This window comes from Nansenia antarctica (genome assembly GCF_963989245.1).
Source record: "Nansenia antarctica genome assembly, chromosome: 6".
Classification (NCBI taxonomy): domain Eukaryota; kingdom Metazoa; phylum Chordata; class Actinopteri; order Argentiniformes; family Microstomatidae; genus Nansenia; species Nansenia antarctica.
Genome location: NC_137676.1, coordinates 30,690,546 through 30,762,634, shown reverse-complemented (window position 1 = coordinate 30,762,634; position 72,089 = coordinate 30,690,546). Strand labels below are relative to the sequence as shown.

The 72,089-nt window shown below is 43.2% G+C and overlaps 1 protein-coding gene across 1 annotated transcript; it reads left to right on the top strand.

Annotated features, from left to right (window-relative positions):
- Positions 1 to 25,788: 25,788 nt before the first annotated feature.
- Positions 25,789 to 68,150, top strand: LOC308160430 (scavenger receptor cysteine-rich domain-containing protein DMBT1-like; the record flags this gene model as incomplete). Its single annotated transcript, XM_080534344.1, has 19 exons — positions 25,789 to 26,158; positions 31,877 to 32,203; positions 46,144 to 46,458; positions 47,033 to 47,350; positions 47,898 to 48,215; positions 48,604 to 48,921; positions 50,407 to 50,724; positions 54,308 to 54,349; positions 54,439 to 54,756; positions 57,981 to 58,298; positions 58,693 to 59,010; positions 59,400 to 59,717; positions 59,997 to 60,038; positions 60,128 to 60,445; positions 61,463 to 61,806; positions 63,603 to 63,790; positions 66,508 to 66,568; positions 66,893 to 67,018; positions 68,058 to 68,150. The coding sequence occupies 19 exons, from the start codon at positions 25,789 to 25,791 to the stop codon at positions 68,148 to 68,150; spliced, it is 4,770 nt and encodes a 1,589-aa protein (XP_080390470.1).
- Positions 68,151 to 72,089: the final 3,939 nt, after the last annotated feature.

The following is a 72,089-nucleotide window of genomic DNA, read 5'->3' as shown; positions in this document are numbered from 1 at the left end:
TTAAGATAAGGTTAGTATCAAAAAACACACAGTAATGGTCAGAGATAGCAGGCATTTCATGTACTGATACGTTATCAATGTTCAGCCCTGTTGTTATTACCAAGTCCAGGGTGTTGCCATGTTGGTGCGTAGCTTGATGTATGTGCTGTGTAAGTCCAAAACTGTCCAGTAGGTTCAAGAGCTCTATACTTTTGGGGTCATCCTTCTTATTAATGTGAATGTTCAAATCTCCATTCAAGATTAATCTATCAAATCTAGTGACGACAGTTGAGATCAGTTCTGAAAATTCTTGCAGGAATACTGATAATGAGCATCTTGGTGGTCGATATACTGTAATGATAAGGACTGATATTTCTGCTTTGAGCTCAAGAGCATAATATTCGAATGATGTGACTTCACCCAGGTCAATGTCCTTGAAAACAAGTTTAGCTGAATAAATAGCTGCAATGCCTCCTCCTTTCTTGTTTTGTCTAATTGACTGCTGATAATTATAGTTTGGGTGGCAGGTTTCTATTATGGTCCCTAAACCTTCGGTATTGGTTAACCATGTCTCGACTAAAAATATACAATCTAGCTTATTCTTGGTTATCAGGTCATTAATCAAGAATGATTTCTTTTTCAAAGCTCTGACATTAAAAAGAGCTAATTTCAGCTGCATGAACTTTGCATCACAGTTTGAATACACAGTTGTCTCACGGGTAACAGTTATTAGCCTTGATTTACGTACAGGATGTGCTGAGGGATAGTTGTAATTGTTTTGTCTAGCAGTAATCCGTGTAGGAATAGCAGAGGTGCTTATCTCTTGCTGGATGACCGTGTCCTTGTTGGATGAGAGAGTGTTCTGGGTTTTCTTTGATGGGGGTGGGGAGGGGGGACGGGATGGGGGGGGTTGGGTGTGCGAATTGGGGGGGTAGCTAGATTCAGGATACAGGATGAGATGAATGCAGAGACCTGTGCATGCGTCCCCTCTGAGGGGGATGAAAGCACAGGGCTTGAAGTGAGAGGGAAGTGGAAGGGTGGTGGGGCGAGGTGGCGTGTCGTGGAGGGTTGTGAAGGGGTCAGGTGGAGTATCCCAAAGAGGGGTAGAGGCCTGGGGGTTTGTGGGTGGGGGGTTGGGAGTCGCTGGAACTGACACCTCTGCTAGTTGAACAGCAGAGGCAGGGTCCAGCGTTGTGAGGGTGGGAGAGGCCTTCTCCTTGACGTCCTCGTCTTGTGGTGCGTCAGCTGTTGACTTGTCCTTGTGGCTGGGGAGACCGGCATCTGTGGCTGAGTCATTTGATTGTGGCCTGTTCTTGTTCTTATCTACTGTTGGGTGGTTGATGGAGTAAAGTAGGTTAGAGGTGAACAGCGCCTCTCCGGCTCTGTTGAGTTGATTCTTGCTGAAGAGGTCTCTGCATTCCCAAAATAGATTGAAATTGTCAATATAGTTTACTTCATGTAGGTGACAATTAGTTGATAGCCATGTGCTTATTCCGAGTAGCCTGGTGAATCTGTTAACTCTCCGTCCATTTGAAGGCAGGGGACCACTAATGTATGATTCAACATTCAAGGATCTTAACATCTTTAGGAGTTTGACAAAGTCACGTTTCAGTATTTCTGATTGCTGTTTGGCTATGTCATTGGTTCCAACATGTAGAATAATCTTGTTCACGTCTTCATGGGCAGACAGGATTTATGGGATTTTTTCTGTTATGTTATAAACCATCTCATCAGGGAAGCAGTATGCTTTTATGTTGCTCTTACTGCCAATATTGATATGCTTTACAGCAGAGTCACCAATAATTAAAGTTGCTATTGGTCTTGTCGCATCATTACCTTGGTGCAGCTTAAGCCTGGTAGCTGGCTTTAAGGTGGGCCCTGAACTAGCATTGTTAGCTTGTGCTGTAGCATCATTAGCTTGCAGCCCCTTTAATCCAGGCTCACACAGTAGCTGTTGGGTAGCCAGTGACGGCCAGCCGGTCGCGGTACTAATCTCAGGTTGAGAGTCACTGCCTGCGGGAAGCAGAGTCAAGGGCGCCGGCTTTCCTCGACGGGCATTCAGAGGGAAAGTATAGTTTTCAGTGGGCCGGGTGCTACTCACGTTAGCATTCTGACTCGGTGCCACTCGGTTCGCAGAGTCCTTCAGTTTAAATATCTTTGTTTCAAGTACTGCAATCTTCTGTAGATATCCGCTGCAGCCTCTGCAAGGCGACATGTCCGCGCCGAGAGGATATTCTGCCCGGTGTCCGAGAGACAAACTGTGGAATGGTGACTCCTTGATTAGGCTATTGCTTGTACACGCCGGTGCTCCAGGTGCGTGAAAATTGTAGAGAGAAGAAAGCAAAATAAGCAAAAGAGGATATAAAATAATGTAGTAAGAGCTATATAAAAAACTTAAAATAAAGAAATAAAAGAAGTTAAAACTATTAAAAAAGACGCAAGAAAAAAGGAGAGGAGAGGAGCGAGGGAGAAGCACGTCTAATCTACTCAGAAGCAAGAAGCAGAGTACATTACATGTGTTTACATTCCGCCTAACGCGGTTGGTAGCTTAGCATTGGCGCGGCTATATGACGTCATCAGTAGTGGACTGAGCGCGGACCCTCAAGCCGTACACATCATCGCGGGAGATTTCAATCATGCTGACCTGAAGGTAGTACTACCGAAGTTCTATCAGCATGTTAAATGTGCAACAAGAGGAGGAAAAACACTGGATAAGGTATACACCAACATCAAGCTTGCTTACAAGGCTAGACCGCTAGCTCATCTAGGCATGTCTGACCATGTGTCAATCCTCCTGATCCCAGCCTACACTCCCATGAGGAAAAGTGCTCCCATCACCACTAAGACTGTCAGAACCTGGCCAGCAGGGTCCGCTCCACTGCAGATCTGCCTGAATGACACCTCATGGCAGGAATATGAGCATGAGGACCTGGAACAGTTCACGTCGTCGGTTCTGAACCACATAGTGAACTGCACCAACTCAGCCACCGTGGACAAACGGGTCCGGGTCTACCCCAACACGAAGCCATGGATGACTGGGAAGGTCCAAAAACTGATCAAGGAGAGGGACAACGCCTTCGCAGGGAAGGGCACACTGCTGTACAGCACCACCAGGGCTAACCTAAAGCGCGGCATCCGGGAGGCCAAGGCAGACCACAGAGAGAAGATTGAGGAATGCTTCCTGAGCAACGACTCCAGGCGGGTGTGGCAGGGGGTTCAGCACATGACAAACTTCAGAGCCAACAGGCTCACAGCCGCGGAGGACGACCCCCTGCTGGCGTAAAAGCTGAACTACTTCTACGCCCGGTTTGACGAGGGGCGAACGGAGGTAACCACAACACAAACACCACTCTCTCCAGCTCTCAGCAGCCTCACCCTCACAGAGCATGAAGTGAGACGCGTGCTGAAGGCGGTGGACCCCAGGAAAGCCTCAGGGCCGGATGGCGTCCTGGGACGGGTGCTGAGGGACTGCGCCGACCAGCTGGCCGGGGTTTTCACCAACATCTTCAACCAGTCCCTGTCCCAGGCCACCATCCCACCCTGCCTGAAAACCTCAACTATCATCCCAGTCCCGAAGAAAAGCACGGTGAACTGCCTAAACGACTACCGCCCGGTGGCACTCACACCAATCATCATGAAGTGCTTCGAGAAACTAGTCCGGGCCCACATAGTCACACGCCTCCCGCCCATCCTGGATCCATACCAGTTCGCCTACAGAGCCCACAGGTCCACAGAGGACGCCATCGCGACGACTCTCCACTCCACTCTATCCCACCTGGAGAGGGGAAACAGCTACGCGAGACTGCTCTTTGTGGACTTCAGCTCTGCCTTCAACACCATCCTTCCAGACAGGCTAGTGACCAAACTACTAGACCTGGGACTATCACACTCTATATGTGCATGGATCAAGGACTTCCTGTCCGACCGCCCCCAGAGGGTGCGGGTGGGCTCCCACACCTCCACAGCCCTCAGACTCAGCACTGGGTCCCCCCAGGGCTGCGTGCTAAGCCCCATCCTCTACAACCTCTACACCACGACTTCACCCCCGTCCACCCCAGCAACTCCATCGTAAAGTTTGCAGACGACACCACCGTGGTGGGCTGCATCTCGGGGGGGGACGAGGCGGCGTACAGGGATGAGGTAGAGCAGCTGAGCAAGCTGTGCAAGGTTAACAACCTGCTGCTGAACCAGTCAAAGACCCAGGAAATCATCGTGGACTTCAGGAGGAAAAAATCTGAGGTCCAGCCCCTGCTCATCGACGGAGGGAGCGTGGAGAGGGTCTCAACCCTCCGATTCCTGGGGCTGCACATACAGGATGACCTGTCCTGGAAGAACAACACAGCAGCCATCATCAAGAAGGCACAACAGCGGCTCTTCTTCCTGAGAGTCCTCAGGAAAGACCACATCGGACAGGAGATGCTGGTGGCCTTCTACCGCTGCGCAGTGGAGAGCATCCTCACCTACTGCATCTGCAACTGGTTCTCCAGCTGCACAGCCGCAGAGAGGAATGCGCTACAGAGAGTCGTGAGAACGGCCCAGAAGATCACCGGCGCCCCCCTCCCCTCTCTGGAAGAGCTGTACAACACACGCTGCCTCAGGAAGGCCTCCAAGATCTCCAGAGACCCATCCCACCCTGGGTACGAACACTTTGCCATACTGTGAACCTAGCCCTTGTCTCCATCATTATAGACTCTTTTCCCTGTCACCCTTCCGAGACTTTGCCACTCCCTTGCCCCACCCCCCAGGACCGCCTCACACCTTGTCACTGCCTCCATGAACGGTGTCTGTACACTTCTGCATGTGGCAGATGCTGTGCAGAAGGGGTGTAAGAAGGTGACCATACGTACCGTTGATACCGATGTGGTGGTACTGGCTGTGGCTTCATTTAGCAAAATAGCTCCTGATGAGCTGTGGGTTGCCTTTGGTGTCGGGTCAAGCTTTGATGAACAGCTCTTCACACAGAAGTCCAGAACTTTAGAAAACATTCCTCCAACCCAGGCAGCCCTCAAAGAGCACATCAAGCGCACTTGCTACCAGGCCAACTGTTGGAACCAGGCACTGGTCCTGGATCCAAAGATGCCCGAGCCATCTGATTGGGGCTGGACAAAGGAAGAAACTGGTTGGCAGCCGCTCTGGACCACTCTCCCTGAAGCCTCTAAATCGTGTCATGAGTTGATCCGCTGTCGTTGTGAGAAAGGGTGCACTAGACGGTGCAAGTGTGCCAAAGCTGCACTTAAGTGCACTGATCTGTGCTTTTGTTCTGGAGATTGTTAGATTTTGATAGTTGTTAGTTGATAGTTCTTACAATTTGCCCTGCTCCACCTTGCCCCGCTCTGTGACTCCGCCCTGCTTCCTTGCTGGGACACTTGCCCCTGTCTCCTCCCATGACAACATACTGTGAACCTAGCCCTTGTCTCCATCATTATAGACTCTTTTCCCTGTCACCCTTCCGAGACTATGCCACTCCCTTGCCCCACCCCCCAGGACCGCCTCACACCTTGTTACTGCCTCCATGAACTGTGTCTCAACTTGTTACCGTCCACTTGAACTCTGCCCTCCACATCATCACCCGTGCCACCACCTCCACCTCAGAGACTTTGTGTTCTGTGTTCTAGTTCTGTTCTGGTCTTGTGTTATGTTGGTCTCGTGGTTTGCTATGGTCTAATGTCTTGTGTGGTGTCTCTTCTCTTGTCCCTACAGTCTTCTGGTCTCCCAGTTCCCGTGTCAGTCACTTTCCTGTGTTTCTTAGGCTCCCCCTGTTGGCAGCTCTGTGTATTGTTCTGTTCGTGATTACAGTATGTGTAATTGTCTCCACTTGTGTTTGGTCTTGTCCTTCACCTGCCTCATGTCTGCTTGAATGTTTGCTCCCTGTATATCCCCTCATGTCTTCCCTTGTCTTTCGTCGGTTTGTCATTAGTTTGTTAGTTGTGTGTACCTTGAGTTCCGTACAATTTTGTTTTGGAAATAAACCACCTTTTTGCATCCTTCGCCTGCCTAAGTCTGCATAGTGTGTACTACTTCTCTACACTAACCATAACAATAGTATCAAAATAGAAGCAAAGTTTCATGTAATCACGTAATTTCAATGTAATTTGATCTTGACCTTGACCTAAATGCATTTTCTTGAATTCTGGCGATCTCAATCACCAAATGAATGGGCATCCCTAACTTAGTTAGAAAGGACACCTAAAGTGTTTTTCTACTCTGTTTGGTTCTAAAATTAAGCGTGTTTGAACATTAGACACGGTGGCGTGGCGGCCATCTTGAATTTGACCTCTCCCGGGCCTCTGGGGTCAAATCTGACTTCCCTCCACATCTGAAAATAAACCTTATGGTATGTACTAACTATGGTAGAAATGTCATGCTTTCTTCAAAAAGTGCACGAATATTGTGCTAAGCCGCTCTAGCCTACTATTTAGAACGTCCAGCTTCTCAAGAACGTTGCTATTTCTCTTCAGCCAAGCAGGACAGCACAGGCCGGTATCATCTGTTGCCAAGAGACAGAGCGGAGCAATTTGCCGCTGCAGTAGCCATGGGCAGCTCCATATCCTCTGCTTCCTAGGTCGGCGTCTTCGCCGTTTATTGACAAGTGTTATCACTACAATCATCTTAGCTAGCTAGCTAACTATCTAATAGCTCATCCAAAAGACTATTCATCGGCGTCAAGCTTAATCTGGAATTATAGCTAGTCCGATTGGTATAATGTAATACGTGATTTATATTGATACACCGGGATCATGTTTGTGTGTGTTTTCTCCTGCTTGTTGTGAACAGATGGCTGCGAAGCTCATTAACTATTAGTACTGTAGCTGCTACCCACATTCACTGTGCCTTAGAAATTGGTGTTATGATTCTGTGTGTAGTCTGAAGCTAATTATCATCACCATTGGTGCATTGGAACGCAACTTGCGTCGTTGTTATGGAAACGGTTATCTGTGTGCCTCGCGTTGTGGATCTAAGGTTTGAACTACCCAGTTTCAGAACGTCGGTTGCAAGTGGTTGCCAAGTTTTTCTCTGCAACTTTCTAAAACCGACCTGTCGCGTTGCGTATCTTTGATCTGAACTGGCCTTTAAGGTTACACAAGCTAGGTTCATGCTTGATGTTACATTTTAGTGTGCTATAGGTTGACCTTTTTTCTGTTACTCATTTGCAGAATATCATAAAATCTGATAACACAACCTTTCCCTGAACTCAGTGTATACGCTCAACACACTTAAGGCTGTTTTATGGTTTTAATGTGTCAATGACATATCGTTGCTTGACTAAAACAAGCTGCTCTCAACTTTCTTGTAGTTTCTTTTGTCGCTCGCCTTGTCATAACAAATTTCAGTAGTGCCGCGACACCCCTCTGCAATCGACTAGACGTAAATTCTGTCAACTGACAGTTATCTGCAGTGTTCATTCATGTTCACGCTAGGTTTATGCTTGATGTTACATTTTAGTGTGCTATAGGTTGACCCTTTTTCTGTTACTCATTGGCAGAATATCAATATGATAACACAACCTTTCCCTGAACTCAAAGTATAGGGGGTCACGCAAGGAGCAGGTGTTTTTCAACACACTTAAGGCTGATTGCCCTCGGCAATCGACTAGACATAGTCTGTCAATTGACAGTTGTCTGCAGTGTTGATCGACAAAGCATAAATGAACCTTTTGTGTCGGTACTTTGGAATTACTGGATGTAACTAGTTGGTTCCAACAGGGTTCTGAGGCCTATGGCAGAACCCTCTGAGACAGCTGAAGAACCATGGAAAGCATCTGGATGCATCTGCACTCTAAGGGCCCTATTATGCACTTCATAAGTCTTAAGCAATAAGACGAGGCGGTAGATCTAAACTTAAGACGTGGAGGCGTGGTCAAGGCCACTTTGCTATTATGCGTGCGGTAGTGGGCGCCTAAGACCCGGCGCTAAGCCCAGAAATTAGTCATGGGTGTGTTTTGGGCGTCTTCTCAATCAACCCAATCAGCGTGCCAGGTGCCATTCCCTTTAAGAACCGGCTGCGTTAAGTCATAAGCGCTATGCTATTATGCAGTTCATAGGCGCTAGACTTCATGCACGTTTTGAAACACGAGCGCGCCTCTTAAGAAGTCGGTCGGCGCGCATGCGCAAACCGCGGAGGCGCGCTCGTGTTTCAAAACGTGCATGAAGTCTAGCACCTAAGAACTTTTCAAACCACTTCTTAGCGCTAGGCGCAAAGTCAGATCGCATAATAGCAGGGGCGCCTAGCGCACTTCATTAACATATGAACACTCCCACAATGAGTAATATATGCACGGGAGTCTTACGTCTTATGTGTGGGCGCCTAGCGACACCTGCATAATAGCAGTAGCGCGTATGAAGCGCATAATAAGGGTGGCGGTAGGTCTTAACCTGGCGGTGCGTCTTAATTAAGACTTAAGACGGCAAGTTAAGAAGTGCATAATAGGGCCCTAAATGTCCTCTAAATTCTATTTTTACTGAATGTTGGGCAACTGATGATTTTCTTAAAGTAACATGGAAACTGTAGATGTAAGCCCTAATGAAATATATTTATGTAAAGATGATTTGAAGATGCCATGATGTGTAACTCAATGTTCTCTGCCTTTTAGGATTCTGCCTTACTATCCATTCTGATGTTGCCTTATACCGTGAGCCTACTGTATATATACTGTATACTATTTGCTAGTTGTAGTTTTTATGTCTCGCTTAAGCATATTTGCACAAACCATTATAAAACTGTCCCTGTGCATTCCTGCTATTTAAACTAACTGATCTCACAGTAGCTGGCTTTTAACTAGGAATCTTACAATTGTTTATTCTCTTTGAGCTGAGGGTTGCCTGCTGTTGGGAGAATTCTGGTCATATGGTGCCTTCCACATATTTGTATCCTGGTAAAGATGAGTAATAAGCGTTAGACAAAGTCACCTTTTGGTGAATTAGCTTAATGTCACGCTAAAAAAAGGGAGAAACATCCAACCTTTAATTGAAGTAAATGAAAAAAAAATCTGCTCATCAAGAAATATTATTTCGAACAAAACCACAATGTACTACTTTGTATAACCCCCTTTTGCCAATAAAACAACACTGAGTCTTCTCCTGTAACATCTATGAATCTAAAACAAAAAATCAAAAGGTTGGAGAATACAGAGCAAGGAATCTGAGACCATTCCTCTTCAGCTCAGCCCTGGGGGTTTAGGTCAGGTTTAAACCTGGGGGATTAGGTCAGGAGACTGAGAGGGCCATGGCAGAAGCTTTTGTGTTCAGTGAACCATTTTTGTGTTGATTTGGACTTGTTTTTTGGATCATTGTCTTGCTGGAAGATCCAATGACGACCCAGTTTTAGTTTCCTGGCAGAGGCTGCCAGATGCAGATTAAAAATGTCATTATTTCATGGAGTTCATGATGCCATGTACCCTACCAAGGTTCCCAGGGCCTTTGGAGGAAAAACAGCCCCACAACTTCACATAACCTGCACCACACTTAACAGTGGGGATCAGGTTCTTTTCGGTATAGCCACCCTTCTTTTTACGCCAAAACCCACCTTCAGTGTGTGTTGCCAGAAAGCCCAATTTTTGTTTCATCTGACCATAGAACATGGTTCCAGTCAAGGTTCCAGCAGCGTTGAGCATACTCACAATTTGTGATGAAATGATATAAAAACTTTTTTCTGGCATGCCGTCCAAGTAATTTGTTGGCATGGAGGTGGCGTCTAATGGTAGTTTTGGAGACTTGGTGACCCCAAGATGCCACTCTCCTCTCTAATTATCCAACAGTGACCCTTGGGATTATTTTTTTTGCCTCTCTTACCATCCTCCTCACTGTGCATGGGGGCAAATTAAATTTGAGTCCTCTTCCAGGCAAGTTTGTAACAGTTCCGGTTGCTTTTAAGTATTGCCCTTAACGGTAGATATGGGCATTTTCAGGTGAGTAGCTATTTTTTTAAAAGCCATTCCCTGACTTATGAAGCTCAACACATGTTTCCCTCATTTGATTTGTGTGTTCTCTTATCTTTCCCGTATTGATAACCTTGTCAGCAAGCTGCGTCAGAAGGTTGGATTTTTGTACACAAACAAATCCTGTTTTCCCTTGTCTCTATCTTGGACTATGGTGATGTGATCTATAGACATGCTGCGTCTTCAACGCTAAAGCCACTTGACTCAGTCTATCACTCTGCCCTTAGATTTATCACAGGTGCTAATTACAACACTCACCATTGTCTTTTAATAGGCATTGGTATCTGTTTATTTATAAGGCACTTCTTGGGAATTTCCCACCGTACATTTTCGTACTGTTAAATCAGAATCTTGGCCCTTACCTCACCCGATCAAATGACTGGCTTGCTCTAAAGGTCCCCTGTATGCGTACAGAACTAGGAAAGACTGCCTTCTCCTTTTCTGCTCCACACTCTTGGAATCTGCTACAAAGCACTTTTAAAATAGACTCTCTCTCATCTATTGGTCAATTCAAGGCAATGATTAGGGACCATTATGTATCTATTTGTACCTGCTTTGTTTGATCCTTGTTGAAATGTGTGTTTATTATTGTTATTTTTATTGTTTTTATTGTGTTTTTATTGTTGCACTATGTATGTTTATGTATTTATTGTGTTGCACTGTATATGTATATGTATATGTATATCCTGTACACTCGGCCCCACAGGTTTTTTTCTCAGAATAAATTTACTTCAATTAAAGGTTGGATGTTTCTCTTTTTTTCAGTGTTACATTAAGCTAATTCACCAAAAGGTGAATATTTTTATAACCCTTTCTTCTCTGCAAATAATTGTGAAGGGCACTGTACATGGACGTAGTCACGAATCCCATTTCACTGCATGCAGTGTGGTAAGGATATATGAATAACTTCACTTTATGAACACATTTGTGATCAGCTATTTGCAGTGTGTCACAGAATCACAAGCATGTGTGGTGTGGTTTCCCTTTTCAGAATGAGCAGCTCTAGCATAGTATACAGTAGCATCTCCTTTTAAGCTTGGTTATGGGAACCAATTGATAAAGATCATCTCTTATTTCCAGAATATGGTTTTGGCATTGTGTTTCCTTTTCAACATTAATCTTCCCAGGGTTATGGAATATCCTGTGATGAGAAAAGGTGACCTTTTGTCACACTATATGTCAGTTTTGTTTGTGCATTTTTTTCTGAAGAAGCTATGAACAAAACCTCGGTATAAAAAGGTAGCTACACAATAACACATTCATTCTTTTCAACAAGTTTGGCAATGATTCTTACACCCAAACAAAAATGGTGGATCACATTGATGGTTGCAGGTGAGCACAATGTATACTTAAAAATAATGTTTGCCCTTTTGACTATGTCTGTGTTCAGGAAATGTTTTGAGATTGTAATTTAAAGAAGTGTTTTGTTTATGCGTATATTAATTCATGCCGTCCAAGGATGTTTGTTTGTTCTTGTAATATATTTCCACACTCTTTCTAGTGTACTCACTGAAATACTTGGATTTCATATTGTAGGCTTGTGCATAGTTGTAATCATTTTTACATCTGCAAACCTACGCTTTAAGGTTTCAGCCAAATTGTTTTGGAATGTAGTTAATAGAGGCTGGGGATACCTGACCACTCTCAAACTCTTTGACAGAGCGGATGCAAGGACTAACATGATATTGAAATGCTAATTTTATACCTATTTCAAATGCTCCCCTCTGGTGCTCAATCTGTAAATCAGGAGATGCTGGAACGCATAGCAGTGAGCGTGAGACAGGGGTTGAACTGATGGGCTAAAAACAAAATAGTGCTGTCCACAATGGTGTGGTTTCAGCTAAACCTACATGTTATGACCAACGAGTTACATGGAAAGGAGTGTGTGTTAGTTTTCCCTCATCCCATTGATAATCCTAGACTTCACGAAAGGACACTGCTTGCTATTCTGCTCTTGAATTACACTTTAAACCCATGTGACCATCATTTCCCCCACCTCTGTCAATTATATCACATTGAGGGAGAGAATTTGGAAAATTGAATATATATATAGCATTTGTGCAGCTTGGTGGAATATACAGGGTATAAGGATGCATAGCTACCCAGCAAATATGTGACACTGGCAGTTGAAATCACGTCCATATCTGTCAATAAAGGGCCCATCGTGAAAGTTTGCTGACGTTGACTTGAGGTCATTGACTAGAAGTATTACAAACAACATGTTGTATTACATTTTTTTACGGTCGCTAAGTCACAGTGTTCAATACTGAAACCACAGATTCACAACTCTTCATACAGTCAGCAGAGCAGAAACCCAAAACTGTGACTCTTTCTCTGTGATTTGTGCATTGCTTTCATACAAAATGCATTCAATGACTACATTCTCCAAAATTCATAACACTTCTCTCATTCAAACTCCCCCACCTGCAAAATACTATGTATTTGCAACACATTTTTTCATTGTTAAACCACGGTGTTCAAAACTGTGAAGAACACGTTCAAAACTGAATTATTTGGTGCAATTTTGCAGTAATCATATTCCTATCATATATGACAGAAAGCTCGCAATAAACTGTTTTTTTGCACAGTGTTTGAGTGTGCAGATGCTGTTATTTTGCACTCTATTGATACTCTTCAGTTCCAGAACCTCAGCAAAGTCTGATAACGGATGAGCGGTGGTATTTTCAGTAATTTGCAGTAATCATATTGAAATGTCTAAAAAATATTAGCAGAATATATACAATGAAATGAAATAGACTAGATGCATTGCCAGGGAAGACATTAGATGTGACCAGATGCAGACCACCGTAACTTACTTTCTGCAAAGACACTGAAAAAAAAGGATAAAACATAGAATAAAGGATAGAAGCAAAAGAAGTAAAGTAAACACTATTCTGTCTATGATTACTATAAATCAAACCATTCTTATAATGAAATGTGAATTCTTGTGAAAATCATTCAAACTATGTAATGCTCCCTGTTTTGTAAGTCAGAATGCTATGAATGACTGCGTATGCTTACAGAGTGAACATTGTTGCCAGTGTGTGGTTGAACAAGCTTCTTTTGAGACTTGAATGAAGTGATTGGCCAACATGCATGTTAGTAATGCAGACTGTATGAAGAGCTGTGACTCTGTGACTTCAGTATTGAACACTGTGACTTAGCGACTGTAAAAAACTGTAAAACGTTTTGACAAATGTGCATGGTCGAAAAACAACCCGCACCTGGCTACGGCCCAATCCACACGTACCCAGGATATTTTTGAACATGGTGTATGTGTGAACGTGATTTACAAGGAAATTCGCTCAGGCATTTTCCCTGGTCAGGACTTTGTGTGTTTCCATGTAGTTTACTGGGAAGGCTTAGGTGTGAATATTGCCTGAAGATTGCCTGATCCGGCACATAAAGGGTTGCGTATGTCTGACGCAAGACGTTTTCACATGGAAGTTAACCAGTGAGTAGTTTCTCACTTTGTACTTTTGGTTTGCTCTGCTAATGTTACAGAGATGGCTAGTTAACCCACATCACATCAGCCAAAGTAGTGATGAATATAATTCCACAACTGGATACTACTTAATTTCCAATCAGAAATAGATTACTTACTTACCTAGCTTACTTACTTATCAAATGTACATTTTGTGATATAAATACACCATCTCCTCAAACAGCTGTCCTGCATCGCGCAGTCAGCAGGGAGAGAACCCGCAGCGCAGAGCGCATAAGAACTGCCCCAGACCCAGAATATCTCTACTACTAAATATAATTCCACAACTGATTCCATGTGGCCAGAGATTCTTTTGTGCGACGATGAGAAAACGCTTCTGTGGCTAGAGATCAGATCGGCTCCGAAATTTAGTTTCGTCTTCATGTAGCTAGCCATAGCCTGAGATTAGCTAGGTTGGAGCGTGTGTGTGTGCGGAGGGAGCTGAGCCCAGCCCTTAGTGAAACGAGGAAACAGGAGACAAGCGGACAAGCGAGAATGAGAAACACATTAATACAGATGAATGAAACAGGTGCACATAAATTAGGCAAATGACACAGATTAAACATATTTCGTCCATGTACAAGTGGGAGAAAAATATTATTAGCCTTTTTCTGTGGGGGGGCGGGAGGGTACCGTTGGGGGAGAAAACACTGATTAGTGTAGCGAATTACTCGTGAAATTAGCATGCTAGCAGCTGTTTTAATATAAAACGTCCATGCCGAAATGAAAGCTATAGCTGACTATTGAGTCCACATCAACCTTAATGCTGTTCAAGTGTGAGACTCTATCTATAATTTATTTAGGGCCATGTTTATTGAGCCTACATCGTTAATTTGTTTACATTTCGTCGGAATCCAAGATGGCGGACACTGAAAATAATAACTAATCCAGGATTAAAATGATGATGTGCAATGTGTCTCTGATTAATTTTAAACCTAGTTTAAACCAAGATTTACTAAACCTGGATTAAGCCTAAATCAGGATTACTTTAAACCATATTAGACAAGTCCAGTCTTGACAGCCTCTGATCCTGTCTAGATGACATCAAATGCTAGATGGCACAACATTTCCTACAACTCAATGACTCTAAATGTGAAATCCTCCTTTTCGGCCCCCCAAACCAAACCAGTGTGATCGCCAGCAGCCTGGGTAACCTGTCTGTCCTAGTTCAGCCCTTTGTTAAAAACCTGGGCGTATTCTTCTGTGGTGTTATGTTAATATATGGTGTGACGCTTATGCTGTAGACCAATGGGAATGAGTTGGGGATACAGGGGAGAGGATGCGCAGTGGGAAAGCGGGGAGAGTGGAATGAATGGTGGAACTGGATGGTTAATAAAGTACGTGGTATATAGTTAACAGTTGTCTCACGCGTTTACTTACGAAACACGACATGGTGTCAGAAGTGCTGTTGAACTAAATCAGTACAGAGATGTGCCTAATCGACAGGCTGTATGAGCGATTCCACGTTACATGCTGACGGCGAGCTGGCTAGCGGACAAGAAGACGAGCAGCTGGCTAACGGCAACGTGCCGCAAGAGGAAGAGGAAGCTAGCAGAATGGCTACTACAAATGCGACGTTCAACATTCAGCCGCCGGAGCCTTTTGATTTTTCTAAGCCGCTCGAGTGGACAAAGTGGATACGGAGATTTGAGAGGTTCCGACAGGCAAGCAATCTAGCCGCCAGCTCTGATGATAATCAGGTGAACACTTTGATTTATTGTATGGGAGATGAGGCCGACGATGTTTTGAGGGGTTTGAAACTCAGCGAGGGAGACCTGCATCTGTACAGTAAAGTGAGGGATGGCTTTCAATCCTTCTTTGTAGTGAAAAAGAACATTGTGTACGAACGTGCGCGATTTAACATGCGCAAACAGGAAGCAAATGAGACCGTGGATGCATTTGTCACTGCCTTGTATGCATTGGCAGAGCACTGCAATTATGGACAATTGCATGATGAACTGATCAGGGATAGGTTAGTGGTAGGGCTGGCAGACTTGCGGCTCTCAGAACGCATGCAAATGGAAAAAGACTTGGACTTAGAAAAAGCTATCAACATGGCGAGACAATCAGAGGAGATCAAAAAGCAGCAAAGCACACTGAGGAGTGACAGCAGCAGTAGTGCAGTGCAGATGGACGTCAGCTCTGTAGACAGAGTGTTTAAAGGGAGGCCAAAGGAAAAGCCCAAACCTAACATGTATAAGAGCTTTGGAGCAAAGGCACACAGCAGCCAGAGCAGCTCCCAGTGCTACAAATGTGGTGGCGCGCCACACCCCAAGCTGGAGTGTCCTGCCAACGAGGTGAAGTGTCACTCCTGTGGAAAAATGGGTCACTACAAGCGTGTGTGCCTTGCAGGTAAAGCTGTGCACGGTATTGAAGAAGAGGTGGAGGGCTGGTTCCTTGGTTCTGTGACGTCAGAGGCTGATCCATGGATTGTAGAAATAGAAGTGATGGGAAAACAGGTCACCTTCAAGCTCGATACTGGAGCCGATGTCACTGTTGTGTCACAGGCTGTTTTTGCTAACATGTTTTCTAACACACAGCCACCCATTCTCCACAAAGCAGAGAAACCTTTGTTTGGTCCAGGACGAATGCCGCTGGACGTGGCAGGGTTCACCAAGCTGCAGCTGGGGAGAGGAGGCAAGCAGACCACGGAGAAGGTCTATGTGGTGAATAACCTGAGCACGCCTTTGCTTGGGAGGCCAGCCATCGTAGCCCTGGGCTTACTCCTCCGTGTCAACAGCATAGACATGGAGACCCTCAAGACGACCTACCCCAAGCTGTGCAGTGGCCTGGGTGAGGTACAACAAGCATACACCATAAAACTCAAACCGGGTGCTGTGCCATTTTCCTTGAAAACCCCCAGGAGGATTCCGCTGCCTATGATGGGGAAAGTCAGAGATGAGCTCCAGCGCATGGAGAACCTGGGTGTCATCAGCCGCGTGGAAGAGCCAACCGACTGGTGCGCCGCCATGGTGGTCGTCCCCAAAAAGGACGGTAAATCAGTGCGTCTATGTGTGGATCTGACCGGCTTGAACGAGTTTGTATGCAGGGAGAAGTACATTCTGCCGTCGATAGAGCAGAGCCTCGGGATGCTTGCCGGAGCAAAGGTTTTCAGTAAACTGGACGCAAACATGGGGTTTTGGCAGGTTCCACTTGCAGCAGAATCAGCCAAGTACACTACGTTCATCACCCCATTCGGAAGGTTTCATTTCAACCGCCTTCCTTTCGGAATTGCCTCAGCACCTGAACATTTTCAGTGCATGATGGCGGAGGTAACCGAGGGGCTGGAAGGTGTGATATGCCACATCGATGACCTGCTGGTGTGGGGGCGGGATCAGGAAGAGCACGATACTCGACTCCACGCAGTACTGCAAAGGGTGGAAAGGGCCCACATCACCCTGAATATGGACAAATGTGAACTCTCAAAGAGTGAGGTGGTCTTCCTGGGCCAGATCGTCACGGCTACAGGGGTCCGCCCAGATCCGAGGAAGACGGAGGCCATCATGGAGATGAAGGAGCCCGCAAACGTCAGCGAGCTGCGAAGCTTTCTTGGAATGGTCAATCAACTGGGAAAATTCATTCCCCAGTTAGCAGAAAAGGACAAGCCGCTCCGTGACCTTCTCTCGAAAAGAAACAGCTGGGCCTGGGACGTGGCCCAGGTGACAGCATTCAGAACACTGAAGGAAGCCCTGTCCTCTCCTCCAGTGCTGGCGGTCTATGATCAAAAGAGAGACACCAAAGTGTCAGCCGACGCATCCTCGTTCGGCTTGGGAGGTGTTCTGCTCCAGAGGTGGGGGGTTGAATGGAAGCCTGTGGCTTACGCGTCTCGGTCCCTCACTCCCACAGAACAACGATACGCACAGATCGAGAAGGAGGCCCTGGGCCTCACATGGGCCTGCGAACGGTTCCAGGATTTCCTCATAGGAAAACACTTCTGCCTGGAGACCGACCATAAACCCCTTCTCAGCTTACTGGGAGGCCAAGCCCTGGATCTTCTGCCGCCAAGAATCCAGCGTTTCAGGATGCGGTTGATGCGCTACTCATATTCTATCGTGCACGTGCCAGGAAAATCACTCTGGACAGCAGACACGCTGTCGCGCTCCCCAGTGACAAGATCCAGGTCTACATCAGAAGAGGAGCTAATGGAGAGCACCAATATATATGTGGACTGTGTAATGGACAATCTACCCGTTGGTGCCTCATATATGGAAAACCTGAGGAAGGAGCTAAATGCTGACAGTGTCTGCTCACGTGTTATGATGCTGTGCACAGAGGGATGGCCTGACCACGCAAGCCAGGAACCTGTGCTGAAGAGCTACTGGCGGGAGCAAGCTACGCTCACAGTGGAAGACGGTCTACTGCTGAAAGGCACACGACTGGTGATACCTTCAGTAATGAGGAACGACGTGCTGGCCAGACTACACGAAGGACACCAAGGTGTTGTGAAGTGCAAGGAGCGTGCCCGCCAGTCTGTGTGGTGGCCTGGACTCAGCCAACAGGTAAATGAAATGGTGCTCAATTGCAGGGCATGCATTCAGGAGCGACAGAATCCCAGAGAACCTCTCATGCCGTCAGAGTGCCCTGAAAGACCATGGCAGAAGTTGGGGGCCGACCTGTTCGTCCTGGGAAAAGACACATACCTACTCGTCGTCGATTACTTCTCCAGGGATGTTGAGATTGCCCAATTGTCTCACACCAGGTCCACTGACATTATTGTACATCTGAAGTCCATGTTTGCCCGCCATGGCATCCCGGAGGTCCTGATGTCAGATAATGGGCCTCAGTTTTCTGGTCAAGCCTTCACCTCCTTTGCTGCTGCGTACGGGTTCAGACACATCACCAGCAGCCCAAGGTTTCCACAGAGTAATGGTGAAGCAGAAAGGGCAGTCCAGACTATGAAAAACCTCCTGAAAAAAGCGAGCGACCCCTACCTGGCTCTACTCGCCTACCGAGCCACACCCCTTCAAAGTGGGTACAGCCTGGCCCAGCTCCTCATGGGCCGACGTCTGCGCACCACGGTGCCAGTGCTGCCCTCTCGACTGGTCCCTACACTGCCGGACAGCGACGCGTTCGCGCAGAAAGAGGAGGTGAAAGGGAGGTCGGATGCGGTAAACTACAACCGGCGACACCGTGCAAGACCCCTCTGTGACCTGTCTTCGGGAGAGCAGGTATGGGTCACGGATGCTAAGACGTCGGGAACTGTGCTCCGAAACCACTCTACTCCGAGGTCCTACCTGGTGGGCCTGCCCCAGGGGGTGGTGAGACGCAACCGACAGCATCTGATACCCCTACACACACCTACACAAGACAGGGGCTCCCCGCCGCAGCAACAAGCCCCGGAGCCGGCCCCAGACCCGACCCCTGGGCAGGCTCCCATGTCACCTGCAGTCGGAACACAGGCCCCACCTGCAGAGACTCCCACGCTCAGAACAAGGGGGGGGAGAGCAGTGGTTAAACCTAGGAGGTTTGACATGTAACTGAGAAATGTGGACAAGTGTTTGTATAAGTGTTTACCCTAAAAAAAAAAAAAAAAAAAAAAAGAAGGAGTATATGGGTAATGTTACTGTTGTATTTAAGGAAAAGTTATTCCATGTTACGTTGGATGGGGTCTAGTTTGAGCACTTTTAATAGCCCTGTTAGTTTTGAGATTTATGGATCAAACCGCTATAGTAACGTATGTTCAGGATTTACACAGGGACAGACCTTTACAACAAAAGAGGCAGAATAATCCTCTAAGGTCTGACGAGGCAAAGGCAGTCTACCCTTTGTCTCTAGAAAGGGGAGATGTGGTGTTATGTTAATATATGGTGTGACGCTTATGCTGTAGACCAATGGGAATGAGTTGGGGATACAGGGGAGAGGATGCGCAGTGGGAAAGCGGGGAGAGTGGAATGAATGGTGGAACTGGATGGTTAATAAAGTACGTGGTATATAGTTAACAGTTGTCTCACGCGTTTACTTACGAAACACGACACTTCGACCCCGAATTTCACTTTGATAGGCAGGTGAACTCGGTGGTGAAGGGGTGTTTTTTCCAGCTCCGGACCATAGCTAGGATTAAGGCCATTCTCTCCCACTCAGACCTTGAGAGAGTCATTCACGCCTTTATATCATCACAACTTGATTACTGTAACTCCCTCGCCTACAGCTACCCCCCATGCCGCTGCTAGATTGTTCACAGGTACTCGGAAGAGAGCTCATATCACCCCAGTCCTTGCCTCCCTTCACTGGCTCCCAGTACGCTGTAGGATCGATTTTAAAGTTATTTTATTGGTCTACAAAGCTCTTAATGGTAAGGCCCCCTCCTACCTAGCAGTCCTCCTCACCCCCTATACCAATGTCAGGGCCCTCAGATCTGCTGCTAAGGGTCTCCTAACCACCCGTAAATTCAACCTCAAGTCTAGGGGGGAGGGGGCGTGCTTTTGCTTTTGCAGCCCCAGACCTCTGGAACAGCATCCCCATGTCCATCAAATTTGCCCCCTCCATCAAGTCCTATAAATCTAAGCTACAAACTCACTTGTATTCCTTAGCGTTCCCTGACTCACCCTGACTCTTGCCTTGTTTGTTTTGACGTGTTGTTCTGTTCCTCTGTTTGTCTGTTGGTTGTTTATTTTCTGTTTATTTGCACTTTAGGAGTACTTTTACTGTAAGCACTTTGGTTGACAAGTGTCATGTTTAAATGTGCTATATAAATACATTTGATTGATTGATTGATTGATTGATTGATAGATATTGGTATAACCCAGCCTGACAGTTTTCAGCAGCCAGCTGCTCAAGCTCATTTTATTTATGTTCAAATGTTATGTTCAGATAATACACTGTGTTCAGAGACTCAAGATAAACAGCTGCGCTGACACTGAAAACCTGTGTAGGCCTATTTGTTTCCACACAGGAAATGTATCAGGAATTGATAAAGAATCGAACCAATAAGCAGAATCGATAATGGAGTCGGTATCAATAACATCTTATCCCATCCCTAGACATTATCATACTATGAAGCTGAGTGAATGTTTTTAAGTGTCCAAAAAACATTAAAACCTATCATTTCAGGCACTTTATGGGGTTTACACATATGGATTTGAGGAAAATAGACTCCAATCCTAATTTTACATTGCTGCTAGCACAGCCTCTCGTAACACTGGTCTAGCAGGTAACGTTGGTTTGAGGTCGTCTCACAGATGTGGATTTCAGGCCCAGGGCTGTAACAAGGGAAACATCTAGTCAGTCATCATTTGATCTAAACCCCAATTGTCTGGGGTATGGAGTCAAAGTTTACACTTTAGGCTACAGTTCCAACACATAAAGTTTATGACTGTATAGTAACCTCAACCTCAAGTACATGACAATGCAAAATGTTGTAATTATGCGGTCGGCCTTTTTCATTCTCAATAACATTGTATGCACATAATTATGTCCCACTCATCTAGTTGTTTGCACCAATGAAGGAGCATCTCTGGTCTTTCAGGACAGAAGAACTGGTAAGTGTAATCTATAGTCTATAGTCTTAGCTACATTTAACATGTTTGTTTTGCTTTTTGCTAGGAACAGTTTTGTCCACAACATTATGGAGATAGTGGCACAAATGTATGAACATTTTTTTATTATGAAGTTGTCATTTACAGTATAAAGTCTACAGCAGGATGGTCCATTAAACAACAAGGTATGGCAAGGCAATGTTGCTGTTGTTGTTGTTGTTGCTGCAGAAAGAGGAGGTTAGGCAACTACATTCAGAAAAGCTTGGTAACTAAGCTGGGCTATTCTCACAGCAAAGTCAAAATAAGACAAATATAGATTTGTTTGAAAAAAGGATAAGACCAAGACTTAAAGCAGCAATCTGTAATTGTGATTTGGCTGGTCCACCAACTGTGCGTAAACCATGTGGATAATGAATGAATGAATTAATGAATGAAAGCTTTATTTCGAACATGTGTAGAAAGAAATAGTTATAACAACAAATGGCAAAACAAAAACAAGAAAAACAAAAAAACAAAACAAAAACAAGAAAAAACAAAACAAAACAAAAAACACTATTTACTTAACATGTCCGAAAAGGAGTAGGAAGAAGCATAAGCTTATTTAATCCTACCCCATCTCCAATAAACAGAGATTAATAATTAATAATCTGCAGTTGACTTCAATATTAATATAATATATATTTTTAATTAAATCAAATTTATTTACATATTTACATATTGACCAACAATAGAAAACAGATAATGTAAATAAACAAATAATCTGTGAAAACAACAACTGTCAAAGCCCTTCTTCCTCCTCGTACCTGGTGAAAACCATGTTTTTATACCGCTTTTTGAACTGGGTCATGCTTGGACACCGCTTTAGCTCCACACTCAATCCGTTCCACAGCTTCACTCCACATATAGAAATACCAAAACGTTTTAACGTTGTACGAACATAAATATGTTTTAAATGTAACTCCCCCCTCAAATTATAACTCCCATCTCTATCAAAAAACAATTTTTGAATATTCCTAGGGAGTAGGTTGTTATTTGCTTTATACATTATTTGTGCTGTTAGAAGGTGGACCAGATCCGTGAATTTTAATGTTTTTGATTTTAAGAATAATGAATTTGTGTGATCTCTATAATCGGAATTATGAATTAACCTTATGGCTCTTTTTTGCAATATTAATAGTGATTGTAGTCTACATTTATAAGTGTTGCCCCAAACCTCCGCACAATAATTTAAATATGGTAAAAGCAGTGAGCAGTAGAGAGTGTGGAGTGATTTATGGTCCAGAACGTGTCTTGCCTTACTCAGTACTGAAATGCTTCTTGACAGTTTATTTCGGAATTTTTTTATATGAGATGACCAGCTTATTCTATGCGGCCGTACCACCTTGTCAAGCCTGATCTCGTCAGATCTCAGAAGCTAAGCAGGGCTGGGCCTGGTTAGTAACCTGGATGGGAGTCCCCCCCCCCAAAAAAGGGTGAATGCCTGGTTGCCGTGGCACATATATGTGGCTTGGGGTTGGCATGTTCCCCCCATGTCCACTAGGGGTCTCCTTCACCCCACATGGAAAGACATGCCAAAGTGAACACCCGTCCCTGACCACGATGGTGAAGAACGCTACTTGGTCCCCGGGGCGCCGGGCGTCGGCTCAAGCCGCGCCAAAAGGGTGACCGCTGCCCCTGGCTGCCAGTGGAGGAATGGCAGCCCGGATGGGTTACAAAGGCAGAGGACAATTTCCACTTCCATCATCAATTATCACACCAAGAAACTTAATTTCATGAACTCTTTCAATGTCCACACCATCTACCTGTATCTGTACTTGAGTATTCATTTTATAATTACCATATAACATGTAGTTGGTTTTGCTTAGGTTTAATGATAATTTGTTTATGTCAAACCATCTTTTTAATTTGCACATTTCTGAAGTAATCATCTCCATTAGCTCCTTTAAATTCCCCCCAGAACAAAAAATATTTGTATCATCTGCGAATAGTACTAATTTTAATGTTTTTGATACCTTGCAAATATAATTTATATAAAGAATAAACCGCTTCGGACCCAATACTGACCCTTGGGGGACGCCACAAGCAATGTCCAAGCATGACGATGAATACTCTCCCAACTTCACAAATTGTTTCCTAATGAATAATGAACGAATGCTAGGGATAGTTGATTTATGAACAACTCACGTCTAATGCTTTCCATGATCCCCATATATTTCCAATTAGAAGCAATTGACCTAATTATGTAAAGATGCACCTGTTTTAAAGGGGTAGTTCACACACATTTAAAGAAAGATATATTGGTTTTAACTTCAATTAGTTCAATCCACTCTTTGGGTTTGTTTATGTAGTAACTACTAAATTCCACTAATATAGCCATTTCTAACCAACAATCCCTTGGTTTTGAATGGCTAAAAAGTGGCATGATAAACAAACCGATTTGTCCATCTGTTACAACTAATGTACAAAACAATAATGTGACAATATAGGACAATATATATCCGTAAGGAACAAGGGTTAGGGTTATAAATATGCTCTAGACTTTTTAAAATATAAATATACTGGAGCTTAACTTGATTTATAGTACATCACTTCTGTTTTGGCCATGTAATGTTACCCTCAACCAGATAACAACTGGGAGACATTCTTTATGCTGAAGTATTCTTTGTCTGAAAACTGTAGTTTTTTGCCACTTATTCTCTGGTTTTCTGGAGGCCCTTTGGAGGCCCTGGTACCTTCATCTTGCTTTTCACACGTAATTCGCTCTGCTAATGTTACAGAGTTGGCTAGTTAACCCACATCACATCAGCCAAAGTAGTGATAAATATAATTCCATAACTGGATACTACTTTGTTTCCAATCATAGCTAGCTTACTTACTTATCAAATCTAGCTTTTATGTTTACCTATATTTACATCAGGCGGACACTATTTGGCAGGCGGACATAATCTGGCAGTGCCACAGTATCCAGGGAGCTTATCAGGGTGCAGTTGAGACTATGATATCATCAGCCCCCACAAATTGATTTTGAATGAGGGCAGAGTCATGGAGGATATGTAAAAGGTTATGAGCTGTCTGACTATTTATAGAATGGATAACAATACACATTTGAGAGTGTCTGTCATTTCAAGTTCAAATGTGATTAGAAAATGATCAGACAATGCAGGGTTGTGAGGAGATACAATAAGATGAACAATACTTATGCGATGAGCTAAAACAAGGTCTAGAATGATTATCAAAAATGTACGTGCAAGCATTCTGGAGTGAGTCTGCAGTAATGTCCATGTGAATGTTAAAGTCCCGTACAATCAGAATAGTATCTGCCATTGAGAGAGTTGATATAAACTCATTCCTGTGAGGAATGGTCCTGGAGGTCTGTAAAATAGTTGATATAATAATTGATTCTGGAATGCTCGGGGATAGTGTGTGGTTGGGCCACACAGTTTATGACTAGATCTTCAGAAGAGGAGAATTTGCTGTCTAATTTGGGCATGAGATAGAGTGATGGATCATGGATGACAGCCACGCCCCCACCTCTACCTGAAGTGTGAGTGACATTGATACTTGATTGGCCAATTGGGGTGAATTCATTTAATGCAATGTGTTCCTCAGGTTTAACCCAGGTTTCAGTTAAAATAAGCAGGTCAAGATTATGGTCAGTAATTAGTTCATTTATAATTGTTGTCTTTTGAGTAAGAGATCTAGGGCCGGTTTCACAGACAAGGCTTAAGCCTGGTCTTGGACTAAATCACACTTTCAAAGGTGATTCTCCAAATCAACACGAAAATGTGTTTTAATCTGGGACTAGGCGTTGAAACCGGCCTCTAGTGTTTAATAGTCTAAACTTAACATTAGATTTACCTGTATGGCTAACAACTGGACAGCAGTTTGACAGTTTAAGGTAGGACCCAGGAGCAGAGATGAGGCAAGACAAGGATACAATGGTGTAGGTCAAAACAGAGCGCTTTGCTGGAGACGTATCAACAGTATACAGTACACTTGAGAAAATAAGACCTAGACTAGGGATCTACTAAGGAGACTAGAGCACATGGCAAATAATCCAAGCTTCTGCAAAGAGTTAACAGAATACAAATCTCTTTAAATGAAAGTCTTAACAAGTCATGATCTAAAACACTTGTGTGTCAATCTCTTGTGCAGTCTCTGTTGCCCTCCGGTGGCCAGGTGGACCCATAACAGGCAGGGATTTGATTGGCTAATGCTTTAAATGTGCCATGCTCATTGTGTGGTAGAGACAGTTTTAATGGGATTAGAGGTGCTAATGACCTGCCTGGTGGGAGTCAGCAAGTCAATTATATTATGGTATCTATTATGGGATATTATGGTACTGTGTGAGAAATACATAGGTTACTCATGTATAATAGGTAATACATAGCAATAGAGTAAATGTGCACTCTCAGTGAAAAAACAATACAGTATACTGTATGAATTATTTCCATCTGACATTAATAGCATTACAATCCAATACTTTATTTTTACCACACAAAAATAATTTCTCCTATGATTGTGTTTGCTTATCATTGAGACATTGAGATTGTACTGAGAGCAAAATATAATTTACAAACCTTAACAAACATTTCTTAAATGAACACAAATAGGATACGCAATGTGACCACTAGATTTGCTAATGCAAAATACTTAACTAATGACTTGTAAAATAATTATTGATCATGAACAAGGGTATTAGTATTTACCTTATAAGTAGTTAATTAGTACTGTTGATAACTTGCTTATACACATTTAAAGTAGTAGTTATAGATGTGTTACTCCTTTTAAAACCATCAACCATTATTAATTATTAACTAATCTTATTATTAACATGATGTACAGAATAATATTTTATTACTCATGCAGACTAAGGTGATTATAATGCCTTGTCTTCACTGAAGATGAAAATTATAATGGCTTCACTGAAATGTAACCAGTGTCTTTTTTTAACTTTCATAGGCGATGTGCGCTTAGAGGGCGGCCCAAACAACTGCTCTGGCAGGGTGGAGGTGTACCATAGAGGCCAGTGGGGAACGGTGTGTGATGATGACTGGAACCTGCTAGATGCCCAGGTGGTGTGCCGACAGCTGGGATGTGGGGCAGCCCAACAGGCCCTGGAACAGGCTCACTTTGGCGAGGGCACGGGAGAGATCTGGCTGGATGATGTGCACTGTTCAGGAAATGAAGAGTCACTGTTTGGGTGTGGCTCCCTTGCACTGGGCTACCACAACTGTGGACACTTTGAGGATGCAGCAGTCATATGTGAGGGTACCACCCATTCAGGTAAGCTAGTGTTTTAACCAATTCCCCAACCTCCTTTAAATTACCAATCCAAAATGTGCTGAAATTGCTTTAAAGTGATTGCATCATAATAATAAAAAAAAGTCCATAACTACAAAGCTGTCTGGAGACAAACATAGCCTGCATTGGAAGCGCCATAGGACTTTTTTTTAATTTGATATTTGAGACTGGTCCAAGTAACCTCTCTTGATCACTTACTAATATAGCTGAAAATATTTGTCTTGAAATACATCTTCTAACCTGTGCTTGTGTTGCAGTGTGTTTATCACACTGTCTTCCATTTCTGAGATCATGTGGAAATAGTGAACACTAGTACAGTGGGATCAAGTTTGACAGACAAATATGACCATTCTCATGTCAGTTTTGCAGCATTGAATGTTTGTTTGGGTTAGGGTTAGGTGATCTCCAGTGATGTGATTTTACCAGCGTATGTTTGTCCTCTTTCATGACATATTTTGGCACTTGACAGCCTGTCCAATGCTACCATTTCTCTCTCTAAGATAAACCTGTACCTAATGTTGTCTCATAGTTTTGATATCTGTCTCATTTTCAATTTCCATTCCTTTTCTTTGATTTTTCCTTAGTCCCAGTTCAAGCTCAAGAAACCCCACAGCCAGACGGTAAGATCATTATCATGTCACTTCTCTTCTACCGTATTGAGCTTGTGACAGTCATGTACATACGACTTTACCTTAAGTTGCCTCTTCACCTGTTATGGACTGTAATCACTCAGAACTACAGAACAGCTAAACAGCTAAAGGGACATTTCACTGATTTATTACCTCAAAATACAGTCCAGGGGCCTCATTCATAAAGAAGTACTTGAACGTCATCTTTGACTTTCACGTAAGCACAGTTTTCTAAACGGACGTAAGCATTATTTATAAAACGGGCTGAGATGGTTTAAAGTTGCGTACGTGCTTCCTTCTATAAATACCAACGCAGGTAAAAATGAACGCAGGTGAATGAGGTTTGTATTAACACCCTGTGATAGAGGCTGAATTATAGCGGCTGAATTAAGACAAGTGCTATAATATAGGGTAGGCGTTCGTCTGGAAGTGGGAGAGGGCAGAGAAGGGTGGCTTCTCTGTAAGTTGCATTTGTAACGTTTGATCATGACAACTAACCAGGCACACAGGCACATGCTTATACTCTACTCAAGTTGTAAAAGAAAATCAGGGGAGGTGGTGGATTTTATAAGAGGACAATTTTAGCATCCCCTCGCCAGTGACTTCAGTGTCAGTAACTGTCATTGCATGTGTGCGTGCCCCCTCGCACCTTGAAATAGCAGTAATACCACGTTCATTGATAAAATGACATTAAGTATGGAAAGAGGGGGGTGATTTTGACTGTTTTTATTTCAGGGGGGATGCCATCCCCCCTCAACTCGAGTGCTGCTTATACTGTAATAATATAATGGTCTTATTCTTATCAGGTGGTCTTATTCTTATATGGCTGCTCACTCCCTGACACCGGAGAAAATCCAGTATAATTTAGAGCTTGGCCGGGCAAGGTCCGTTGTGGAACGCACTAGGCATGTTGAAGGGGAGATAGACAGCTCCGGAGGGATATAAAGGAAGACTGAAATACAATCAGAAACATCAGTTCCTTTTAAATCTTGAATTAAACTCATTTTCTCGGCTGATAACAACATCGTTAATTTTATTACGAGCCACTTGCATGAATTACACTAGGCAGTGCGGCTCACATGTAGGTGGTGGGCCGAACGCGTTTATCGCGAAGTTTATCTTTTTCCATCTACAGAGTAAATTAATTTATTATAATAAGTAATTATCTTTAGTCTATAACAATTTGTTGGCAGCTGTATTTATGTCTGAGATTTTCACAAACTAGTTTTTTAATCGTCTGTCTGCTCAGGGACATCGCTGGTCGCTCTAGTTGATAAACCAATCAGAATTCGAGTACGGCTTCATTAGGACCCCGAAATGTAAACACTGGCTGTTAACCCTAGCAACTGACTGGATGTTAACCCTAGCAACCACGGGAAAATAACGAGATGTGATGAATTATGGAGTGTTGTATGCATTTAACAAACCGAACGGACAATATTATTGCATTTTCAGATGCAAGTTGGACCAAATTTGTACATTGTTCTCTACAGTGGGTGAATCTTCACACTGCAGAAAACCAAATTGCAGAAAGGGCTGTAAAAAAATATAACCTAGTAGACAGTTACATTCCAGATGTGCCAGCTACGGTAATATTGGCTACCATAGACAATGCTATATAATAATAATAATAATAATAATAATAATAATAATAATAATAATAATAATAATAATAATAACTTTATTTGTATAGCGCTTTTCCTGCAAACGTTGCAGCTCAAAGTGCTTTAATCATTCTATAATCTTAATTTAATTATTTTGTAACTTAAATGCAATATTAAAAGCATGGGTTTTTATAATCTTAATTTAATTATTTAGTCATTTAAAGGCAATATTAAAAAGATGGGTTTTTAGTCTTGACTTGAACATATTTGCTGAGGTTGCATCCCTAATGTATATGCAGTATGCCAACATACGAAACATTGAAAGAGCCCACAAGAGAAGGGAAAAATCAGTAGGCCTACAGGAGGCTGCAGGTTTTTTATAGCAATATAAGTTATTTATAAGAACAAGATGATATAAACAAGCTAAGATATGACATGGACATTATTAACAATATGATATAAACAAGCTAAGATATGACATGAACAAGATATGAACAAGGCATCAATGGGTCAGGGTCAGCCCTGCCAGGTCAGGTCCAGAAGATGTGCAGTGCAGTCCAGGGCTGAGCATCTGGGGTTACCTTGGTAAACAGATTAGGAGAGTTTTAAATAAACTAGGCTATAACTTTGGAAGCTTTACTACTTTTACTATTGTTGTGGGAACAGTGAGGAAGATAGACATAGGGGAAATGCTGGTCTATAGTCTGGGACCCTTTCCTGCAGCAATTGCGAACATAGATGGCTCTCTTGTGAAAACAAAGCCAAATTAATGCACTTTCTAGAAGGATCAGTAAATCCACCAGCCACCGTAGAAATCCCTGATGGCTCAACCTGGGTGTGGGATGCAATGGCACTAGTACAGGCTATGAAACCCCAAGATACATTTGGAAGATTTGCCAACAGTGCACTAATGTACCTGATCAATGCAGCCAAAGTGAGTAAATCTAAAGTGGTGCATTTTGTCAGTTGACAAAGGATGTCAGTTGATTGATTGATTGATTGATTGATTGATTATACTTTATTGTCCCCGAGGGGAAACTTGTCTTGGGCATGGTACTTTCATGCTTCAAGTGCAACAGAGACGATACATACAACATACAGTGGGCAAAGTAAACAACAGGACAGCAACAAACATTGAGTGACATTGGCAGCAGTTTCCACCTGGACATGGCATCATTTGGTATAAATATATATTGCACATAACCCTTCAAGTGGTGTTTTCGAATATTGCACATTGCGCAGTTGACAACAATATATTCAGCTGACCAGAAGACTTTGGTCCAAGTTCTTGGCTTGTGGCCAAAACAAAGAAAACCTACAACAGTTTCTTTTTGAGACATGGTCCAAGTCCAGGAAAAACCAAATTCAAGACATCACTTTGATTGTTGGACATGGGTCTGAGTGTCATGTGATCAGAGTCAACAGCAGTGGCACAGAACTTGAGGTTTTACCACTGCTCACACTGTTCTCAATACAGGAGGAGGCAGACACCCTGCTGTTGCTTCACTGTGAACATGCCTCACAGTATAGCTTACATGTTGTGATCAGCAGTCCTGACACAGATGTGTTTGTACTGGCTATCGCTTTCTGTAAGGAAATAGGAGCAAACCTGTACTTCCACACAGGGAAAGGGACAAACAAACACCATACACGTACAGAGAATACACAGCCATCTTGGTGATGAAGTCTCTGATGCGCTCATTGGATTTCACTGTTTCACCGGCTGTGATACAGTGAGTGCACTGCACGGCAATGGAAAAGTGAAGGCCGTAAAAACACTCCTGTCCAACAAAGAGCATTGTGCTACTTTCCAAAAGTTGGGAACAGCTTTTCAACTGCCAACAGAGCTTTATGAGGAAATTGAGGCATTTACATGCGACCTCTACGACCACAAAGGCTGTAGGGATGTACATTTAGCTAGGTGTCAAATGTTTAAGAGTGGGAAGTGCAATGACCGAAGTCTACCACTAAATAAGGATGCCTTGCACAAACATAGTCAGCGGGCAAACTACCAGGCAGCCATATACAGGAGGTCCCTTAAGAGCCAGCCAGACATCCCTCCGCCAATGAGCCATGGCTGGAAGATAGAGGGAGATTTCTTTGAGATTGACTGGATGTCCCTTCCCCCAGCCCCAGTCGCAGTTTTAGAGCTTGTATACTGCTCCTGCAAAAAAACAAAATGTGTGAAAGGGAGATGCACATGCAAATCTAACAACCTACCATGTACAGACATGTGTCTGTGTTTGCACTGCGAAAACACACTAGTGTTATAAATGTTCTCTAACACTTGAATCTTTGTCTAGTCTCGTCAATTATAGGCAAGGCAAGTGAAGATACACATAGGGCCAGTTTCACAGACAAGGCTTAAGCCTAATCCTGGACTAAAAAGCATCTTCAATGGAGATTTTACATTGAAAGTGTGATTTAGTCCAGGACTAGGCTTAAGCCTTGTCTGTGAAACCGGCCCTTAGTCTTGGGTTTTGTCTTACCAGCTCACCTCGTAAAAGTGAGACGATTGACAATATCAAAAACATGCTTGCACACACATATAACATACTCACACACAAGTTAATGTTACTGGTCCCAATTTGGCACAATTATTATTGACATAATTGAGAATAGACATAGTTGACATTGGTAACTTAGCTATTGTACCCTTTAAAGTTAGATAACTAGCTTGTTAATTAATTAGCTTCACAATCGCGGGTGACGATAGGTCGGATTTTTCACTAAAATAGCATATTAGAACATGTTTGTATTGACACAACATGACATGGACTTGTTCATTAATATGTGATATGAATTAGTATGACATGCACATCTTACCTGAAACAATACTTGACAGTAAAGTTATCCGAAACAACTCAGTCTTCTCGTCTTTCCAGATAATACGTTGTTTACGTCTAGTTCCGTATTTTGAAGGAATATCATTGGCAGACGTCAAGTCAGGTGACGCTTTAACGGGTTTTGATTGGTTAGCGGCATAGTAGCCCCAAGCATTCTCCTTATTAACTTATGGATCGTAAGTTTACTTTTCATAAAACGCTGATCGAAAATCGTCTGCCAACAGACGGAAACATGTTAAAAAAAAACTATTTAGCTTATATGAAAAAATCAACTAGTCTGTAGTTGTAGATCGATCATTTCACAAACGAAAGCAGATAGACAGCTTCGGCCCACCGCCTAATGCCTGTAATAACTCCGCATAACCAGTAGGTAATGTGTGTAAGCAAGTTGAATACTCGACGTCGAGCTACGATCGTTTCCAAGATCAAATTGACTCACGTTGAAATTGTATAAATCACTACGTTGACGTGGTTTTCTACGTACGACACGGGTAAGATCAACATTTGATCTAAGCACCCGTTATGAATGAGGCCCCTCTTACGAACGTGTGGGCATGTGAAATCCAGCTTTCAGACAACACATTGTACATTCCAGTACACTAGATGTCCTCTTTTCTACAGTGATCGCAGTTGGTCCACGGATTAGACTGGTGAACGGTCCTGACGAGTGCACTGGTAGGGTGGAGGTGTTCCATGCAGGGCAATGGGGTACAGTGTGTGATGACGACTGGGACCTGATGGAGGCCACGGTTGTCTGCAGACACCTGGGCTGCGGGGACGCTGTGAGCGCCACTCGACAGGCTTGGTTCGGAAGTGGAGTCGGTATTCCCATTCTGCTGGACAACATGGGCTGTGTCGGCACAGAGGCTTCTCTCTTTGACTGCCGATCTCAACGTGTAGGTCAGCACAACTGCAGGCATGATGAAGATGCAGGTGTGGTCTGCAGAGGTGAGCTATGATGCGATCAGCTTTATTATTCAAGTGTAACTATATTGTGAATGTAACATTCATGCACAAAACACTTACTTCCTAACCCTCCTCTTCCTCCTTTTTCATGTTCTTCAAATGTTCTGCAGCGTCTAACCGGAGTAAGTATATGAATATGTATCTACAACACTATCTACACTATCTAGCCTCAGACTGTGTTCTCCTGGTATTTAGATTCTAAAGCCGCCCGAAAAACAACACATGGAAACGCCACGCCTGGGGCTGGGTTGGCACACAGAATGCCCATGGCACGGCACACAAGATCACTTTGAACTGAATGCCATGAAAATAGTGAAAATACCACCGCTCATCCGTGATCAGACATAGCTGAGGTGCTGGATCAAGAGTATCAAAGAGAGTGCAAAAAAGCAGCATCGTTTATTGCGAGCTTTCGGTCATAGACCGTAGAAAGATGTTGTGCACATTGTGATATCCCTCTCACTAAGACCATGGGGAATTGCACACACCGGAAGGACACTCCGGCTTGGTGTTAGGGGGGGCTAGCTGGCCCGGGGTTATTAGGCAGGGGTTCCGCCTCGGTCTCCATGGTCCGGTCATATGTGACGCGATCTGGTGGAATGATCAAGGAGGGGGCAAAGTCATTTTTCTGTTTTTTACATATGCTTAAACTACAGATTGTAAACGTTCAAATGATGTGTCATACATAGACATCGGGAAAAAAATGTAAGACGACATGAGTATTTGAAACTTGTTAACCCTGAAAACTAAATCCTGAGGAAACGGCTTTGAAAGATTTGGGACTTTTTCACACCTTCACACCGGCAGGTAATGGGCGGTAACAATAGCTGGTCAACCCCACCCCCAACCACTCCCCCTCTAGCTTGACAGCTATCAGCTGTCAAAACTGGTCACTGGGTCAGACAGCTATAGTTATACAGCTATAACATTATTACCTAGCAAGGTATTACCTAAGCTAATTACCCAGCTTATTATTATTTATGGTTGTTGTAACTGTTATTGTTAGTCTTTTAATGATACAAAAAAGTCTTCAATCAGAATCAGAATTTATTTTACAGTACACAAGAATAAAAATATTTCGCTTTGGTTCTTCAACAAGGTACATAGTCACAATAATAAGTAATAAAGTGATAAGTATAAGTGATGGTAGTCGCACTACAGCAGAACAATAGTGCGACAAGCTGTGCAAAGTACAATCAGTGTGCAAACATTAGTGTTATGGCGCTTTTCCACTACGATGCAGACCTGGTGCCGACCTGGTGCTGACCTAGGTCTGCCCGCTTCGGTTCCCTTTTCCATTCGTCGGTCCGGGTCGCTTCAGTCCTAGGTCCCAGGTACCACATCCGAGCAGGGTCCCAGGGTCCCAGGTCCCAGGTCCCACACCGTTGATTGGTCAATGGACAATCGTCATCCCATGTCCCATCCCATATTATTTCTTCACAACCGCCATCTTGAAAATACCACATTCACTAGGAAAATGTCACTACATTTTCTGTAATAGCTTATTAATAAAGATTCGGAAAATTATGCTGACCATCGTATTATCTTAGTTTAATGTCATTTCAATGAATCATATAACTTTTATTTACAACAAGCACAACACAAAAATCGCTATTATGCACCGTGTTTGTCCGTGAATAACACCGGCTGTGGAGGTGGTAAAAAAAACACAATACTCCTTTGCTAACTTCACCATCTGTCTACGGTCATTTTGAGCCCTTAACCACCGCGCTGACACCCCGAGAAGTTATGCTTTTAACCGTAAACTCGATGAACCGGGAGTTCGCCAGCAGCCGTCCAGCCATTTTCACCATTCACTCATGAGTCAAATGCCGGTTTTAACAGGGAATTCGCTCCGCGCTGTGTCCACGGTGATAGGAGTGGATGATCGACTCCATTCAAAAACTTTTGAATTCCCTGGCTTCTCCTCTTTCCGGACACGTTTGAATTGTTATCCTAACCCCCGGTAAACCGAAGTTATTAACCCGCAAACGGCACCGTGTTTGTCTGTGAATAACACCGGCTGTGTCATGAGTCAAATTCCGGTAGATTCGCGTCTTGTCTGCGTTTCCCGATGATGATACTACAGTTCATAAAGCAGACAAGTGAAGGCAGTGGTTTTAAGGGTTCAAAAAACATGACTTTATTATGTGTACATAGCTTCCTCTCTCTCTTTCTCTTTCTCTCCCAAAAAATCACTGCTGTGTACACCCGGAAGCTTTTTGCCAGGCTGCGTGTGACGCGTAACTCCGCCTACTATCGACGACTCCTCCTACTAGTCCGGTTCGGTTTGTGTAATGGAAACAGAACAGATCAAAAGTGACCCGACCTGACCCGACCCGACCCGACCTGACCCGACCCGGGCCGGTCAATGGAAAAGCGGCTTTAGTCACTGGGTCAGATAGACTTTTCAAAGAGAACTTTACAGTACTTAGCTAGCTATTGCTAACATTATCACCTAGCAATGTTATTACTGTAGCTAATTAGCCAGCTTATTATTATGGAGGCGTTAAGGTAGTTGTAACTGTTATTCTTTTAATGATCCAAACAAATCATCAATCAGAATAAGAATAGAGTAATTTGCTGATGTCTTGTGCTGGAAATAGTGTAGTGCTCAGTGGTCAATGTCCAGCCTTATAGTTCAGTTTCAAGTTTTATTTGCCATGCAACAAGTACAAGTATAGTTGGAACTGAGGGCAACAACTGAGAACATACAACAGACTATACACAGGTAAGCATGCAAGGTCTGTGAATTGACTATCAATAGCTAATAAATCATTATTGTATATTCTGGTATCTGTTGCTGCTCAAAAATGAGGAAGAGTTCTTGAGCAGATTTAAGACTATTTATTCAAAAAAGCAGTTTACACAGCATGGTCTTCTCTGGTCTGCAGCAGGTCATCTGGGTGGTCGCAGGAAGTAAAAAGAGACAGAGAGTGGTTTTCCAAAGGATTTTATCCCTTGTCCTATGTAAATCCCTTCATCCCTGAGCCAACCAAACCAGAGATATGGTCAAAGATTCTTTAGCCAATGATGGCCTTTTCTCCCGTCCCCTGCCCCAATATGGAGTGGTCAGTGTGTGTGTGGGTGTGTGTGTCTCCAAGCTGCCCCAAGGAACCTTGCGGCCCCTTCTGTGTTGGTCATCTGAGTGGTCAGTGTGTGTGTGTGTCTCCAAGCTGCCCCAAGGAACCTTGCGGCCCCTTCTGTGTTGGTCATCTGTTAATGATCAGTGTGTGTGTGTGTGTGTGTGTGTGTGTACCCACTAACCACAGCACATATATGTCTACATGTATGTTTCAAGTAAAATATACTACATCATGACACAGTTCAAAATGCTGTATCTATGCCCAACTGTTCTTGTTATTCAACAAAATATTGCCAGAGTGTGTGGTGTACTTCAATGAGCACTCGGCTCTGAGTTAGACAGTCATGTTCTGAGCTGCTGTGTCTGGTGGGGTGGGGGGCATCAAAGCTGCAACAGAAAGAAGATAGTATATTAAAATATTGCCTACAGTTACTGGCACTCCATGTTCATAAAATACTACCATACCATGTTCATCTAGGGGTGTAAATCACCAGCTTCATCACGATACGATATTATATCGATTTGTTTGTATGACGATACAATGTTTGACGATATCACAATGTCAGTCACGATACGATTTCGATTCGATTCGATTCAAGATCGATATGACGATATGATCGACATGACGCGATATCATATGCCAATCTAACACAATTATCCACTCACAAAAACAACTAGAATATTATTTGACCATTTTATTTGTGAGCTCTTCCAGGTATCCAGCATTTAAATCATATTGTATTATACAGTATTCTTCTGTTACAAAAAGAAAAATAGACCCATTCACTAGTCTCACAAACCTACAGTATATTTGTGCAATAATAATAAATAATAATAAAATAATAATAAATAATAAGTGCAAATGCAGTACAGTGCAGTACATCTTATATACATTCTTCTTAACCAAAATAAGTTAAGTATATCCTCCAGTGTTATATAATAAGTATATCCTCCAGTGTTCTTCTTTGGGAGGTTTTTCTTCAAAAAAAACTAACTGATCAACATGTTCAGGACAAACACTACGCTCTGAACGCAGGTCAGGATAATTTTTAATATAGGGCCATCCATCACACTTCCTCTAGGAAGCACTGATCTGATATGATGTGTTGATTGGTGAAAGGTAAGGCTATGCTTGGACAGTCATGTTAGATCACTGATTACGGGAGTAATGATTTACCTGTAGATTTTATCAATAGGAATTTTGTTCAGGTTTATCCAATGAAATTGGACAAGCAAACCGGAGTAAAGTAAGTAAGGTCCAACCTGCAGCCTTTGCCCATTCATAGGACAGATGCTTTGTTACAGACCAGAGCATTGACCAATCACAGTCGGCTAGACTAGAGCATTGACCAATCACAGTCGGCCGTGGGCGGGCTTGGCAGTCGCAGCTAAAACCGCTTCGCTGTTCTCCGCCGCAGTCACAAAATGCAGAACACACAGTGTGCAGCGCTCTTTGACTTTGTAATTTGCCGCTGCTAGTCGCGCGCTGCACGGAAATGGTGACAGTCACGCAGAATGTGCCATTTCAAAATAAAGGTGTATCTTTAAGATGACGATATAGATCGATATTTTTACATTGCATCGATGTAATCAGATCGTTAGTCAATGAATCGATGCATCGATGTGAATCGATGTATCGTTACACCCCTATAAAATACTACCATACCATGTTCATAAAATACTACCATACCATGTTCATAAAATACCATCATACCATGTTCATAAAATAGCTAGCCTAACATGACAATGATAATTACCTAAAGTGCTGGTAACTAAGTATGTTTGTCCAACTCCATACTTCCATAGTAACTCCAGGTAGTAGATGAGGGTCAGTGGACGACGTAAGGGAGAAGGTAATAATTAAATAGAAAAAAGAGGAAGAGAAGAAAAACATTATGTGACGCGATCTGGTGGAATGATCAAAGAGGGGGCAAAGTCATTTTTCTGTTTTTTACATATGCTTAAACTACAGATTGTAATCTTTCAAATGATGTGTCATACATAGACATCGGGAAAAAATGTAAGACAACATGAGTATTTGAAACTTGTTAACCCTGAAAACTAAATCCTGAGAAAAAGCCCTTCAAAGATTTGGGACTTTTTCACACCTTCACACAGGCAGGTAATGGGCGGTAACAATAGCTGGTCAACCCCACCCCCAACCACTCCCCCTCTAGCTTGACAGCTATCAGCTGTCAATACTGGTCACTCGGTCAGACAGCTATAGTTATACAGCTATAACATTATTACCTAGCAAGGTATTACCTAAGCTAATTACCCAGCTTATTATTATTTATGGTTGTTGTAACTGTTATAGTTAGTCTTGTAATGATACAAAAAAGTATTCAATCAGAATCAGAATTTATTTTACAGTACACAAGCATAGGTAGGATAAAGATATCACTGTAAATATTGTGTCATACACAGAATATGGGCACACTTCACAAACACGTCACGTCATGTCGACCAAAGCACATCTAATAAAAATAAAAATATATGGGCACACTTCACACCAATATTGCACGTCACGTCATGTCGACCAAAGCACAAAAAAAGTGTACCAAATCACAGTACTGCAATCAGAATGAACCATGTAAAAAAAGTAGGAGTAAAAAAGTGGCACGTTATTACAGTGATAAATTGCTCCTATCCGAGGCACAGAGTTACAGCTCAAATCTAGACTTTATAAAATAACATCAGGCATGACTAATATTAAGGAGGAAAAAGGGCCCTGGTTGATGAGGGTCAGAGGGGTAGTGGACCTAAGAAAGAGAGGCAAAAGAGGAAGATAAGAAAAAGATTAGATGCAGTGAAAAGTAACATCACAGAGGTGTGTGTGTGGGTAAATGAAATTCAATCAACCAAATCAACAGTGTCATAGGATGAAGTTATTCTCACCTGTTGTGCAAAATCAAAACTGTTTGCACATTAGCATGGCTATCACAGTGTATACACAGGGCCTGGCTGTTAACACAGCCATCAGTCAAGTCATTTAAAAAAGTTGTTTTAGCATATTTAACACAATGTAACATATTTTACATTATGTTACATTTCTGTAATCTTGGATTGTAGTCCCACACACACATTTTACATACCAGATGTTTGCAGAGCATCATTGTAGAGACGCCAGACGGAGGTTTTGGTGACATTGGACGGCAGCAGTTTAGCACTGTATGCTAGCACTAAGCATACTGTAGCACTAAGTATGTTTGTCCAACTCCATACTTCCATAGTAACTCCAGGTAGTAGATGAGGGTCAGTGGACGTAAGGGAGAAGGTCATAATAGAAACAAGAGGAAGAGAAGAAAAACATTACATGTATTGAAAATCATCAGAGTAGTGTGTTTGGCATTAGCCAACTAGCGGCTAGCTCGGTTCTAACAAAGAAAGCACATGTTTTTAAACTTTTAACATTTCTGTAATCTATTACACTTGACATGTTACAGTATTCCAGTATTACACACTGAACATGAGTCTTACAACTTTTACAACGTAGACATACTAAGTTACTAACCGTATTTACAACATAGACAGAATACCGAGCTACAATGCTAGCATGCTAACAATCTTCAGCTTACAGACTGAACTGGGCCATATTCCACAAAGCTCGATAAAGTTCTAAGCCTCGAAAATGTTAGCTTGCGTTCGGTGCCATCAATGTGGCTCAAATAATTCGCTGCTTGGTTGAGCTCCTTCTGAGTCAGATATAATTAGCCTGGTCCCGACCAGGCTAAAACACAGGCTATAGTCATCCGTGCGTCAAAAAAGGCTCATAGGCGGAAACTAAACCCTGAACGAAAGTTCCTCATGTGTCTTTTAGGAAATATTAGTTCCCACTTCACATGAGATAGATAGATTAGATAGTTTGACTGTGTGATAGATAGATAATTTGATATTTTGAAAGTGTGATCGATCGATAGATAGTTTGATTGTGTGATAGATAACTTGATATTTTGAAAGTGTGATAGATAAAGAAAAGAGTGTAAAAAAAAAAAGAAGTAATTGTCTCAACTTGCATTGCCGTCATGACAGCGGTCTGGTGGTGTAGTGGTTAAGGCTGCGGACTCGAGTTCCAAAGGTTGCGAGTTCGAGACTTGACTAAGTCATTCATAATTTTTTTTTTTACATTTAACCGAAGATTTCATGCAAAGGTTTCAAACACCATTGTAATCGTGTCAGTTCTTGTAAATTAGCCTGCACCATAATTTTATAGCCTACAATACTTTTTTAGATGAGATTTTAGATTAGATTCAGACAACGAAATGCAGTAAAAAGTGCGTCTGTAGAGGGATTCGAACCACTGATATAAAATGACGAATAAATCCTATGGCAGCAGTCAATACCACTAGGCCATTGTGGCGATATGATGGTTTGTAGCCTGCTGCGGATATCACCACAGTAGTAATATTCATTTATTAAAATATGAACATATAACAATAACTGGGGCTAGTATGACCTACGCATTTAATCGGTCAGCAATTTCTTGCCAAACCATTTCCCTCGCCTTGTTAATTGCGGCAGTATTGCACTATTTTACATCTTATTTTTCCGTTTTCATAAAAATCAATAATTCGGAATGCTGCGCAAATGTAGTACCCCTGCAGAGTGGAGTATCTTCATTTCGACAGATCGACACTTCAGGGATTTTTATGTCTGCGTGCACGCGCCCATATCGAAGATTTGTAAGCCTAGGGTTGCCACCTTTCAGTCAGAGAAATAAGGGACACCCCTCGGGGCCCCGCTCCTCGGGACCACGACCACCACGGGCCCAAGGGCGGGTGGGGGCGCCAGTGCTAGTACATCATAAGTTAAACATCGTTTCAATAAAGCCTTAAGGGCTGCCAAGTTTCACCAAAAGTTTGGAGTACGATTTTTTGGCGGTGGAGCGACCCAAAACTGTGCACGTTTTGGCAGCGGCGGCCCCTCTCTCCCACCCAATTATTTGTGCTAGTTTCCTGCAATTTTACATGTTGTTCATAATAAACCAGCACAAGAAATAAAAATAATTGGAACATTTAATAAAACAAGACAAATTCAGACAATATATCATATTTATGTAAGTCTTAATAAACAAATACAGTAGCCTACAGAGTCTAAAAGAAAATTGGGCCCCATCAACAGGACTCAGCCCCTTGGTCAGCAGCAGAAAGACCCGTGGTCATCATCTTATATACAGTGCATTGCTCATAGATGGCTATCATGTTATACAGTACATACCAGGGTTTTTCCTGGGTCAGAATGAGGCCTTTGGGATTGATGTTGAGGGACCCCCAATTGTTGTATTTGTATTGTACATTGTAATTAATAATAATAATAATAATAATAATAATAACAATGTTATATTATGTTACAGTAGAGAAACAAAAAACAGTTACCAAAACGGTAAAGTTGCAAAGTAGGCCTATCATCTCACCCAAATTAAGTGAATATTAAGTGAATAGGCCTATTTAAGAAACGGTATGTCATAGTGTCTCTGAGATAAAGGATACAATCCGTTTTCACACTTGTGTTGAATAACAGAAGATTAATGGAGGGGGAAAAACATGAGTGTGAGGACGGAGGATGATGAGCAAAGTCCCATCATGGATTTTATCTGGAATTTCACTGCCAATCTCTCCTCCATCACCCCGAAAAACAGAACAGAGGATGAAACAACTTGCGATTTGAAAGTACCAGGCTACCAGATACGTATGCACATATTTTGCTACCAGGGTTGCCGGACGGAATTGACATTTCCAGCCCAACCAGTCTAAAAGCTGCCGAATCCACCCGTCCAGCGTGACCAAAAGTAGCCCAATCTGGCAACACTGCTTGCTACGTTCTAAGACATGCAGCTCGTGTGAACACAGGTTCTTCCAGCAGCGCGCGCCTCCCGCTTCGATTGCAGACTCAAGTTAACGCGCGTGCAGAAAGATGCGAAACTCGTGTCCGGTAGCTTTATTTAAAGGAATTTCACAAATAAAAGACTTGGCAGGCAGCTCTGTATGATATATTGGAGGAATCACGCAATGCGGGTGGATTGAAAATACGGAACAAACAGCGTTCCGTATTGGTTCAAAACGGGACGCATCTTTTAACTGTCAGATACGGAACGATTCCGTATTTTAAGGGACGGGTGGCAACCCTATGTAAGCCTGTCTTCTGTGAACACTGATGACACAAGGCTGATCCTCATTCGAGGAATCACCTGAGGCTTGAATACCAATCTCGAGGTCCCTGAGCGCCGCATTTAATTATAGCGCCGCTATATTAAGCCACCTTTAGTGGAATATGGCCCTGGTTTCAGTTAGTTGCTCGTGGGTAATAATAAAGAAATGTCTAAATACACGAACACACTGGTTTCAACTAGTAACTAACAACTAACTTAACTAACAAAGGCATGTACATACATAGAAGATCTTACCTTCTTAGAGTCTGGTCGAAAACATTCTGGTGTAAACAAAAGCGCACTGCTTCCTGCATGTGGCTTTTTATCCCTCCCCCTCGCCCAGCTATTGGCTACATCGATTGAGCTCACAGCCATTCACACCGATTGTTGTTGTTAGCTGGGCTCACGTTCCCGCCCCCAAGCTTCTCAAACTCATCTCATAAAACAAGCTTATTTTGAAGACTTATTACACATATTTAATTAAATGAAAACTGCTCGAAAAAATAACGAGTGGGTACTTCACAACTTCAAGTTGCGTCTTATTACAAAAAAAGTCAATCAGATTTTTTGCATTGAAAAACTTTGAACGCAGATTTAAGGCATTCGCACTTTGCGCCCACATCGCACTTCGATGACGTTGCGTCACATATTGAAAATCATCAGAGTAGTGTGTTTGGCATTAGCCAACTAGCGGCTAGCTCGTTTCTAACAAAGAAAGCACATGTTTTTAAACTTTTAACATTTCTGTAATCTATTACACTTGACATGTTACAGTATTCCAGTATTACACACTGAACATGAGTCTTACAACTTTTACAACGTAAACATACTAACCGTACTTACAACATAGACAGACATTTCCGAGCTACAATGCTAGAATGCTAACAACAATGGTGGCCTGGAACAATGTGCTTTCAGTTAGTTGCTAGTGGGTAATAATAAAGAATGTCTAAATACACGAACACACTGGTTTCAACTAGTAACTAACAACTAACTTAACCAACAAAGGCGCTATGTACATACATACATACGCGATTTGTAGTTTAGATCTCGCAACCAGGGATTGGGAAGCGATGTATTTCTACAAAAAGGCTGACTGACACGGGGCTCCAATCTCCGCGTTTATAGAGTGCTCCGGTGTCTTGCAGCAAGCGGTGCTGCGAGCAGCAGCAGCGGGTGAACTCCCGGTTCATCGAGTTTACGGTTAAAAGCATAACTTCTCGGGGTGTCAGCGCGGTGGTTAAGGGCTCAAAATGACCGTAGACCGATGGTGAAGTTAGCAAAGGAGTATTGTGTTTGTACCACCTCCACAGCCGGTGTTATTCACGGGCAAAGACGGTGCATAATAGCGATTTTTGTGTTGTGCTTGTTGTAAATAAAAGTTCTATGATTCATTGAAATGACATTAAACTAAGATAATACGATGGTCAGCATAATTTTTCGAATCTTTATTAATAAGCTATTACAGAAACTGTAGTGACATTTTCCAAGAGCGAATGTGGTATTTCAAGATGGCGGTTAGTGAAGAAATCGAACATGGGATGACGATTTCCATTGACCAATCAACGGTGTGCAGCGTCACACGTCACACGCAGCCTGGCAAAAAGATCCGGATCTAAAAATGTAGACCCTGGTCTCGAAGGGGAGCTAAAGAAGCGACCCGAACCGAGCTGACGCGACCTGGGCCGACAAATGGAAAAGGGCCAAAGAAGCAGGCCGAAGCGGGCTGGCCCGGGTTGGCCCTGTAATGGAAAAGCGCCATTAGTATCTGCCGGTGATATTATGATGATCTCTGGCCGAGCTGACTGCTCCATGTCCCCACCTGCTGGTGGTAGAGTGACGATGAATTCTGGTGAAGAGGATAGTTGCTCCTCTCCCTCCTCTGATGGTATTTAGTACAGTGGATGTTCATATCCTGGGTGGTCCAGGGCACCATCTTAGATGGTGCTTTCCCTGGTTTTCCTGCCGATGGTTTGGTGGTGGCTAAGATTCATCAGATTGAGGGAGGTCCATATTCTTGACAGTGGTAAGGGGTGAGCCATGGAAGGAAACTGCTGCCGGATTCTCCGGCAACTTCTTTCTTCTTCCTTCTTCGTCTTCATCTTCAGAGCTTCTAGTGCTGAATTTTTTGCACTGAGACATTTTAAATCTTCAGTCATTGGCTACCTTGAGGTAACAGGGCAAACCAATAGGTACAGAGCTCCACGAAATAGAACCATTTAAACAGTGGCGGGCGGTGCATTTCACACCTAGGCCTTCAGTGATGTCCGACACATTCCTACCTGAATTATTCTACCTCTTAATACCATCGTTATGACGCCATGGCTCTAGAAACTAGACAGAAACACAGTATAACCGGGCGTTGCATCACCTTAACATAGTCAGACAAGTACAACAGAGTTATATTAATATTTCCGAAGCATTTTAATCAATAAATCCGCATTTACAATGAAGAGTGTTAAACTAACATCTTTAAGATTGCTACATTACCCACGTCTGTCGTCTCGTCCACCATAATAGCGACAAAGGGTGCCTTTTTAATCTCCATTTTGATCTCTTCTCCCATCAGATAGATAGATAGATAGACTTTATTTGTCATTGCTACAGTACAGGTACCAAACAACGAAATTTAGGAGGGGAGGCTCCCCTGGTGTTTAGGAAAGGAAAAAGAAACACATTTTAGAAAAAGCATAGATGCATAAAATCACAAGAAGGTAAGGAGCTGGTTTACATCAATAAAGGCTATGTACACAATTCACTGTACTATACTGCACAGATAGTCAACTAGGGTTGTCATATTGCACAAGAAAGTATCACTTCAGCAATAGCAAAAATCAGGTCGTTTTGTATTTTGCCTGACGTCCCAGTAAACACTTTGTTTGTGGACAGGTGGTAATGTAAATCTGGGTTGTTTTCAGCCAGAAAAGAAAGAAGCTCAACGTAGTTTCCTCTGTTTGTGGACTCGGCGCTTTTATCGTGTCCCCTAAATGAAAGTTATTGTTTACCCAAAAACAGGACACAATCGATCAGTATTATCGATCAGTCAACGAAAGCTTTCGTTGTGGAGCTCCGTTTCCCTGCGCACTTTCAAAAGTTTCACATCTACCGGCATAGTTACGCATCTCAATAGTGAATATCAATAGTGCGTATCAATAGTGCGTATCCAATCAAAAGACGTGCTGGGTGCTGACATCATTGAGCCTTACAGCAGGCGCCGTTGTTGCTTTTGCTCGCATCTACGTAGGTTTACTAGGTACGCCACAGGTTTTCTCGTTCCAACGTTAAGTTACAGGTCGTATCCGCGGCACCGTTTATCGTGCAGGCGGGCAGATTTTGGAGCCCCCTAGCAACACATTTTGATTGGATAAAAGCTCTAACATAAAGGCCAGCCCTCCAAATCTCAATCGGAGACTGGAAACAGCGCAACCAAGAGGAAAGCTATGAAATGAAGAGAATAGACTATGGGGAATCATTAATACATATTTGTGGAAAAAATATATTAAAATAAAATGTATATTCTGATGATGTTTAGGCCAGCAGAGAAGGCCTTGCTGGCCCTGACGGCACACCACTGCATTTAAAACAATAAGAGTGGCGATCACAGAACATCTACAGGAGACACTGCTGCATCACTTTCACTTGCGGTCTGTGGGCTCCTTAAGGGCGACGACAAGGGTTGTTGGAACTGAGGCCACCTAAGTAGGCAGTTTCAGCGCTGGATACTTTGTCTAGCAACCACTTTCCACACTTAACAACCCATTTTTCAGTTAAGATTCTCACTCACAGATCACTTATAAACAGTGAGAAAAACATACAGAGGAATTACCTGGATTTAATGGCCTGATCATTTATTTACCATTGATGCAATTTCAAGTTGTAAATAATGTTCATGTTCTGAAACATCCCAGTTGTAGCCTAGTTACTCCAAGCGTGTGGAGGGCAACAAACCTGCACTTCACAAAATCTAAACAATCAAAGATTTTCGATTTAATCAACACGAAATAAGCATAACAAAGTGAACCTTGTCTGAATGCATCCAACATTTTGAAGGTTCTTTGGCATTTTAACAAAAATGGGAGGACACATAAAGCTTTAAAGTTTAAAAAAGTATATCAGTATATCAAAACGCTTTATATATGTAACAAGAGTTTTCTTGGGAAGTGGGAATCATCTGGCCCGCCACTTTGTTTATAATGAGAAAAGCGTGGTGTTGCAGCTTGTTAAGTAATAAAAAAAGAATAATAATTGTTTGAGTTTTGAATTTCAATGGGACGTGTTCACTTCCTATATCTCATTGGTACTAAGACTTGGAATTTCATTTTTAACATTATCAGCCCATCTACTTTTGACTGCTCAGTAACCATTCAACAAGATATGTTTGGCGTAGCGCTCTGAGTCTGTTGTCATAGACAATTTAGCTATGAACCTAAACTTCTTTGTGTTGTGGTGTTGATAAATTGTTACCTTTACTATGCAAAATGCCATGTCTTATCAAGTTTACCCGGAATAGTGGGTCAGCCAATTCTCACTTGTGGACGGTAATTCTAAAGTTGATTTGAAATATCTAGCAGTTCAATTGCTAAAGTTTGAGCTGTTTTTCTTTTTCTGAATAAATAATAATCCAAAAAGTATGAAGGAGTTTGACGTGCTGAAGCAAACCCACTAACTATGATTATTCATCTCTCAAAGCTGGACCTTCAATCCGCTTGGCCAATGGCCCCACCAACTGCTCTGGGAGAGTGGAGGTGTTCCACTCAGGCCAGTGGGGTACAGTGTGTGATGATGGTTGGGGTCTGGGAGATGCCCATGTGGTGTGCAGAGAACTGGGATGTGGAGCAGCTTTAGAGGCGCCTCAAATGGCCCACTTCGGAGAAGGGACAGGTCCCATCTCTCTAGATGACCTCGCCTGTTCTGGCTCAGAAGACTCCTTGCTGCAGTGTCACCACAATGGGCTGGGGGACCATAACTGTGGCCACTATGAAGATGCAGGAGTCATCTGCTCTGGTAGACCCATATTGTGTTGATTTATGTTGATATTCCACAAAGAGCTTGAAATAATGTTTCTTTAAAGTTCTGTCTTTGAAAGTATGTAGCATATCTGCAAAATGCCAGTTAGAAATCCTGATATAATAATAGCACTATCCTAAAGTTGGAATAGTTGTACACTACCCTCTTTTCTTGAGTTGGAATGTTGAGAATTTTGCAATGTGGGTTAAAAAATAATTTCATATTAAGTGTGATTTCAAAGAGAACTCCTAAGTTAACAATGTCTAAAAAAAAAATCCGGTCATTTTGACAACATTCAACCAAATGTTACGTGGCCAAACAGTAAGGCTTTTCTTTACAGTGGCAGTGCAAAAGTACAGTAGGTAGCGGAACAAACAGACTGATTGTTGTGTGTGTTACTGCTGAGCAAAAACAGTGGCACTTAAGTGTGATTTTAAAACAACGGTGAAGTTAAGTGTATCTGTCAGGTCATGTGGACATACCATAAGGGTTTACTTCATGACCTGTCATCCACAATTCATGAAACGTCTGCACATCATGTTGTCTTCATAGTTCCACTTGTCTTTTGTAGGCGACTTTTCCATTGTGCGGTTGGTCAACGGCCCCACAAACTGCTCTGGGAGAGTGGAGGTGTTCCACTCAGGCCAGTGGGGTACGGTGTGTGATGATTACTGGGGTATGCCTGATGCCCAGGTGGTATGCAGAGAGCTGGGATGTGGAGCAGCTGTACAGGCGTTTGAAATGGCCCACTTCGGAGAAGGGAACGGTTCCATCTCTCTGGATGACCTCACCTGTTTTGGGTCTGAAGACTCTTTGCTGCAGTGTCTCCACAGTGGGCTGGGGAACCATAACTGTCATCACGATGAAGACGCAGGAGTCATCTGCGCAGGTAGACCCATAGACACACACACACACACACACACACACACACACAACACAAACAGACACACAAGGACAGACAGGAGAGACTGGGAGGAGCTGGCAGACTAGAAGGAAGTGGGGGGCGTGATAAGAATAGATGCACACTACCTTTTTTTCTTCCTCTTGAATTGGTGAGAACTCAATTTTGGAAAAACAAATATTCAAGATCATGTGTGATTTTAAAGAGAACTTCTAAATTAACAATATCTTATTTCTCAGGGCATGTGGCCCCAAAAAGTTATGTGCACCCCTGTGTATAAAACCCTTTTTTCTTGCTCTTGAATTGGTGAGAACTACATTTTGCAATGTGCGTGAAAAAATAATTTAAGATTATGTGTGATTTTAAAGAGAACTTCTAAATTAACAATGTATCTATTTTCTCAGGTCATGTGGACAACATTCAACCAAACTCTACACAGACACACAGTAAGGGTTTTCTTCATGATCTGTCATCCAAGATTGATGAAAAGTCTGCAGCATCATGTTGTCTTCATAGTTCCTCTTGTCTTTTATAGATGGCTCTTCCACTGTGCGGCTGGTCAACGGCCCCACAAGATGCTCTGGGAGAGTGGAGGTGTTCCACTCAGGCCAGTGGGGTACGGTGTGTGATGATGGTTGGGGTCTGCTGGATGCCCAGGTGGTGTGCAGAGAGTTAGGATGTGGAGATGCTGTACAGGCGTCTGAATTGGCCCACTTCGGAGAAGGGAATGGTTCCATCTCTCTGGATGACCTCGCCTGTTCTGGCTCAGAAGACTCTCTTCTGCAGTGTCACCACAGTGGGCTGGGGAACCATAACTGTCATCACGATGAAGACGCAGGAGTCATCTGCGCAGGTAGACCCATAGACACACACACACACACACACACACACACACACACACACAACACAAACAGACACACAAGGACAGACAGGAGAGACTGGGAGGAGCTGGCAGACTAGAAGGAAGTGGGGGGCGTGATAAGAATAGATGCACACTACCTTTTTTTCTTCCTCTTGAATTGGTGAGAACTCAATTTTGGAAAAACAAATATTCAAGATCATGTGTGATTTTAAAGAGAACTTCTAAATTAACAATATCTTATTTCTCAGGGCATGTGGAACAGATTGAACCAAACACTACACAGACACACAGTAAGGATTTTCTTCATGATCTGTCATCCAAGATTGATGAAAAGTCTGCAGCATCATGTTGTCTTCATACTTTTACTTGTATTTTATAGACGGCTCTTCCACTGTGCGGCTGGTCAACGGCCCCACAAGATGCTCTGGGAGAGTGGAGGTGTTCCACTCAGGCCAGTGGGGTACGGTGTGTGATGATGGTTGGGGTCTGCGGGAAGCCCAGGTGGTGTGCAGAGAGCTGGGATGTGCAGAAGCTTCAGAGGTGCCTCCAATAGCCCACTTCGGAGAAGGGACAGGTCCCATCTCTCTGGATGACCTCGCCTGTTCTGGCTCAGAAGACTCTTTGCTGCAGTGTCACCACAGTGGCCTGGGGAACCATAACTGTGTCCACCATGAGGATGCAGGAGTGGTCTGCTCTGGTAGACCCATATTGTTTTGACTTAAGTTGATATTCCACAAAGACCTTGAAATAATGTTTCTTTTCAATCTGTTTTTGAAAGTATATAGCATATCTGCAAAAATGCTAGTTAAAAATCCTGATATAATAACAGCACTATCCAAAAGGTAGAATAGTTGTAACAGGGGTGCACATAACTGGTGCGCCAGTGCGCATGCATCGCCAAAATGCATCCTGCGCGGCAGATCAGCCGCATGAACGCGCTCTTGCGCACCAACAGCTGGAAGCGCTGGGAGAGGAATTTACTTCCTCAAAATCCAACTGCTGACTGCTGACTGCTGCATCACTGCAAGCCCCACTAAGTAACTATTTGCCGTCCCCGACGAGTAATCCATCACAACAGTCGACCGACGACGACCACGGCGACTCCCCTCACGAAAACATTCGGAAAGTATCGTAAATCGTACTTTCATTCCGCGTATCGCGTATCGCACGGTTATCATGCCGCGGCGCCGCCACGTGAAAATTCAGTCCCGAACGACTCGTCGCTAAAAGGAAAAACAACACCAAGGGACTTCACGTTTCTTTTCTCTGAAGCTTTCAAACGTTCAGACGTTTGTTTTACAGCTTCATTATCGCACATAGACCCCTGACCCAGGATATGGTTGGGAATTCTATTAGAAAAAGAAAAAAAAAGACTTTGTTGCACAATCAAAATAATGAGCTATTTAAAGTGATAGCCTGCCCTACAACATCCTCTACCATGGTTGAAATTGAGGACAGTATTAACAGCAGTCAAGAGAGCAGTGATGAAGATGATTAAGCTTGTAGCATAAATAAATGCTTAGGCTGTAACTTTTTGTTGAAAAGTTGATTTCAGTGTTTACAGAACAGAGCAGTGCTTAAAGAGATGTCAGTTGATTTCATTGTGTTTAAAGGACAGACATTCAGTTAGTGCTTAAAGAGATGTCAGTTGATTTCATTGTGTTTAAAGGAGTCTGACAGACTTTCATGCTTAAAGAGCAGTCATTTGATTTTGCATTTGTTTATTTTGTTTTGCACACAATCATTTGTTCGTTCATCTTTATTTATGAATAAATGTCGTTTTGCTACTATAAGTTATCCATGTATCCCTTTTTTATCCATCCTGTGGGACGGGTCGTGACTCGCGAGCTGGGGGAGCACCGAGCAGCATCCCTAGGTGCTCCTCTGAGCACTGGCCCCAAAAAGTTATGTGCACCCCTGTGTATAAAACCCTTTTTTCTTGCTCTTGAATTGGTGAGAACTACATTTTGCAATGTGCGTGAAAAAATAATTTAAGATTATGTGTGATTTTAAAGAGAACTTCTAAATTAACAATGTATCTATTTTCTCAGGTCATGTGGACAACATTCAACCAAACTCTACACAGACACACAGTAAGGGTTTTCTTCATGATCTGTCATCCAAGATTGATGAAAAGTCTGCAGCATCATGTTGTCTTCATAGTTCCTCTTGTCTTTTATAGATGGCTCTTCCACTGTGCGGCTGGTCAACGGCCCCACAAACTGCTCTGGGAGAGTGGAGGTGTTCCACTCAGGCCAGTGGGGTACGGTGTGTGATGATGGTTGGGGTCTGCTGGATGCCCAGGTGGTGTGCAGAGAGTTAGGATGTGGAGATGCTGTACAGGCGTCTGAATTGGCCCACTTCGGAGAAGGGAATGGTTCCATCTCTCTGGATGACCTCGCCTGTTCTGGCTCAGAAGACTCTCTTCTGCAGTGTCACCACAGTGGGCTGGGGAAACATGACTGTCACCACTTTGAAGATGCAGGAGTCATCTGCTCTGGTAGATCCATATTGTGTTGACTTAAGTTGATATTCCACAGAGCTTGAAATAATGTTTCTTTAAAGTTCTGTTTTTGAAAGCTTATAGCATGGCCCAATCCCATTTCTCATTTTTACCCCTACCACTCGTTTTGGAGTGCCACTCGCTTTTTGGCTTGCCCCGCAGAACAGAGTTACCAGGGGTAGAGGTTGAAAATATACAGTATATAATTAAATGGGATAACCCTTCAAGACCCTGATACGTCATCAGTAGTATCATAGAATAGCATGGACGCTCGCGATTCGTTCACAACTTAAGTTTCTGGCTATTAATCGATTAAACAAGTAATCAAATAAAAAAGAACAATGCTTCATTATCAGGCCTGTTCATGACAGAATAGCAGTGCTCTGTAGGCTAGCAACCTGTGCTCATACCCTGCCAGTCTGCATTGATAACTGAAGCTACGATCTGGCAGAGTGGTGAAGGCTGGACCGAGTTTTTATGGCAGGGCTAATGATGGGGTGATGAAGCCAATGATCCTCAGGTGTGTAGAATGAGCAGGTGGATCTCATGACAGACAAGGAGACAGGGAACTGAAGGCTGGCCATGCCCACACACACACACACACACACACACACACACACACACACACACAACACAAACGGACACACAAGGACAGACAGGAGAGACTGGGAGGAGCTGGCACACTAGAAGGAAGTTGGGGGCTTGACACTACCCTCCCTCTACGTGCTTTATCTGGCGCACATCTGGGGAAGTCTTGAGGCCAGTACTGGGACAGTAGACTCAGGGTTCGAGTTATGTGGGAGCCAATGGGAGCTGAGCTCCCATAAGGAAGGTCTGAGCTCCCATGAAAGCAGTAAAATCATACATCTGTGGGGGTCGCTAATAATACATTACCACAACCATTATTTGATCAAAAATGTCAATGTAATGAGTATTATTTATATGATAAATATTCTAAAATAAACACGTTTTCCAAAAGAACTACGCGCACCAGCATTAATCTCCTGTGAATGACAGTATGCCTTTGACTGCCTGCACTTTACCACCAAGACACTATGGGGCGCAGTAGAATATTGTGCAACAGCAGAATATGATCGTTGAGAACTTGCGAATGTGAAAACACGATTATTGAGAAGAAAACATTCAGTAGCTAGCTATCATGCCGCCCCAAAAAAGGCCACTGCTGCCGACCGAGTCGACAAGCCTGGAAAGTTTCGGGTTTTCATCCAAGAAACCAAACTTGAATTCAGCTGCACCTGTTATGACACCTAACGTTGAAACTGTTGAAATAGCAGAGCTCAAACAAAAGCAAGTGCTTCCGAAGAAAGTAGCAGAACTCACCTACAGAGACAGCTAGTTCGTTCAGGGCAGCCTATACTGTCGCTAAAGAAAGGATGCCTTATACAAAACTGAATCCAATTATGAAACTTAATGAGATGAATGGCGCGACAGTTGGCCCCTGCTCACCGATCCGATCATTCATGTGCCCAGATTGTAGAGCACATTGCACAAGAGATGAAACAAATTCCTTTCTAATGTCAAATCACTTGATTCCCGTAGTAGCATAACATTAGATGAAAGCACAATTCATGGACGAGCATACATGATTATTTATGTCAGGTGCGATGTCACTAGAAATGGAGTTGTGGACAATGTGTCGTGCTAACAGTGAAAGTGAATGGACTGTATAGCAAAAACAACAAAATTATTGGCCGAGATACCCGTGACTATCGCTTATAGCTGTTGTTTCATGTGGTGCTGTTGATGTGGTGAAAATAGTAGCCTATGGCTAATTAAAACGTGTAAGTCCCAACGCTGTGTGGGCATGATTCGCGCGTGCATGAGAACATTTCGCACTGTTATTTTGGAGACCCCCACAAAGCTCAGCTTATAACTCGAACCCTGAGTAGACTGGTACTGGGACAGGGACAGAATCTGTCCTGGAGACTGGGACCGGGGCAGAAACCTGGGACTGTAGACTGGGACTGGGGGTGGAAGCTTGTCTGGGGCTGGAAGCTGATCTGGGGCTGGTAACCAGATTGAGCTTTTCTATAAACGCTGTGTAGACCAGGACCACCTTAACTCTGGAAACTGGTCTGGGGCTGGGGCTTGGGCTTAGAATGGAAGCCCAGCCTTGGGTAGGTCGCAGACAAGAGGTATGGCAATGAGTGCACCAGGAAGTAGTCTCATACGAGGTCCAATCCATCTGAGGGTTCTGGTTCTCAAGCCAGTTTTTTTTTATTTATTTTTTTACCTTTATTTAACGAGGAAGTCCCATTGAGATACAATATCTCTTTTCCAAGAGGGACCTGGCCAAGATAGCAGCCATACAATACATTTAAAACAATAAAATGCATTTAAAACACAATAAACAGTAATGCATTCAAACATATCACATGGAGAAACGGGAATCCTTATCTATAAGAAGCAATTACATTTTTCCTGCATGGCAACATGAATCCGGTTTTTAAACTCCTATAGTGTAGGTAATATGTCTAATTTAATGAAGCCTTGTAAAGCATTCCAAGCCCAGGGTGCATGATATGAGAAGGCTGTTTTACCTAGGTCTGTAAAAACTCTTGGAATGTTGAGGAGCAGCCATCTAGTGGACCTAGTCTGGGAGCTGTTTCAGGCAAAAGATAAAATGCTTGAAAGGTAAGATGGGAGCTGACCAATAATGGCTTAATCAATAAGGACAGACAAACCTGGGACTGGTTACGCCATAGGAGTAATGCATCAAGCTGGGGACGAGGAGGAGAAGATGATGAAGCAGTTTGCCTTGAACGCATCCCCCTCGCTACGGATGAGCCTGGTTCTCTTACCGGACGGACGGGGCAGGTTGAGAGGAAATGGCCAACACGACCACAATACAAACAGGAGTTGGAACTAACACGGCGAGCCCTCTCCTCAGACATCAGGTAGGCTCTACCTATGGATCCAGGGTTCAGGGTTCTCCGTGTCGTCTCGGTGGAACCCGGGAAGGTGTGGGAGTGATGACCTGGGTGTGGAGACGAGAGAGACGGAAAAAACAGAGGATCCCTTGCAGGCCGTTCGCTACAGTGCTCACGGAGCCGATTGTCAATTCGAATGGCGAGGACAATAAGCTGTTCCACATCCTGGGGTTCCTCCTGGGATACTAGTTCTTCCTTCATGCTGTCATTGGTGGAGTGAAGAAAAGAACTCTGGAGAGCTTCGTTGTCCCACTCGCTTTTGGCAGCAAGATTGCGAAACTCGATGGCCAACTTGGCAATGCTGCGAGAGCCCTGACGGAGCAAATGAAAATCATGAGAAAATCGTATTGTGAACCAAGTAGCGTGAATCGTATCGTATCGTGAGTTGACTGCATCATTACATCGGTAGTATTTATTGAATAAACGAGGGATAGGGGCAGAGCTCCAATGGGTGAGAGTGGAAAGAGCTGGCAGAATAGAAGGAAGTGGGGTGTGACAAAAATAGTTGTACACTACCCTTTTTTCTTGCTCTTGAATTTACAAAATGTTGCAATGTGGGTGATTTTTTTATTTTTTATTGTGTGATTTTAAAGAGAACTTCTAAATTAACAATGTATTTGTTTTCTCAGGTCCTGTGGACAACATTCAACCAAACTCTACACAGACACAAGGTAAGGGTTTTCTTCATGATCTGTCATTCAAGATTGATGAAAAGTGTGCAGCATCATGTTGTCTTCATACTTTTACTTGTATTTTATAGACGGCTCTTCCACTGTGCGGCTGGTCAACGGCCCCACAAACTGCTCTGGGAGAGTGGAGGTGTTCCACTCAGGCCAGTGGGGTACGGTGTGTGATGATGGTTGGGGTCCGCTGGATGCCCAGGTGGTGTGCAAAGAGTTGGGATGTGGAGAAGCTTTAGAGGCGCCTCAAAGAGCCCACTTCGGAGAAGGGATAGGTTCCATCTATCTGGATGACCTCGCCTGTTCTGGCTCAGAAGACTCTTTGCTGCAGTGTCTCCACAGTGGGCTGGGGAACCATGACTGTCACCACTATGAAGATGCAGGAGTCATCTGCGCTGGTAGACCCATATTGTTTTGACTTAAGTTGATATTCCACAAAGAGCTTGAAATAATGTGTCTTTAAAGTTCTGTCTTTGAAAGCTTATAGCATGGCCCAATCTCATTTCTCATTTTTACCCCAACAACTTTGCGGCTGGACTTTTAGACATTTTGGGAGTCATGTGCCATCAAAGGGGGGAAATGAGATATGGAAATACACATAACAAAAATATAAACACATTTTTCACGAGTTGAAATTAAAGATCGAATACTTTTTCTATGTACACAAAAGGCCTATTACTCTAAAAATGTTGTTTTATTTACATCTGTGTTAGTGAGCACTTCTCCTTTGCCGAGATAATCCAACCACCTGGCAGGTGTGGCATATCCAGATGCTGATTAGACAGCATGATATTGCACAGGTGTGCCTTAGGGTGGTCACAATAAAAGGGTTAGGGTTAGTAAACTGAAATGTGCAGTTTTATCTTGAAAAGAGACATTTATTAGGCACTGAACTATGGATTTCACAGATATGCTTTTTTTTAGGGGGGGGAGGGGTGGGCATCAGAAAACCTTTGAGTATCTGGTGTGATCTCCATTTGCCTCACACAGTGCAACACATCTCCTTCGCATAGAGTTGGTCAGGTTGTTGATTGTGGTCTGTGGAATGTTGGTCCACTCCTCTTCCATGGCTGTGCGAAGTTGCTGGATATTGGCAGGAACTGGAACACAGTGTCGTATACGCTGATCCAGAGCATCCCAAACATGCTCAACTGGTGACATGTCCGGTGAGTATGCAGGCCATGCAAGAACTGGGATGTTTTCAGCGGTAAAGTGAAAACCTGGATTCATCTGTGAAGAAAACACTTCACCATCGAAGGTGAACATTTGCACACTCAAGTCGGTTACGACGATGAACTGCATTCAGGTCAAGACCCCGGTGAGGATGCACTTCCCTGAGATGGTTTCACAGTTTGTGCAGAAATTCTTTGGTTATGCAAACCAAACTAAAGGTTCTGGGTTCTCTGTGTCATCTCAGTGAATCCCGGGAAGGTGTGGAAGTGACGACCTGGGTGTGGCTGACAAGAGAGACGTAAAAAACAGAGGATCCCTTGCAGGCCGTTCGCTAGTGCTCACAGAGCCGATTGTCAATACAAATGGCAAGGGCAAGGGAAACCCACATCCTGGGGTTCCTCCTGGGATACTAGTTCATCTCTCATGCTGTCATTGGTGGAGTGAAGAAAAGAACTCGGGAGAGCTTCGTTGTCCCACTCGCTTTTGGCAGCAAGAGTGCGAAACTCGATGGCCAACTTGGCAATGCTGCGACAGCCCTGAAGGAGCAAATGGAGACGTTTGGTGTCTCTACTGCAGACAGGATGGTCGTCATAGGAGAAGCAGATGGCAGTTTGTCTCTCCCAAACAGCTGTGGCCCATGGGTCCCTTCAGCAACCCAATCAGGTAGAAAGTACGGGCACAGTCTGAAGCATATGTGTGGGGTTGGTGTTCAAAAATAAGGTAACACTGTAGCAAGAACGGGCGAAATGAACCGAGATCGCCAGCAGTCTGGATGGGTGTAAAGGTCCGGGGCACAGAGGGAGTCGGTACACAGAGACCTGGTTGGGACGTGGCCTGTTTATTAGTCACAAATGTAAAACTCAGGTTCAGCCTCAGCACTCCCCCGACAGGTGTGCTTGAAGTAAATAGTAAAATAATAACAACAGTGGGCCGGTAAACTTCAGAGCATGTGCATGTCCTAACCTCCAACCTTTTCGGTTGCTCAGTCACGTTGCTCGCTGTTTCCACTGGAACGGGTCTTTCCACTCTCCGCATTCACTTCCCAGTCACTACTCTCCCAGGGGAAAGCAAACACACAGGTTAAAAGCCATCTGATGAGGACCTAATTGACATTAGCCGGAAATGTTTTTCTTCACAACAAGACTTGTTTGGCTCGATTGCAAGGTTTCACAATTCCCGACATGAGGACCTTTTCATCAAACGATGGCACATTTATTAGGGATGTGACAAAGCAATAGCGATGCAGTTAATTATCGATGTGAATATGTGACGATTCAAATCGGTGAGATGAAAAACTATTCGCGATATTTGTTTCGAACAGTGCCAGGAATATGGACGTTGCAGTGAGAGAGGCCGGGCTAGAACCACAATGTCACCGCATAAGCCGCCTGCTGGGTCAGGTGAGGCGGCGGGTTGCAGCCTTCTGCCACCGAGGCTCCACAGCAACTGCTGTGTTCATAACTTATCCTAGAATGTGTTTTATGAATGTCTTGTAGCTAATAGCAGAGCTACAACAGAGCTACATTGTTTGTGTTTTGAGCCCATGACACTTGATTGCAGATTACGTGCAAGACTAGCTAGCTCGCTCGAATAAAGTTTGATGTGTCTTTCGTATTGACAGGTGGAGACCACAAAGCTGTCATGCTTGTGTAAACTTGGAGTGAAAGTCATGTAGCTAGGCTAACTAGCTAGCATGCTGGTTATCTATCCATGTTGTTGGGCTTTACGGTTAAACTGTTAATGCTGTAGCTCGCTGCACTCGTGAATGCAGTTGAAGAAGTGATTCTGCATGCAGTGTCATCATCAAAATGTAAACTAGGGGCGCTTAGCGGGTTAAGTGCTGACCATGTAACCGCAGGGTCCCCGGTTCGATTCCGGCCGGGGACATACCCTGCATGTCATCCCTCCTCTCTCTCTCACCCATCCTTCCTGTCTAAATCTTCACTGTATCTGTCAAATGAAAATGAAAAATGTGAGTGGGACTTCCCCACTCAGAAAAAATAACTAAAAGGGAAAATGCTTTATATTCATTTCTATGACCTGTCTTCAGTTGTGCTTAAGGAACTACATATCAGCAGCAATACTTTTTTAAAATATGATTTGCCTAGCCCAACACATCCCATGTCAACAAAAACAAACAATACAGTACAATAACTCATTTGTATTTCATTGGTTATGAAGAGGTACAAATAAGCGATTATTTAAGAAAATACAGTACTTAGTAGTTTTTGAGAAATAAATAAAATTATATTTTTCAGTCATAATTTGTGTGCATTTTAAAGAGAACTTCTAAATTAACAATGTATCTGTTTTCTCAGGTCCTGTGGACAACATTCAACCAAACTATACACAGACACACAGTAAGGGTTTTCTTTCTGATCTGTCATCCAAGATTGATGAAAAGTCTGCAACATCATGTTGTCTTCATAGTTCCACTTGTCTTTTATAGATGGCTCTTCCACTGTGCGGCTGGTCAACGGCCCCACAAACTGCTCTGGGAGAGTGGAGGTGTTCCACTCAGGCCAGTGGGGTACGGTGTGTGATGATGACTGGGGTCTGCAGGATGCCCAGGTGGTATGCAGAGAGCTGGGATGTGGAGCAGCTGTAGAGGTGTTTGAATTGGCCCACTTCGGAGAAGGGACGGGTTCCATCTATCTAAATGAAATCGCCTGTTCTGGCTCTGAAGACTCTTTGCTGCAGTGTCACCACAATGGGCTGGTGAATCATGACTGTGACCACTTTGAAGATGCAGGACTCATCTGCTCTGGTAGACCCATATTGTTTTGACTTAAGTTGATATTCCACAAAGAGCTTGAAATAATGTTTCTTTAAATTTCTGTTTTTGATAGTATAGTTAAAGTCCTGGTGTAATACTACCACTATCCTAGAATAGTTGCACACTCGCCTTTTTTCTTGCTCTTGAATTGGTTAGATTTGTTAAAACGTGCTAAATGTGTGTGAAAAAAATATTTAAGATTATGTGTGATTTTAAAGAGAACTTCTAAATTAACAATGTAACTTTCTTCTCAGGTCATTTAGACTACATTCAACGAAACTCTACGCGCACAAACAGTAAGCATTTTCTTCATGATTTCTCACCCAAGATTGATGAAAAGTCTGCAGCATCATGTTGTCTTCATAGTTCCACTTGTCTTTTATAGACGGCTCTTCCACTGTGCGGTTGGTCAACGGCCCCACAAACTGCTCTGGGAGAGTGGAGGTGTTCCACCCAGGCATCTGGGGTACGGTGTGTGATGATCGTTGGGGTCTGCGGGAAGCCCAGGTGGTGTGCAGAGAGCTGGGATGTGGAGAAGCTTTAGAGGCGCCTCAAAGAGCCCACTTCGGAGAAGGGATAGGTTCCATCTATCTAGATGAACTCGCCTGTTCTGGCTCTGAAGACTCTTTGCTGCAGTGTCGCCACAGTGGGTTGGGGAACCATAACTGTTACCACTCTGAAGATGCAGGAGTCATCTGCTCTGGTAGACCCATATTGTTTTGACTTATGTTGATATTCCACAAAGAGCTTGAAATAATGTTTCTTTAAATTTCTGTTTTTGAAAGTATAGTTAAAATCCTGGTGTAATAATACCACTTTCCTAGAATAGTTGTACACTACCCTTTTTTGTTGCTCTTGATTTGGCGAGAACTCAATTTCACAATATGGGTGAATAAATAATTTAAGATTAAATGAGATTCTAAAGAGAAGTGCTAAGTTAACAGTCTGTCTTTGTTCTCAGGTCATGTGGACAACATTCAACCAAACTCTACACAGACGCACAGTAAGGGTTTTCTTCATGATCTGTCATCCAAGATTGATTAAAGTTCTGCAGCATCATGTTGTCTTCATACTTTTACTTGTCTTTTATAGATGGCTCTTCCACTGTGCGGCTGGTCAACGGCCCCACAAACTGCTCTGGGAGAGTGGAGGTGTTCCACCCAGGCCATTGGGGTACGGTGTGTAGTGATGACTGGGGTCTCCTGGATGCCCAGGTGGTGTGCAGTGAGCTGGGATGTGGAGCAGCTTTAGAGGCGCCTCAAATGGCCCGCTTTGGAGAAGGGACAGGTTCCATCTCTTTGGCCGAACTTTTCTGTTCTGGCTCAGAAGACTCTTTGCTGCAGTGTCGCCACAGTGGGCTGGGGAACCATAACTGTGGCCACTACGAAGATGCAGGAGTCATCTGCTCTGGTAGACCCATATTTTGTTGAACTAAGTCGATATTCCACAAATAGCTTGAAATGTTTATTTAAAGTTCTGTCTTTGAAAGCATGTAGCATATCTGCAAAATGTTAGTTAAATCCTGATATAATAATAGCACTATCCTAAAGGTAGAATAGTTGTACACTACTTTTTTTTTGCTCTTGAATTGGCGAGAACTCAATTTTACAAAGAGGGTGAATCAATTATTTAAGATTAAGTGAGATTCCAAAGAGAACTTCTAAATTAACAATGTATCTATTTTCTCAGGTCACATGGACAACATTCAACCAAACTCTACACAGACACAAGGTAAAGGTTTTCTTCATGATCTGTCATCCAATATTGATGAAAAGTCTTCAGCATCATGTTGTCTTCATACTTTTACTTGTCTTTTATAGACGACTCTCCCACAGTGCGGCTGGTCAACGGCACCACAAGCTGCTCTGGGAGAGTGGAGGTTTTCCACTCAGGCCAGTGGGGTACGGTGTGTGATGATGACTGGGGTCTGCTGGATGCCCAAGTGGTGTGCAGACAGCTGGGATGTGGAACAGCTTTAGTGGCATCTGAAATTGCCCACTTCGGAGAAGGGACAGGTCCCATCTCTCTGGATGACCTCGCCTGTTCTGGCTCTGAAGACTCTTTGCTGCAGTGTCGCCACAGTGGGTTGGGGAACCATAACTGTTACCACTCTGAAGATGCAGGAGTCATCTGCTCTGGTAGACCCATATTATGTTGATATTCCACAGAGCTTGAAATAATGTTTCTTAAAGTTCTGTTTTTGAAAGCATATGTGACAGGGTCTGATAAAATAGTCCTCAAGTCAGGCAGGGTCATTATTTATTTATTTTTCCAGATTATGAAAGTGCAGATTGTAACCTTCAAATGGTCAAACAAATCTTCAGCAACTGTGTGATGTTATAATGTCAATATGGACGAACATCTCTGAGGAATTTGCACTTTGTTGAATCTATGCCACAAAGAATTAAGGCAGTTCTGAAGGCAAAAGAGGGGGTCCAACCCGGTACTAGCAAGGAGTGCCTAATAAAGTGGTTGGTGAGTGTTTACTGAAAGCTGTCTCTCCTTATCTCATGGTCCTGCCTTCTGGGACTGTCAAGAGTTCAGTGCCAGTGGACCTCAGGAGTCTACCTGGTGTGTACCTCACAAGCATGTCCATGATGTATTTAGGTGCCTGGCAGTGGAGTGACTTATGGACTAATAAAATACCGTAATCTTGAAATCTATTCTAAAACTAATAGGGAGCCAGTGCAGTGATGATCTGTGGTGATTTGTGGAAGACTGGTGTGATATGTGCTCTCCGTCTGGTCCTTGCAAGGACACGTGTGGCTGCATTCTGTACTATTTGCAGTCGACTAATGGCAGACGATACAGTGAATCCAATTCACAAATTATAAGTATTTGGTGATCCTAAAACTGTTGTTTGATATATCGTTTGGACACTTTAACACTTAAACTTTTATAATATGAAAAAAAGGCCCTTTTTACCAGACCATGTCACATATGATTATCTACAAAATGCTAGTTAAAAATCCTGATATAATAATAGCACTATCCTAAAGGTAGAATAGTTGTACACTACCCTCTTTTCTTGCTATTGAATTGACGAGAATTCTACACAGACACACAGTAAGGTTTTTCTTCATGATCTGTCATTCAAGATTGATGAGAAGTCTGCAGCATCATGTTGTCTTCATACTTTTACTTGTATTTTATAGACGGCTCTTCCACTGTGCGGCTGGTCAACGGCCCCACAAACTGCTCTGGGAGAGTGGAGGTGTTCCACTCAGGCCAGTGGGGTACGGTGTGTGATGATGGTTGGGGTCTGCAGGATGCCCAGGTGGTGTGCAGAGAGCTGGGATGTGGAGCAGCTTTAGACGTGTTTGAAATGGCCCACTTCGGAAAAGGGAATGGTTCCATCTCTCTGGATGACCTCGCCTGTTCTGGCTCAGAAGACTCTTTGCTGCAGTGTCGCCACAGTGGGCTGGGGAACCATAATTGTGGCCACTATGAAGATGCAGGAGTCATGTGCTCTGGTAAGATCAATATAGTCTATTTGAAGGTACTTGATGTCATTCAATAATCAGTAATGTTCCATTATGTGCATTAATAGGACGTTATGCACCTGTCTGTTTAATCCATGTGGCAATCTGTGGTATCTACATCATAGGGCCCTATTATGCATATTTTGCTCCTAGCGCTAAGAAGTGGTTTGAAAAGTTCTTAAGTTTAGACTTCATGCACGTTTTGAAACACGAGCGCGCCTCCGCGGTTTGCGCATGCATGTGGGCACACATGAACACGCACGTGGCTCCACGGCAAGACGTCAATTACGGTCACAGTATAAATGCCACCACTGGCAAATGTTAAGCCAGAGAGAGAGAACAATGGAATATATCCTAGGAAGGAATTATGATAGACGAAGACGGCGCGCCGAGCGCATATACCGGCAACGACTTTGTTACCTCGGGCTGACAGGTAGGCCAAATCTCAAATCAATCCTGGATTCGTGATCTAAGCATTTTAGCGCTTTCAATTGGTGATCCAACTGTTAATAATGCTATAATATATTGCAATTACAATTATATTATAGCCTATTATTAAAATATGGATAATATAGCCTATATATATATATTCTTTTATTCTGTTTACAGAGCAGCAATGCTTGTATGAGCTGCGCTTCACCCGTCAGGCAGTAACTGACATCATGCACGAGCTTGTTACTTTCTTCTGCAGAGAAGCGCGCTGACCTCCTTCTTAGGACTTCCATAATAGCATAGCGCTAAAGACTCAACGCAGCCGGTTCTTAAAGGGAATGGCACCTGGCACGCTGATTGGGTTGATTGAGAAGACGCCCAAAACACACCCATGACTAATTTCTTTGCTTAGCGCCGGGTTTTAGGCACCCACTACCGCACGCATAATAGCAAAGTGGCCTTGACCACGCCTCCACGTCTTAAGTTTAGATCTACCGCCTCGTCTTATTGCTTAAGACTTATGAAGTGCATAATAGGGCCCATAGTCTCATGGTTCCTTACCTTGAAAGTAGCGTATGGGCCAAAAGAAAAAAAGGATAACATCAGAGGATACAATAAATATATTGAATGGTCAACCTAACCCTAATACAAACAACACATTAAACCATGGAGCAAAACAAGGTTATATTTTAGGTTCTGACAAGACAGTTGAACTAAACTCGTGTTACATTCTTAAGTTACACTTTACAACAAGGATGCATTGATTTGTGACAGGAGCTGGTGTTCCCCAAGTCGGCACGGTCATTTTTCTTTTTTAACACTAGAACCGCCAGAGGGCGCTGTATACCTAAAACCGCCAACGGGTCAAATTGACGTCTGTGCCTGGCTACGGCATTTCTAGTATCCGAGCCTACAACAAAATGTACTCTGTCATTGTATTAAGGCATTGTGTTCACAAATGAATATTTCAAGTCATAAAATGGTGTTGGTCCTCTTGTTTTATAATTTAACTATCTTTGACAACACTCATCGCTTTGCCTGTACGTCAATGTAAATCAGTCAAAAATAACACTGGAAATGGGTAGGCTATTAGAAGAATATTTGGGTGGTGTGATAGGCGTAAAACGTCATTCACCACATAAAAAACTAAATTAACAAAGTACCTACCCCAAATGGACCATAATAACCACAGCATCGGCCTATGTTGCAACAGAATGTGACGAAAGAAAGCGCGCCTCCTGGGATGTCTCAGTCGCTGAGCTGAAGGCATTTATTGCTCTGCTATATGTGAGGGGTGGATACTGCCGGAAAAAACATTGAAATTGAAAGTTTCTGGTCGGAGAAATGGGGAAATGCCTTTTTCAACTCCACATTATCTCAGAACCGGTTTCGGGAGATCATGCGCTTTCTGCGCTTTGACAGGAAAGAGACCCGACGCCCCCGGTTGACCACCGACAGGTTTGCGCTCATGGCTGAAGTGTGGGAGAGATTCAGACAAAACTGCATCTCATGCTACAAGCCAGGGCAGGACATCACCGTGGACGAACAGCTGTTCCCAACGAAAACAAGGTGCCGGTTCACGCAATATATGCCCAACAAGCCAGATCAATTTGGAATTAAATTTTGGCTGGCAGCAGATGTTGAGAGCAAATACCTGCTGAATGGCTTCCATACCTGGATACAAGCAGACCAGCCACGTAGAGGGACTATTGTTTGTGCCGTTGCCTATAGCGGTTATAATGCATTTTTATATGTGGGTCGATTTGACGTTGTGGCGGTTATAGGTATAAATGCCTGTATTTTTTATTTAGATGTATCTATACCATATTTAATAATAGGAAGTGCAACACAACACCATTTTAGGAAAAGTCAAAGACGGGGGGACTTCAATATTTTATTAAAACATAGTTATGTACAATTGAAAAACCCACTTGGGTCAAATTGACGTCATGGCGGTTCTAGTGTTAAAGGTTAGATTGTAAGCTTTCAAATGATGCCATACATTGAAAATAGTTGAAGAAGATATGCTTAATTGAATGTTGGTACACCTCAAACCAAATAGCAGAGAAAATCGCACAGCTTGTACTTGTTCTGCTAACAACAAAGTACGTCGCTATGTAACATATCTAACATCTGCATGTTAAGCACATCACAACATGCTGATACAACATGAACATGCTAAAAACACATAACTAGATGATCACACAGTCCTTGCTTTTGAACAGCCCTAAAACGTAAGTTTGTTTACAAGACATGTATCACTAGCACTGAGCGAGTACATAGCAGAATGGCAGATGATATGGTGAAACGAAAACAAACTGTGTTCAAATTATAATTATTTAGTGATCCTAAAACTGTTGTTTGTTAATTGGGCTCTTCAACACGAAACACAGAAAAAAAAGAAACAGATTTCACGATTCCTGACATGTTACCCCTTTAACTAGCCTCTGTCATATTTAATTAACATTTTGTTTTAATTAACATGAATTAATAATCATCTATAGAGCATTCTGTATTTGTGCATGTATTGATACAACTCTCGAACAAATTAAGAGACCACTGCAAAAGTATCAGTTGCTCTGGTTTGACTATTTATAGGTACGGTATGTGTTTGAGTAAAATGAAAAATGTTGATTCATTCTATAAACTACTGACAACATTTCTCCCAAATTCCAAATAAAAATGTTGTTATTAAGAGCATTTATTTGCAGAAAATGACAACTCGTCAAAATAACAAAAAGATGCAGTATTTTCAGACCTCGAATAATGCAAAGAAAGTAAAAAAAAAAACATTTTCTCTTTTAACTTAGGAAGAGTCCAGAAATCAATATTTGGAATAACCTGACACTGAATTAAGCTTTTCTCTTCTTCACTCAAAACTTTTCTTTTAAACTCTTTTGGCTTGGTCAATAGTTATGTTTTCATTCCAATTACTTTTGAGGTACTACTAGCACTGTTTCTGCCATCCAGCTGGTCCTATTGCTAGAGGATAGTGAGGACCACAGAAGTATTTTAAAAATATTTTTCCTTCTTAAATAAGATTGGGTTCAGATGATCACCTAATCAGTACCTCAGTGAGTAGAATGACGTGTGGCTGTGTTGCAATTCAACAGACACTGGAATGGAATGGCTGCCATACATATAGAGATGCTGATTTAAAAACAATTTGGAGTGGTCTCTTAAAGAGAAAGAGCTATCTCTCTCTCATCTACTATATCTAGCTATCCTACTATCTTTTATCCATTTGTCCATAATATCTCATTTTCTTTCAAATACCTAGCCATCATCCTTTCTACCTATCACCAGAGCTGACCCTAACCCTGACCTGACACACCTGCCCTGACCTGACCCACCCTGCCCTGCCCTGACCTGACCTCTGGGCCAGTTGAGATGAGGCTCAGCCTGAGCCTGACAGTCCTGGTGCCAGGAGAAAGGAACTAAGTGGAACATGACATTGAGTGGGCTCAACTAGCAAAAACAAAAACAAAAAACCTGATTTGAACTTAGTAATAACACAGGATGGATAATTAACGACATACAATGTGTTTGCAACAATAGACCGCCAGTGCTGAGCAGCCAACTGTGCCGCTTTCACAAAAAGTTAGCACATTTCAAAAACAAAAGGAAAGGTAGATACTAATATTCTTAGAACCAAGGTTACAGTTGCAACCATCAAAATAACATGGTACCATTATAAAAATATAGCTTGGCCACAAATAAACATGGAAAAAGTGCAATAACATTCATCAGATTGTATTATCTCCCCCAGTAGTAGTGTAATTCAGAGGCATTAAGGCGTTCATGTGCTTAGTTATCCCTCCCTGCTCCGGAAACGGTAGAGCAGTGGCGGCTGGTGATAAAATGTTTGGGTGGGACACAGGTTATGGGGGCATGCTCCACGGGGAAGAATATCAACTTTAAAATCTGGATTTTAGCATGAGAATATATATATATAACTTGTATTAAAGGGCAAACAGCAAACACAACAAAAATATAATGCACAACAACTGACAAATCAACTGGAATAGTCTTTGTTAGCAGAGTAGACCTAATGTTAACAGAATGGACTTAAACCCTTTGTCTATCTGTGCAAAGGTAAGGTGAATAATTCTAGCAGCTCAAATGGATTGTACTGTCCAGACAGTTGTCTTGTTTAGCCATTCAACTAGGCATTATTTATTCAATGGAGAAAGACTTGGTCTTCAGCTGGCTTCCACTGAGCATTGGGTAGGCCTTCAAGGTGCTGTTCAGGCCCCCTTGTACTCTTCAAACCTGTCCCCCTGCAGCAAGGTGGCACTGACCAGGTGGTTTGTGAAGGAGAAGCGCTCCTTGGCGTGTCCAAGTATGGTATCACAGACCTACAGAGAGAAGAAGAATTAAAAAATTATAAATAATAATATGTACCCTGTTCTTTTTTCATGCTAGTGTTTTGGGAGTTCTAGCATTCTAGCGTTGAAAGGTTAAAGGTCCCATATCCTTTGAAAACAGTTTATTGTTTTTGTACTCAGTACAAATACAATAAATAAATAATAAATTAATTAAATTAAAATTATAATTATATTTAAATATAATTTATAATTAAATATAATTTAATTTTAATAATACTAGAACCAGCCCCCCTACTATATAATCCTGACCCAGACACACGTCTGACTCTCCTGTGTGTCTCAGAGCCCACGGGTGCAGCAGGAGCAGGAGAAGTTCCAGCTGGAGAGCTCTCCTCTGGGCTGGAGCGTGGCCGACGTGGCCCACTTCATCAGAACCACCGACTGCGCCCCGCTCGCCCGCATATTCAAGGTACAGGTATTACCGAGCTGCACACACACACACACACACACACACACACACACACACACACTCACACTAGACCACGCTGGGGGTCACACTGCCTCTGGGAGAGCCCCTGACACACACACACACACACACACACACACACACACACACACACACACACACACATTATTTATTTAATTTAATTTATAATTAATTATAAATATAAAGACATTATATATAAATATATAAAGAGGCAGCAGACAGTGTTGTTATTCATGGTCATGTCTGCATACCCTGATATGTTACACTGAGAGAGAGAGAGAGAGAGAGAGAGAGAGAGAGAGAGAGAGAGAGAGAGAGAGAGAGAGAGAGAGAGAGAGAGAGAGAGAGAGAGAGAGAGAGAGGGGGGCAGGGAGAGAGAGAGAGGGGGGTGGGGGAGAGGGAGAGAGGGGGGCGGGGAGAGAGAGGGAGAGGGGGGCGGGGGAGAGGGATAGGGAGAGGGAGAGAGGGGGGTGGGGGAGAGGGAGAGAGAGAGAGGGGGGCAGGGAGAGTATATCTGGACTTCCTCTGCCAATATCGGGATAAACAGAGAGCCCTAAATTATTATGTTAAATTATTGAAACTTTGACATGCCAATCCTGATCCATCAGTCTTGTTCCATCTGTGACTTTTTAGTATGCCAACACTGTGAAAATCAGAAATCTGTTCTGTACCTATTACAGTATTTCCATAATTTCCTAATTCATATTTCTCCATATTTTAATAACACAGGGTATTTGCAACATAGCAATTACCAGGAAGTGAATTAATATATAAAATAATATATGGGACCTTTAATGTTAAAACTATACTGAGCACAGTTCCCTCTCCAAAATGTCAAATATAGTACTTTTCTGTTTTTAATATTGTAAATGATGCCTCAGGATCAAAATTATTTTTAGTCACATTTCTCAAAATTGTGTGCCTTCATTTTATTTAAACGAAGGCCTCCGGTGTAACATGGACTGTGACTGATTCTACAACATCAACTCACCTCTGCTGCAATCCTTTCATGGTCCTCTAGACTGAGTGCCCGACGTCTCTTTGTTGGCTGAGACCCAGCGCTGCTTTGCTCAACCATGGCATGGAGAGAATTTCTGCGAGGACTAAGAATTAAAAATAAGAATAAAACAGAGATAAGACAGAAAGTGAATAATAATGATAATAGATTAGATTCAACTTAGTCATTGCACAGAGTACAAGTACTGAGACAACAAAATGCACACACACATTAATAATAATCATAATAAAAATAATCATATTAGGAATACCCATACCTGATCTTTTGTATGTCCTGCTGGAACTGCTGGATGCACTGCTGGATATGGACTGAATCTATCTTCTTCTTCTGCAGTTTGGCATAGAGGAAGTCCACATGTGGCATGATGTGGTGAAAAAGTTCCAGAAAGAACTTAAAATCAAAGTTATCTGAGTCTCGTATGCGTTCAAAACAGCGAATTAGGTCCTCTCTGTGCTCAAACACCGTATTGATGGAACGGCTGTGAAAGTTCTGTCTGACGTTGCTGGATGTTGGCAGTTGATGGGCCACTACTTCATCAAGAACAGCTGTCCTCTTGGGTGACTTGGAAAAAAAACTGGCAAATCCACTGAGGTCAGAAAAGAAAATTCTCACTCTGGATATGCTAGAGGTGGCCTGTTGCATTATCAGGTTGAGCTGATGTGCATAGCAGTGGATGTAGTGAGCATTTGGGTACACATCTTGTATTCTCCTCTGAACACCTGAAATGGCACCCCTCATCACGCTGGCTGCATCATACGCCTGGCAGATGAGCTTCCCTTTCTGAGCATCAGGGAGGATGGCAGCAAGACGTTCTTTTAGTGCTGTGGCAATGGACTCGGCTGTAGCTGACTGCAAAGGGATGAACTCAAGAAATCTTTCTTGCACAAAATTTCACACAGTCTATAATTCTGGATAGGATGTGTCGATTTTTTCTCACCTCTTCGTTGTGCCTTCTAATGCCAATTCTGTAGCCTACGTCGAGCTGTTCAGCAATGCTAAGCCTACCAAAGAAACTTAGCCTCATGCTATTTTCAATATGGCTGCGGCTACTTTGATGCCGTTTGCATTTATCTGAAAGATGTTTTAGGTCTTTTACCCCCGTCGTTGTCCACAACGCCTCGGTGCCGGCACTTTGAAAAAGCAAACAGGGAAAGCAATAAAAGGCATTGCTAACACCACATCCAGTTAGCCAACTCTGTTTCTCATAAACCGTGCCAGTGAACGCCCGGTTGTAAACTCGTCCCCGATCTCTTGATTGCTGATTAATTTGCAAATCGGGTCGTTCTGGTCCAAGCTCTTTAATCCGTTTCTGTTCTTGAATTGAACGCCTTGAAAACGGGTTTTCTTTAAGCGAGACAACCAAATGTTCTTTTAGTTCAGAAGCACTTCTCCCAGTAGAACATGCAGCAGCCTCCATTGTTTCACTTTCAAAGTGAGGCGCCAAAGTCACGTAACAGTAATGAGGTCTACAATTGGCTATGGGGAGTTGCCTCCCCCTCCTCCATCTGGACGATCAATTGGCTATGGCGGAGATCCCTCCCCCTCCATCCGGATATGATGTAATCTAGCATCAACATTTGAATGAATGAATGAATGAATGAATTAATGGTCTTTATTGTCATTAATATAGTACAGGTACCATACAACGAAATTTGTGAGGGGGGGCTCCCCTGGTGCTAGAAAAAAAAAACTAAAAACAAGAAGGGAAAAGAGCTCGTTTACATAAATAAAGGCTATATACACTATCCACTATACTATACTATACAAATAAAACACTGTGCTGTACTCTATGCTATGCTATAAATATCCTAACATTTCCTATCTCTGAACCTTATGTGCACGAGGGTTGTCATATTGCATAGTATTATTGCACATTCATTTAAAGTGTCGCAGTTTGCAGGTTTGAAATGTTCACAGTTGTGTTTCAGTATTGCACTTGATTACAATCTAGTAGCTGCCATCAAATTGTCTAGATTGTCCAGGGCCTAGAACCTAGGTCTTTGCTGTGTTCAGGGCCTGAATGGCCCTAGGGTAGAAGCTGAGCTTCAGTCTATTTGTCCTTGCGGACATGGTCCTGAACCGCCTGCCCGAGGGCAGCCGAACAAAGTGTTCGTTCCCAGGGTGGGATGGGTCTCTGGAGATCTTGGAGGCCTTCCTGAGGCAGCGTGTGTTGTACAGCTCTTCCAGAGAGGGGAGGGGGGCGCCGATGATCTTCTGGGCCGATCTCACCACTCTCTGTAGCGCTTTCCTCTCTGCGGCTGTGCAGCTGGAGAACCACACGCAGATGCAGTAGGTGAGGATGCTCTCCACTGTGCAGCGGTAGAAGGTCACAAGCAGCTCCTGTTTGAGGTGGTATTTCCTGAGGACTCTCAGGAAGTAGAGCCGCTGTTGTGCCTTCTTGATGATGGCTGCTGTGTTGGTCTTCCAGGACAGGTCATCCTGTATGTGCACCCCCAGCAATCGGAGGGTTGAGACTCTCTCCACGCTCCCTCCATCGACGAGCAGGGGCTGGACCTCAGATTTTTTCCTCCTGAAGTCCACGATGATTTCCTGGGTCTTTGACTGGTTCAGCAGCAGGTTGTTAACCTTGCACAGCTTGCCCAGCTGCTCCACCTCATCCCTGTACGCCGCCTCGTCCCCCCCCCGAGATGCAGCCCACCACGGTGGTGTCGTCTGCAAACTTTATGATGGAGTTGCTGGGGTGGACGGGGGTGAAGTCGTAGAAACTTAGCCTCATGCTATTTTCAATATGGCTGCGGCTACTTTGATGCCGTTTGCATTTATCTGAAAGATGTTTTAGGTATTTTACCCCCGTCGTTGTCCACAACGCCTCGGTGCCGGCACTTTGAAAAAGCAAACAGAGAAAGCAATAAAAGGCATTGCTAACACCACATCCAGTTAGCCAACTCTGTTTCTCATAAACCGTGCCAGTGAACGCCCGGTTGTAAACTCGTCCCCGATCTCTTGATTGCTGATTAATTTGCAAATCGGGTCGTTCTGGTCCAAGCTCTTTAATCCGTTTCTGTTCTTGAATTGAACGCCTTGAAAACGGGTTTTCTTTAAGCGAGACAACCAAATTTTCTTTTAGTTCAGAAGCACTTCTCCCAGTAGAACATGCAGCAGCCTCCATTGTTTCACTTTCAAAGTGAGGCGCCAAAGTCACGTAACAGTAATGAGGTCTACAATTGGCTATGGGGAGTTGCCTCCCCCTCCTCCATCTGGACGATCAATTGGCTATGGCGGAGATCCCTCCCCCTCCATCCGGATATGATGTAATCTAGCATCAACATTTGAATGAATGAATGAATGAATGAATTAATGGTCTTTATTGTCATTAATATAGTACAGGTACCATACAACGAAATTTGTGAGGGGGGGCTCCCCTGGTGCTAGAAAAAAAATAACTAAAAACAAGAAGGGAAAAGAGCTGGTTTACATAAATAAAGGCTATATACACTATCCACTATACTATACTATACAAATAAAACACTGTGCTGTACTCTATGCTATGCTATAAATATCCTAACATTTCCTATCTCTGAACCTTATGTGCACGAGGGTTGTCATATTGCACATAGTATTATTGCACATTCATTTAAAGTTTCGCAGTTTGCAGGTTTGAAATGTTCACAGTTGTGTTTCAGTATTGCACTTGATTACAATCTAGTAGCTGCCATCAAATTGTCTAGATTGTCCAGGGCCTAGAACCTAGGTCTTTGCTGTGTTCAGGGCCTGAATGGCCCTAGGATAGAAGCTGAGCTTCAGTCTATTTGTCCTTGCGGACATGGTCCTGAACCGCCTGCCCGAGGGCAGCCGAACAAAGTGTTCGTTCCCAGGGTGGGATGGGTCTCTGGAGATCTTGGAGGCCTTCCTGAGGCAGCGTGTGTTGTACAGCTCTTCCAGAGAGGGGAGGGGGGCGCCGATGATCTTCTGGGCCGATCTCACCACTCTCTGTAGCGCTTTCCTCTCTGCGGCTGTGCAGCTGGTGAACCACACGCAGATGCAGTAGGTGAGGATGCTCTCCACTGTGCAGCG